At 40.7% G+C, this 62,927-nt stretch overlaps 4 protein-coding genes across 8 annotated transcripts; all 4 read left to right on the top strand.

Annotated features, from left to right (window-relative positions):
* The first annotated feature begins 5,200 nt into the window (after positions 1 to 5,200).
* LOC139655454 (smoothelin-like protein 2) lies at positions 5,201 to 23,168 on the top strand. The gene is made up of 12 exons (XM_071532871.1): positions 5,201 to 5,878; positions 12,705 to 12,783; positions 12,883 to 13,035; positions 14,496 to 14,669; positions 16,556 to 16,783; positions 17,603 to 17,773; positions 17,999 to 18,061; positions 18,568 to 18,625; positions 19,102 to 19,245; positions 19,334 to 19,454; positions 21,082 to 21,233; positions 22,478 to 23,168. Exons 1-12 carry the CDS (start codon positions 5,315 to 5,317, stop codon positions 22,602 to 22,604), a joined length of 2,034 nt encoding a protein of 677 aa, XP_071388972.1. The 5' UTR covers positions 5,201 to 5,314; the 3' UTR covers positions 22,605 to 23,168.
* Positions 23,169 to 23,713: 545 nt separating this feature from the next.
* Positions 23,714 to 30,731, top strand: LOC139655498 (polymerase delta-interacting protein 2-like). Of its 2 annotated transcripts, XM_071532945.1 has the most exons (12): positions 23,714 to 23,892; positions 24,021 to 24,026; positions 24,549 to 24,624; positions 24,767 to 24,864; positions 25,734 to 25,833; positions 25,938 to 26,013; positions 26,927 to 27,034; positions 27,176 to 27,312; positions 27,433 to 27,459; positions 27,784 to 27,909; positions 28,939 to 29,018; positions 29,434 to 30,731. In XM_071532945.1, exons 1-12 carry the CDS (start codon positions 23,714 to 23,716, stop codon positions 29,543 to 29,545), a joined length of 1,125 nt encoding a protein of 374 aa, XP_071389046.1. In that variant the 3' UTR covers positions 29,546 to 30,731. The 2 variants fall into 2 exon arrangements, with proteins under 2 accessions (XP_071389046.1, XP_071389037.1); XM_071532936.1 differs by lacking the exon at positions 24,021 to 24,026.
* A 2,381-nt stretch (positions 30,732 to 33,112) lies between these two features.
* Positions 33,113 to 46,482, top strand: LOC139655516 (adapter molecule crk-like). 3 transcript variants are annotated; one of them, XM_071532971.1, is made up of 5 exons: positions 33,113 to 33,536; positions 35,293 to 35,313; positions 36,847 to 37,295; positions 37,335 to 37,465; positions 40,331 to 46,482. In XM_071532971.1, the coding sequence occupies exons 1-5, from the start codon at positions 33,331 to 33,333 to the stop codon at positions 40,463 to 40,465; spliced, it is 942 nt and encodes a 313-aa protein (XP_071389072.1). In that variant the 5' UTR covers positions 33,113 to 33,330; the 3' UTR covers positions 40,466 to 46,482. The 3 variants fall into 3 exon arrangements, with proteins under 3 accessions (XP_071389072.1, XP_071389063.1, XP_071389055.1); XM_071532962.1 differs by lacking the exon at positions 35,293 to 35,313 and having other exon boundaries at positions 33,113 to 33,520; positions 36,861 to 37,465; XM_071532954.1 differs by lacking the exon at positions 35,293 to 35,313 and having other exon boundaries at positions 33,113 to 33,550; positions 36,861 to 37,465.
* Positions 46,483 to 47,776: 1,294 nt separating this feature from the next.
* On the top strand, positions 47,777 to 62,223 carry LOC139655537 (14-3-3 protein epsilon-like). Of its 2 annotated transcripts, none has more exons than XM_071532980.1 (6): positions 47,777 to 47,945; positions 52,669 to 52,868; positions 53,721 to 53,827; positions 54,817 to 55,023; positions 56,300 to 56,436; positions 62,115 to 62,223. In XM_071532980.1, the coding sequence occupies exons 1-6, from the start codon at positions 47,882 to 47,884 to the stop codon at positions 62,165 to 62,167; spliced, it is 768 nt and encodes a 255-aa protein (XP_071389081.1). In that variant the 5' UTR covers positions 47,777 to 47,881; the 3' UTR covers positions 62,168 to 62,223. The 2 variants fall into 2 exon arrangements, with proteins under 2 accessions (XP_071389081.1, XP_071389089.1); XM_071532988.1 differs by having other exon boundaries at positions 62,121 to 62,167.
* Positions 62,224 to 62,927: the final 704 nt, after the last annotated feature.

Raw genomic sequence — 62,927 nt, 5'->3', positions numbered from 1 at the left:
TTCCTGGTAGCTCTGGTGCTCTATGCTAACACTTAAGCATATAGGCCTACTATGTTCAGTGATAGTAGGCCCCAATGCTAATACATTAGCATGCTATGTTGAGTGATAGTAGGCTCCATGCTAACACATTAGCATGCTATGTTGAGTGATAGTAGGCTCCATGCTAACACATTAGCATGCTATGCTGAGTTATAGAAGGCTCCATGCCAACACTATAGCATACACTATGTTGAGTGATAGTAGGCTCCATGCTAACACTTTAGCATACACCATGTTGAGTGATAGTAGGCTCCATGCTAACACTTTAGGATACACCATGTTGAGTGATAGTAGGTTCCATGCTAACACATTAGCATGCTATTTTAAGTGATAGTACTCTCCATGCTAACACATTAGCATGCTATGTTGAGTGATGGAAGGCTGCAATGTTATCTCCCAAAAATTGTGTGTATTCCTTTAATATTTCTTATGTTGCAATGACTTCTAGAGGACTGCAACTCAACTTTAGCCTGTTTCATTTCACATCCAAAGTGATACAGAGTGACAAACCAAAATGTCAAACACTACGGAGCCTATAGGCATGTTTAGAGCACACAGTGTTCGGAGTCACTGTGCTCAGGATTGCTGAGATGTGAAGGGGGATGATAATGGGGGTTTGGGGTCACTTTTCCCCCCATGATCACTTTTTTCAGTATTTTTGCTGCTTTGATTTCTCACATATCCATTCAGGGCTGGTCCCTCCTGTCTGGGGACTGTAGGATTTGGGTTTGGGGGGGGGTGGGTCAGTGGGGGGGTGGGGGGTGGGGGGGTGACTTGCTGGACAGTGGATTTTGGTCAGGGCTGAATCTGGGTTTTTAAGCCAGAAGAGGGTTTAAAATTCCGTGCTAACGCTGCGTTCAAGTCATGTCGGATTTAACTCACACCTGGTGTCACAAATTGCAAAATGTGTAATAAAAATCTAAATGATCAGTCCTAATCACACTAATGCAATCAACTCTACTTACAAAAAAAAGTAAGCAATGTCTGCTGCGGTTTGTTTACGGTTGATTTTAAATTCCAAAAAAAATGATTTTGAATGTGGCCGTTCCAAAAAGTGAAACATCCCGTTCTTTCCCTTCTTCCGACATGACGTGAACGCAGCACAGGCTGGTGAAATGCAACAAAATATCTGTCATGGAAACACTTTGTTGTCCAGATTTTGGATTATCGTAGATTTGAAGCGCTGCAAAAACGGTGTTGCCCAGATTGATTTTGAACTCTGGACAGTGAACCAAATTTGGTCTCCAGTGCCTTGTGAAAAATCTATTTGTGATACCCACAAAACTCAGTACGAAAAAACACAGAGTTGGCAGGCAGTGTTTACAGGTTGTGGCTGTATTTATTTTGAGTGAAATTTCACTTTTTTTTTTGTTATTTTTCAAATTCTAGGGCATCATCATATCCTCAAGGAGGCATCGGTTTTTAGCCATTCATGTTTTGTCAGCAGTAGAATACAGCTCTCTTGTTCAAAAGCCCCTCACTGTTCTTTGTCAAAAAATAATATTTCATATTTTAATGTTATTATTTGTTTTTGTTTTTTTAACTGGCTGTGATTCAAAATGAGATAGACTATTTGAAAAATTCCTATAAATTGACCGCTGGCACGAAAATGAAACTCGTCATGTAATATTGTTGATATTTTTAGCAATATTAAGGCCTTGCTTTGCAAGAAGTAACATTTTATAGTATGTAATCATCTATATTTTCAAAATACTGAGTGATTCAGGTAATTTTTATTTTCTAAATGCAGATTTTTGTTTGGGTTGAAACCCCTCAATGCGTAGATATGCTGTAGTCCTGAATTTGTTTGCTGTGCTTCTGTTGTTTTGGATCAGTCGTCTCTGGCGGTTTGGTGGATGTTAAAGTTTTCTGTGCTGATTTGGATTTTAATCTTCACCTACTGTCCATGTCGCTTACTGTTCCCTCTTGGGTGTGTAATTGACTTAAATGCAGCACCTTCACAACCTTTAACACTCCCTGCCCCCCATTATTTTTGATAGCATTCTAATTTTTCATACATATATATTTATATATCGGATTTGATATATACATATATACATTTCTCTTTTTTTTTTGTAGCGTGACTGGGTTTTATTTTTTGTTTTGTTTTTTTCTTTTTGAGGAAATTTCCTATCTGAACGAGACTGGGCTGTTTTATGAAATAACCTATACGCATTAATTTAAGAAGAATTATGTACTGTAGTTGCAACTTGTGAATTCAGAGCACCCCTTCAAGATAAATAAATTTGATTTGATAGTCTGTTTTGAATGTGTCACCGTTTTATTTGCCTTGACTTGTCATCTGTGTCGTCTGTACATTTTCTTTTCCCCAACATCTGTCTGAAAGGACGGTTTTCTCTCACATTGTCATTTCAAATCTGGGTAAATGACATATTGACAGGGTCATGAAACTAACACACACACATACACACACACAGACACAGGAATAAAAGGGTGATGCCGTCTCCCAGAACAGTAGAGGGCAGTAACATGACACACACTGATTGTAGCTGAGTTTGCATGAACTGGGAACTGAAACGCCAATACTGAAATACATAAAAATAACAAAAGGTTTTGTATTGAGTTTGAATATCTCAACCTTTGAATGAGGCACTGGGAACAAGATGCCAAACTTAAATTCATCTTTCAGACTAAGAGTGAAAAAACATATTTTTTCATGCTGCTAGTTGTTGAAGAATCCCCAAAAGAAAGAAAAGTAATCCAAATTGAACAGAGTCAAATACCCTTGCAGCACACAGATGATAAAAAAAAACTCAATCACTGAAGAAGAATTGAGTTTGAGATAAAAAAAAAAAAAAAAAAAATATCCATCATTACTTTCAGAAGGCTCATTCCATTTCATTTAATGTAACATATAAGCATTATTGGTAAAGAACAGCCTTGACATACTGAAGCATTCTCATCCCGGGAGAAGAGAGAGAGAGAAGACCGGCCCTCTATTAAGAGAGGAAAAGGATGAAAAGAGGCTGACGAGGAGGAAGAGTAAGAAACCCACATTAGCATATTACGATTTACAGAGTTTATCTCGAATGAATGTTTAAGTCTAAAAGTCTAGCCTTTCCTTCAGCACATTTTTCAAATTTGAGACTGAATTTCACCTCTCCCACTTCTATATCAGTCTCCATCACAAGATGAGGTACAAACGAAATCCTCCTCTTCAGGTAGCAAATGAGGCTTTCTTGAAGATTTAGCACCAATGAAGGAAATGCATGGAGCACATTTAAGCAGCAACATCCTTCAGTAAAGATGATATAGCACAACCTCAAGTATGTTACTGCTTTTGTTCAGCATGTGCACATTTTTAGTACCAAACATTAAAGATACATGCTTTGGGTTTTAATTTAATAATTTGATTTTGGCTCTCCTTCAGCAAAAAGCAATTAACGTCCTTGCTTGCTTCATTGCCATAAACCGAGCGAGTGAATTAAATGTAAACAAGGCGGCGTGATACAGTTCGAGTTATATGGTACACGTTCGTAGTTTGTACTCATGGAACGCCTCTTGTCCAGTCACAATGAGTGATTGGAAAGAAATGTTACATTACATACATTCTCATTTAGCTGAGTCAACAGCAGAAAAAACGTCAATTCCTACATCACCAACATTGTAAGCAACCAAAAGTAAGGAGTGCTAGCAGTGCCTCAGTGCCTTTACAATATTCCTGTGATCATAATAGTAAAGTTATACTGTAGAGACTGGGAACGCCCTCCTGCTTAAGCACTTGGGGGAGATACTGTGTGTGTTATAAAGTGAGGGAAAAGAATAAGCCAATTCTATAGAACAGTGATTCTCATCCTTTTTCATATCAAGGACCCCAAATGTAGTTCATATTAGGGCCACAGACCCCCATTTGATGAGATTTTGTCTCTCAGACCCAAATCTGAGTATATTTGTACTGTTAGACATGATTTTGTCTAAATAAATTAATTGCATATGAATTCCATGACTATCTGTATTGTAGGTAGAGAGATAACAGTGAAACTAAGATCAAAATCATCATTCTTCTACATTCTCTAATTGTGTTAACTTGAAATAAAATGAAATAATGGTGAAGTTTAACTATTCAGCAATTTGCTGGGGACCCCCTGGAACCCCCTCAGGGACCCCTGGTGGTCCCCGGACCCCACATTGAGAACCACTGCTATAGAATATAGGTGATGTAAACTTAAGTATCCCACAATGTGGCACACTCTCTCTCACACATAGGGTGTCCACAGGTCCTTAAAGTCTTTATTGTTAAGGTTAATTACAGTATCAAAATTCAAGGCCTTCACATGTCTTTAATATGGTGTTCCCTTTGAGTCTTAAATACAGTATCAGACAGGGAGAAATCTCAGGTCACTCAGATGTGTACTCTGATACTGTCAAGTACAAATATTGCTAATCTCTCGGTTTCTCCACCTCTATTCCCACTTTTACTTAGCCAACAGCAGAGAGAGGTAGGAACACTTCATGAAGCCCGGCCCCTCCTCCCCATTCCACTTCCTCCTCCCCTTTTTACTCCCCAAAATACAGAGGGTGACCCTGCTGCTCCCAAGTTTGGGCGACACAGATAGAGCACACGACACTCCACCAAGCAAAAGGAAGGAAGGAATCTCACTGTAGATGCACTTAAAACGAGACAGCGCAAACTCCCAGGAGGACCAAAATACTTCATGTACCACTTCGACTGGAACCCTTCAAAAGGTCGGTTTGATCATTCCCTCAACTCTTGCAGGCATCAAGTTCACGGTCTGCCCATGCAGAGCTAATACGTAATCCCGTTTCCCGAGATGTCATTGTGCATGTGTTTTCCGCGGCTTATAAATAACAACAGCTCTCGCTCTGACCAGATGAGAGGAGAGAGTAAGTGTGCGGAGAGAGATCTTCCATGGAGCCTAATGGGACTTTAATGAGTTGACTTCCCAGGAATCCGTCTGCGACCCCAGCCACCCTTCAAAACCATTTACATCGTCTGCTTTACTGGAAAGCTATCATGGAACACCATAGATATTCCTTTGAAATGTTCTCACCGGTATCCTAGAGAAAGGAACTTCAAAAGGAACCCATCATAAAGAAAAAGACAGGAGAAGAGTGATTGGCCAAGAACTCAAACTCTTCGTTTCAACTTAAGGAGAACGTGAACCAGAGAACAAGCAAAGGAAGTAGAAGAAGAGGGAGATCCAAGACTTAGTTTCTGAGCTACACACTGATCACCCCACAACTGAATCTTCTTGAAACTTGGGGGTGGTGAGCGTTTGCTAAAACAAAAGCCATGGATCAAGCGACAGAGAGCTTTCCAGGTCCCTCTGCGGAGAGCGTTCGTGAGGCGATGGTAAGCGAGGCCCTGGGTCGCTTTAAGGCCACGCTGCAGGCCGCCGTGAGCGAGGTGCACGTGGACGTGAGCGCGTTCAAGCAGCGCATGGAGAAGAGGATGGACGAGGTGTGCAAATCCAGCGGGCCCCTGGCCGAGGCGGTGGCCAGGCTGCAGGAGGAGAACCGGCAGCTCAGGGGGCAGCTGGACGCCCTCGGCCTCCTGGTGGAGGGTCTGGCCTCCGGGGCGAAGGGCGAGAGGAGTCCTGCCGAGGCGGTGGGGAAGAAGGAGAAGAGTCTAGAGAATGGACATGGGCAGATACAGTCCAAAAGTGGCCTGGTTGGCTCTGGAGGTTCAGAGAAGGACCAGGCGAGTCAGTCCGCCTCCACGCACCCAGAAACATCAGGGTCAGGTGTAGCATCGAGCCCGGCTGCTGCTGCTGCTGCTGTTGCTGCTCCAAGTTCTGCTCCCATCGACTCCCCAGCCCCCCCTCCCTGGAGATCCAAGAGACATGCTGAAGTCAATGTGAGTATTTTCTACAGGTACTACAGTCTACATAATAGGGTATTGCACGATTAGTGTGTATGTGTTTGTGAGACAGATAGATAGAAAGCAAGAGAGGAAAGTATGTTGGAGTCAAATCAAAGTTCTGCCTCTGCCACGCAATCTTGTGAGTTGATTGCCTTTCTCAGTTAGAAATTAAAATGCTAATCTGTTTTAAATCTCAGGGCTTCACTAATGAATTAACACTAGGAAGGCCAAGCCACTGCCATTTGACGGCTGTTTTGGATTTTGGGATTGAAATATCTCAGCTTTCAAAATGTCACTCTGTGACTTTTCCTCGACCCACTTTCTGTACAAACCAGAGTTGTTAGATTTTCTAAATCACGGAAGAAAATAGTAGTTATAATTGTTTATCCTCTTCAAATGACGGCTTGTTGGCCTTCTCTTAGATCCTCCAAAATGCACAAATTTTTCTAGAGTTAAACAGTGTCAATATCAGTGCAGCAGGCGAGATGACAGAAAGACATGTGCATTTGGAAAATATTTTTACTATTTTTTTTTTTTTTTGACATTTTTTATTTTTATGTTGGAAAAGCATTCATTTCACATTCATCTTTGTACATAGTATCAGTATTACTGCAAGTAGATTCACATAGCGTTATGCACATTTAAAACAAAAAATGCTGCAGTATGTTTGACAACCATTTTACAGCCTAGCTCTATATTTTCACTATTAACATTGAAAGGAAAAATCCACCTTTAAACACTCATGCTTATTTAATAAAACAGCTATTGGCGATGCACCATCCATTTTGTTGTCTGCTGATGTATTTTATATTGTATGTCATAGCTACAATGGAGTTTGACAGCAGAAAAAAATTCAGCTATCTAAAACATCAACAGTAAACCTCAACCAAATCAAAGAGCAAGGGCTTCCTTCTAGAGCCACCATTTTGCACCAATGTTCAACCATACTGGGAGAAATCCATCGTAGAAGAGGCAGAGAAACCAATTTCTACAGTGACAGCAGCCTCAATAGACCAGAATGCAATGCAGCCACAAAACATGTTGTGTTGTGAGTAAAAGGCGTGGGTAATTCTGGGTAACGTAGGAAATCAGATTTTTCCTTTCAAGATATTGTATTGATATACTATTACTCTGTTACATTAGGCAAGCCAGTAGCAGCAGCACTAATAACTTGTGGTGTCCCCCAGGGTTCAGTTCTGGGCCCCATTACTTTCTGTCTATTCTTGCTCCTATTTGGCCACATTATTCAAACGTACAGTATCTTGCTCCATCTACCCATAAAATGCATTGATCAGGACAGCTCAACTAGCCTTAAAGAAAGCCCTACATTAAGTGGATTGAAATATTATGTGGATGCCCCTACATTTTCAAAGATTAACAATAATAATACATTTGAGGATGATTTGGCTCACCTAACTCTGCAAAAGTCCATCATCTCAATCTTCAAAGCATCTGTCAAGACTGATTTGATGAACGTTTCAAAAGTATTTCAGGTCATTCTTTCTACAGGTAGCAAATGTCTCTTTCCATACCTTTATTTCTTACTGCTGTCTAAAACTTGTCCAGGATACTGTAACAAGAATTTTACTTGTAAATAGGTGATGTGATCACATCACCTTGATCTCCCCGCACTGGCTTCCTCTGCATTTTAAAAGTGAGTTGTGAGTTTGAAGTGGGTCATATTTTTAGTCTCAGGGGAAAGAATAGAGTGCTTCGTGTTGTTCTCGACCAAATATTTTATAGCTTTTGCCATACCTTTTGATGGCTCCACAGCCTCAACTGAAAACAAATGGAGTTTGGCCTTTTTCAGTCAGGGCCCCTAGACTAAATAGTGTGTCCAAGGAGGTCAAGCTGACCAAATAAGAAGACCGGCTAAGTCACTTTTATATGATGTGTTGATGCAAGTTCCTTTAATCCAATTGTCTCTCATAATTAGTCTATGCTATACTACTACTGCTACTAATAATAATAATATCCACCATTATTAGCATTGATATTACAATGCCCATCATTATCATTACTGTTACCCAGAGGTGGTAGAAGTACACAAATTCCCTACTCAAGTAAAAGTGCAAATACTCTAATCTAAAAATATACTCTGGTAGAAGTTGAAGTACCGTTTCAAATCCTTTACTCAAGTCAAAGTATAAAAGTACGTGGACTTAAATTTACTTAAAGTATAAAAGTAAAAGTCGTTCTCTAACAAAGTCATTTCTAATGTTTTAAACAGATGAGAAAGAGTCTGCATCTTCGTGTTGCTTCTCTCTCTCTCCCTTTCCCTAATTTTTGGTGTCACTTTGCTGAACAAGCAGCCAATCACATCTGGCTCTTGATCAGCTGCTTCTGGGATGGAAGCCGTCTGATGCGGAAAATACATTTTTCTTAGAAAATCAGTTGATGATTTCCCGAGAGTAACGAGTCTGCTTTGAAAATGTAGTGAGTAGAAAGTAGAGATTTTTCTTTTGAAATGTAGTGAGTAAAAGTAAAAAGTCTTCAGTGAAAGAAAAACTTGAGTAAAGTACAGATACTTGAAAATCTTACTTAAGTACAGTAATGAAGTATTTTTTACTTTGTTACATCACACCTCTGCCGTTACCATTATTGGGATGATATCCCCACATTAAGCCCTCGGCCTAGCTGAACCTCAGTACCCCCCTCTCTCAGCCTCCATCTGCTCATGACCCTCTTTTATAACTGCAAGTCCTCCAAAGGGCACATGTATTTTTGGGTGGGAGGTTTGGGACTGAGCTGCTGCTCTTTGGAGCCGCTCTGACAGCATCCGCACGCCGTATCGACTTAAGCAGCATTGCAAATTCCTTCCTCACCTCGGACTCTTTTACATTTTAAACACAAATTGGAGACAGGGAGAAGAGTGTGAAGAGTGGCTGCCTAACAGTCCTTCCATGGCTTTCCAATAACCAGCCTCTGATAGGAGAAATTAATCTAATAAAGTCCTATAAATTTGGAAACCCAGCTGAAACCCATTTTAACTCAGTCTACCCACCTTTTTTTATTTGCAGAATAGAGTTCACTCACTTTTCTAGCCTGACGTAAATCTAAATGACTTAATTCCACAGTATACATTATAGTGGATAGTAGATAGGGTATTTTAAGGGGAAAGAAAGCATTAAAGGAATTGTTTGTATCAGTGGTTGTTGGCCTTGACCAACTGCAGATCATAGTCTATGCACCTTTTTAGTTATCACTACATCCACTGTGATAGAATTATCGCCACTAACAATACATACAGTCGCACCCACTGCCATTTCTTTCTGTTGAAGCAGTGTGGACAGATGGAGAGAATAGGATCCAAAGGAGAACAATGCAAGGCATGCCCCCTAACTGTACATAGTTGTTTGCATACCTATGACGTAACGTACACACACACACACACACACACACACACACACACACATACACTCACTAAGAACCATGTGCCGTGGTCAAGGCCCATAATGCCCTGCCCTCCAGAGGGCTGAGGGGCATCGCCTGCAGGGAGTCCTGCTTCCCGGGCCAATCTCAGTCTCAAATCTCCGGATGGAAAGTTGAATTGCGTCGGTCTCCCCGTCAACGACCCCCTTTGACCCCCCCCACCCCCACCCCCACCCCCCCCCCCCCACCCTCAGTGGGACGACCAGCTGTCCTGTCGATGCACACACCCTGCCAACATTCCTATCTGCTGAAATCACCTGGTCATTTCCTCTCGTCAACCCCCCCCCCCCCCCCTTTTTTTTTGACGTGTGTGTGTGTATGTGTATGCGCAGGGCCGTAGCGGACATGGAGGCCATGGAGAGATATGTACGGGGGGGGGGGGGGTATGTATGTACAGTATGTATGTATGTATGTACTGTATGTATGATGTGATATCATCTTCTTTCAGCAATTTTGAAATCTGTTGAGTTGATCTCCTTAAATGCAACTGACATTGTTAAGACATTGTGAACAAACCCTCTCTCTCAGCATTCTCTTATAATATGTATATATCATTAACTTATTCACTGGTTTGGAAAATTGTTTGACCCATGGCCTGTTCAGATTTTTTTTTTTTTGATGAAGGATAGGGAGTGATATAGCCTTGCAAAGTCTTCAATGAGAGTGAGAATTAACTTCAATAGTTAATACATGAAGTATCACACAAGCTGATTGTGAGAAAAATCAATGCGGTCACATCAGTAAAAGAGCTTTACAACTCAGAGAGTGCACACTAACATGAAAGCAAGCCTGTTTATATCCATGTTATGATGAATGTCTCGTGAATTATTTAACTCTGGTTGATTTATGTTTAAAGCTTTTCAGTGGCATCTTGCTTCCATAATTGGATGTATTTCCGGTGGAAACAGGATGTTGGGGCGGGACAGAACGCTGGGAGGGACTGTTCAAAAGTGGCCCGGTTGGACCAGAACAAACTGTGAAATGCTTTGTTCAGAATGTTGAACTTCACAAATTTCAGATTCTTCAAAGTGAATCCCGACATCAGGATGCAACCATGGTGTCTTAGGAAAAGAAAACAGGGTTTTCACACCATGTTGCCACTCTGTCCCTTTGAAAGTTGATAAATTGCAGGGGGATTGTTCAAAAATCTGTGATGGTTTTATTGGTTCGAATTTGTATGTCGCCTACTGGTACAGCATGAAATAACCACTAAAAATACATGTTTTTCCACAAAGTAAAAGTAATGTAAAATACATAACATAATATATACCTAATAAAAACATGAGATGGATAGAAATAGGTGTGCCTTATGATATGGAGAATCAGCTAACAAGATAAAAAAAAGTCATTTTTCATTTTTATTGTGACTATAAAAATCTAACGGGACAGGGCCATTCCACAACGCTGGTAAAAAATTGTCTCAGCCCCGACCAAATCTGTCCCCCTCGCTTGTGAAATGACGGCTACGCCCCTGTGTGTACGTGTGTGTGTGTGTGTGTGTGTGTGTGTGTGTATATCCCAAGCGATGGCATGTTTCTAAGAAAGAGCAAAAGCGATATCGGGCTAAACCCGGCGCGAGGATGAAACTGAGGATAAAGGGATGAACGGGGTCAGACGGAGACAGACCGTGATATACTGCCGCGGCTACTGTGGAGCCCGCAGATCATCGCGGCGCTAATCCCCTCTTGACGATGAGTTGACTGACTCGCCGTAATGGCTCTATTGCGTGGCTGCCAGGGCCATTTCGTGTCTCTGGAAAGCCAAAAGGGGGGGTAGAGGGGGTGTTTGGGAGGACAAACACGGGGTGATATACTTAGGCACTGTTTTGACCACGCCGACAAGCCCCCCCCCCCCCCCCCCCGGTTTCCAAAGCGTCCATTTGGGGCTATATTGGGATGTAAGGGGAGCGGAGCGGGGAGCATACTTGCGAAGGGCCGATTACAAATCTAAAATAGCCGCTCACCGGGACCATGGGTTTTGCCGGCCACAGCTGTCATTAAAGGAGAAGCTTTCGGCAGGAAACAGCTGAAGATCGCGCACGTGTAGAAAAAAGCGGGCACACACACACGCACACACACACACACATATGGATAGATTTACCATGGATGATGAAGGTCTAAAACTAATTTTAGCCCAAAACCATGCAGCAAATTGAAAGACAAAAGATCCCCCCCCTCAAATATTGTCTAGAAATTGGAAGAAACTAGCCTATGTTGGAGAGCGAGAGTGAAAAAGCCAGTGAGCGATTTTGCTAAGGCAAATGTACAAATAGACAGAGATAGCCTACAGATGCATTCAACTGTTTGTTGAACATATTGAAGTTTATTAGGACATCATGGAAACTGTGTGTTAAGATGTACTAATCCTAGAAGAATTTCTGATAAGAAAGGAGAGAAGATTCCTCATGCAATTTTCCATTTAGTTTCAGCGTTGCATTAACCTGCCTCATTTAAACATTATTGTACTTTTAAAGGAATACATCAAGTTTTGGGGAGACTGTCCCACTGATTGAGTTAGCTAAGTGATCATAATAGACACCAAAATCCTCCATGTCTCCCATTAGCTCCAGTGCTCCATGCTAACACTTTAGCATACACTATGTTGAGTGATAGTAGGCTCTATGCTAACACTTTAGCATACACTATCCTGAGTGATAGTAGACTCCATGCTACTTTAGCATACACTATGTTGAGTGATAGTATAGGCTCCATGCTAACACTTTAGCATGGAGCATTGTACTAAAGTGTTAGCATGGAGCCTACTATCACTCATTATAGTGTATACTAAAGTGTTAGCATGGAGCAACAGAGCCAACAATATACCAGGGACACATGGATGATTTTGTTGTCTATGTTCTCATCACTTAGCCTAATGGGTAAACTGACCAAGAGGGCAATCTGACAAAAACATGGTGTGTTCCTTTAAGGCAATGGTTCTCACCGTGGGGTTAGGGGACCACCAGGGGTCCTTGGGGGGTTTCCAGGGGGGTCCCCAGCAAATGGATGAATTGTTAAACTTCAGCATTATTTCTAACACAGTTAGAGAATGTAGGAGAATGACTGTTTTGATCATATTTTCACTGTTATCTCTCTACCTACAATACAGATAGTCATGGAATTCTGGACAAAATCATATCTAACAATAAAAATATTCTCAGATTTGGGTCAGAGAGACAAAATCTTATCAAACGGGGGTCCATGGCTCTAATGTGGACTAAAGTAGGGGTCCTTGATAGGAAAAAGGTTGAGAATCACTGCTTTAAGGTTATGAATTGCCCTACCAGTTTGTTGATATCTGTATTTTCTTCAGCAATGTGAAATCATGAAAAACTACAGTTCACCTAAATAGTAGAATTGCATGTTTTGTACTTTTTGTCCTTGCTGAATAGGGCACTGATGCTAAGGGAGAGAAAAAGTTGGCCCATACAGCCACAACGGTGCAAGAGAATGGGAGTCACAAACAGCAAGGTACGCAGAAACGCTGCAAAGCTCAATTCAGGTGACTTGACAAATTGATTCTTGATCCGAACCTCTCACCTTTGGTTATGTTTGCTTGTATCTACTCAGAAAGCTTATTAAAGCCGCAGGAGGAGGCTTTACTGTTGGACTCCAAAGCGGTTCCCCAGTCCCATCTGCCTTTAACTGCCTTTACCAAACCGAGCCCTGAGTCCTCAGCCGTAACCAATCATCAGTCTACGGTGGAAATCCCGAAGATGCCTGGTCAGTCAGTCCCTGTTGTCACCTGATTTGTTGTTTGCACCTTAAGCATCTAATTCATACATATTTCATGTTTTATCAAGTTTACATACTATGCACTATTTGTGTTTTCATAATATGAAAATAGAATAATTCTTGATGGATAGCTATTGGTTAAAAGAGTAAGATAAGATGAAATTTTAATGATCCATGTGGGGAAATTGGGTTATCGCAGCAGCAAATAGCAATATGATACAGCAAAGAAAAAATGTAATATAAATAAGATTAGAGCAAATTGGGGGTATTAAACATAACGCAGCTGACACTTCCAATATGTCAAGGACATATAAAGTAGAAATGTATGAATGAAAAGTAGGAAAAAATATGAGTTACAGCATTATGAGTGTGCAAAATAAAAGCAGTACATCAGAGGTGGACGACACTCATTTGAACCATCTCCCATTTTCAATAAAGGCTCAATATCAGCCAGTTAATCACCAAGTATGTTACATTAAAAATCCGTAACCACTAATCACTAAATAATTGCATTTAAATTTATTAAAATTTTTTATGTCTGCAATGCTTACTTTTTAATCATTAGACATTGGAGTTGTAATTAAAAGCAATGAGCATTCACTAAACTGCTCATATCAAATTTCAAGCTGATATTTAAGTGAGCTTATTAACATATTTCCTAGATCACATTGTTTTTTAATTTATGTGTTGGAAACCATTACTCTCTACTCTTTTTACAAACAGCAGTGAGGTACAGAAATCTGGACTGCCATCATACAAAAATGTGAGGCAATCAGGCAATCAATCATATGTATATATATTTTTTTTACAGAGCAGGAAGCGCCAGCACTCCTGACCAAACCCCATCTCCCCCTCACTGCAATGACAAAATCCAGCCCCGATTCTCCGACTGCTCCTCAATCTCCTGCTTCAATGCCCAAGTCACCCAGCCAATCAACAGCAGAAACTCCAGTAAAACCAGCAGAATATCCTGCTATAGGTGGTGAGTGGGGAAAAAATCTCTGTGTCTTTCATTCTATACTTCACTGTATTTTCCCCTTCATCAGATACCAATCAAACTCCAAACCTCTCTCTCCCTCGCTGCTATAACCAAGCCCAACACCAAATCTTCAGCTGCTCGTAAATCCAGCTCAATATCGCCTGCTTCATTGCCAAAGAATCTCATTTATCCAGAATCTCTCATAGTAAAACCCGAGTGATGTCCTTTGAATAGTGAGGGCATCATAGATGAAATGGATGCGGTTTTATGATTTATGACAGAAGGAGGCTCTAATTGTCTCTTTAAACCAACACGGACTCCCAAAATTTTGTGAAATCAAAACGAACATGCGGAATGATCACGAAATGCAGATTACGTGTTGTGGACGCAAATAAAGAGACGATTACTTTCCTCCACCATGAAAGGATTATGTTCATTTTTCATTTTATTAAATTTCTCCCTTTCTCAGATGTTACTGAACCCAAGCTCCATCTCCCCCTCACTGCCATGACCACCAAAGCCAATCCAGAGTGTCAGATTGCAGCCAAACCTGCTCAGTCTCCGGCGTCAGCGCCTAAAGCAACTGGTCACTCTGTAACAGAGATTCCGACAGTAAAACCAGGAGAATATCCTTTTAAAAGGGGTGAGTTATCTTCATAGAAAACATCAGCGGTTCTCAAATGTTGTCATGTCACAGACCCAAATAGACACACATTAGACCGTGGACCCCCATTTGATAGGATATTGTCTCTGGACCCATAGGAAAAGATGTTAGTTGTTGATGAAGTACTGGATTATAGAACTGTCTACACGTAGGGAGATAATAGTGGTGAGAGATTCTCTAACTGGGATTTCTAGTAGTGAATTCAATTATAGTGAAATTAAACTATCCCTCATTTTACTCTGGACCCCCCTGGAATCCCTTCAAGGACCCCTGGAACCTCTTCAAGGACCCCTGGGTGGCACTCACCCCCACTTTGAGAACCAGTGGAATAAATGACCCTTGTCAGACTGTGTGATAGGGGCAGAAAATGAGACCCACCTCTGGCAGGTTTTTTTCTAGCTCCACCTGGTGGACTGTATTGATGAATCCAAAATGTCTGACTGCTGCTGGCACTATGTGAGAAATTACTCTGCATTGAGTTTCTTGTTGGCTCCAGTGACGAGAATCTATTTTTGGTACATTATCCTGCCAGGCTGGATGACGTTTCTATCTATCTGCAATGATGACGTTTCTACCTGTGATGACAGCATTTCTACCCACGGCAATGACGGTTCTACCTGCGATGATGACATTTCTACCTGTGGTGACAGCATTTCTACCTACGCCAATGATCCTTCTACCTGTGATGATGATGTTTCTACCTGCGATGACGACATTTCTACCTGTGATGATGACGTTTCTACCTGCGATGATGACATTTCTACCTATAGTGATGACGTTTCTACCTGTGGTGACAGCGTTTCTACCTACGCCAATGATCTTTCTACCTGTGATGATGACGTTTCTACCTGTGGTGACAGCATTTCTACCTACGCCAATGATCTTTCTACCTGTGATGATGATGTTTCTACCTGCGATGACGACATTTCTACCTGTGATGATGACGTTTCTACCTGCGATGATGACATTTCTACCTATGGTGATGACGTTTCTACCTGTGGTGACAGCGTTTCTACCTACGCCAATGATGTTTCTACCTGCGATGATGACGTTTCTACCTGTGGTGACAGCATTTCTACCTACGCCAATGATCTTTCTGCCTGTGATGACAACGTTTCTACCTGCAATGATGACGTTTCTACCTGTGGTGACAGTGTTTCTCCCAAGCCAATGATCTTTCTACCTGCGATGATGACTTTTCTACCTGTGGTGACAGTGTTTCTCCCAAGCCAATGATCTTTCTACCTGCGATGATGACGTTTCTACCTGCGATGATGACCTTTCTACCTATGGTGACAGTGTTTCTACCCACGCCAGTGATGTTTCTACCTGCGATGATGACGGTTCTACCTGCGATAATGACATTTCAACCTGCGATGATGACATTTCTACCTATGGTGACAGCGTTTCTACCCACGCCAATGATGTTTCTTCCTGTGGCGGTGACATTTCTACCCACGGTGATGGGGTTTCTTCTATTGTTGTGAACGAACAAATCTTTTTGACCAAATCTTTGTAATTAACTGAGTGTAGTCAAGGCATAGGTGATCTTATCTCTGCCTTATCCTGCCATGCGTGAATAACAAAAATCCTGCCTCGGTCAAGCAACTTAAAGAACCATACTGGTGTTTTTGCACGTTTTATCCCATCTCACCACAGCCCAAGTCACCAAAATACCAAACGGGCGCAGGGGAGAAAAAAAACACTTTGCGCCGGCGCAAAGCCCTGCCGTGCCGAGTCCAAATGTGTTGGTTTTTTTTCAAATGTAAGATCCCTAGTGTACAATTCCATCAGACTCTGTCTCTTTTTATTTTATTCGTTCCTGTTTTGTTTCCATTTACTACATTATTCCATTTCCACTTTAGCAGGTCCATCTGAACCAAAGGAACTGAGCTCCCAGGTATCCCAGGAGCAGTCAGCCCCTGTATCCCAGACTTTGCCCCATCTTGGCCTCAAAGCAGTGACCAAAGCCAGCCCTGAGACTCCTGCTGCATCAAAATCTGATCAATGTCCTGCTTCAACACTCATGTCTTCAAATCCTTCAATACCACAATCCCCAACAGTAAAACGAGGCGAATATCCATTTAGATGCGGTGAGCACAGTACAATATTGGCTTAAGGCAAGGCAGCACAGGTGAAAATGGCAATTTTGGCTGGATGGGTCAATTTTGAGATATTATAAAATATTATAATATTTCATATAAATATTATATTTATAAACAGCTATTTCCCAAATACATGTTCCCATACATTTGCATATTAATGAGATAATGAGATAAAACTTTTGTGAAACTTTTCTTCACACCACTATAACTCCTTAATGCTTTAGGATACAGACTTCATAATAATACCACCCATGTGAATGTGTTCTGTGAAGACAAGTATGTTGACATAGAGAAATATTGCTAATTAATACATTAATTAGCTTTATTAGTGACCTCATTAGCATAACTGGTTATGTTTAATATATCATGGTAACTATGGTAGGGCATTAGGCAGCTTAAGTTTCTCTTGTATACAGTGGCTTTTAAACATGAATATAGCAATAATTAATTTTAAAAAATGTGTTAGAAATTCCTCAGTAAATTACCAACAGTTATTCATCAGAGTGAAACAGGAAGATACACTCTGACTCTATCAACTGAGAGAAGTGTTCTACCTTATATGCAAATTTGCACCTTTTTCTAATTGTTATGAAATGTTGAAATGTTAGTAACAACATCAATAAAAACATAATTCATCAAAAAATGTATTTGTGTCAATATTCAGCATATAAAATGCCATATTAACTTTTTTTTCCCTATTCACCTGTGGTGCCTCTTATATCTCAGATACATTGCTCAGTCAGGCTTTAGTTGGCTCCTCTTTCTGGCTCCCATTTCAAATGTTTGCTCTTTTTCTCCTTTCATCAGACATCACCGAACCCAAACCCTATCTCCCCCTCTCTGCCACGACCAAACCCAACACCGAAGCTTCATCTACTGCTTTACCAGCCCAGTCTCCTTCTTTGGTACCCAAGTCACCCAGTCATTTAATATCACAAGACTCTGCAGTAAAACCTGGGGAATATCCCTTCAAGCGGGGTGAGTTCAACTAGGGGTCAAAGATCCCCCTCTAAAATAAGTGTCATGCAGTCATTGTTAGTTACTTTTGATGGTTCAAGGAGGAGGCTGAGGACAACAGGGTGGGAACAGTCCTGGAACAACTTCACTTTCTCCATTCCTCTTCCTTTAGTACACATCCTTAAATAACCTTGTTTCCCCTCTGCACTTTTCCCCTTCTTTCTCTCTCCCACTCCATCACTTCAGCACCAGTCCTGAAGACACCCAGTCCCAGTCTAAAGAGAAGCGTAAGCTTTCCTCAATCTGCAGGTAAAATACAGTTGTCCCCTAATAGTCACAATTTTCCGCACGTACCATACTAACAGTTTGTAACATTTTCAGAATGTTTTCAGCTTTTTTTAAAAAAACTACCAGTTTCATTGCTTGCAAGTTTCAGCCAAAACTATCAAATGATTTTATCTACAGGCGTCTACAAGCGTGTGTTATTGAAATATTATCCTGTTTATTATATCATGTAGATGCACACACACTGCACAAAAACAATTCCCAACTTCAGAGAATAAATGTTGCATTGGTTGCTTTTTCAGCTACAGATTTCTGAGCATGTGGATGATTTTTTTTGCACTTTGTAAATCTGTGCAGTTCCCGGAAAGCTGCAAAAACAGTCAGCAAAAAAGTGTGTGAAAGGAATCTCTTTAAATCTGCAAGTGTATACAAAGCCCTAGCATGGTGTGCATGTGTTTGTTTTTTGTCTCTCTCTCTTCTCTCTCATGTTGTCTCTCTTATTCACTCTTACTCTTTCTCTTTCTCTGCAGAGAAATTACTTCCCTCCAAGTCGGTTATAAAATCGGGTTTCTCCCCTAGTTTGGAAAAGTAAGTCATAAATCATGTATTCTGTTTTATAACATGCAGTCAAATGGATTACTGTTGACTACGGTTAGACTGATATATTGTTTTGCCAATATACGGGGCCGATATTGGGCTTTTATTAAAAATCAGATCTGGTTCAGTCAGTGTCATCCACCTCTGATAAGAAGCAGTTTGACTGATTATGTATTTGTTGTGGAATTGATCAATACTACATTGAATTGATTCTAATGAGACAATTTGAATGGATTCCAAGTATGCATATGTATTATTATTATTTTCTTGGGTTTCAATGGAGAGTTTTAGTGTCCCATGATGGTCTAAATGCTGTTTCAGAGGCTTTTTCACCCTGATGAGGATAAAATTGAAATGAAATGAAAAAGGCAGCTTCAATCCAAAAATATTGGTATCGGCTTTCATACTGGTCGAACCCTATAGTCTTGGCATTGTGCTTCATTTTGATGTCCACTAATTATCCACAGGAAAGTGGACAAGAATGAGAGCTTGGCATTAGGCCGGGGTGTGGACTGGAAGCAGGATCTGATGAAATCGCAGACTCTTCCTCGCTCCAACGGCACGCAGGCCAGACGGGCTCTCTTTGAGAGGCTGAACTCAGACCCTGTCAAGTAAGTATATTTAAAATACTTAAACCGAAAGTTTATTCCCAGATGTGAATGACATTTTACTGCAGTGAATTGTGTTTCCTTTGAATAGGCCCAAGTCCCAGGAGTCCAGGCCCAAACTGAAGCGCTCTCAGAGTTTCGGAGTGTCCAGTGCCAGTGGGATAAAACAGATTCTCTTGGAGTGGTGCCGCTCAAAAACCATTGGCTATCAGGTGTGGCAGCAGATACTGATTATTTATCCTTTTCTGTCATATTACCTGTGACTAAAATCCTCTTTTTGTAGCAATATAAATGTTTAGTAACAACATCAATAGCCCAATTCAGTCACCAACCAGTGAAAAGGGCCATTACACATTACACACACAAATATATGATAACAATAATAATCAGTTACATATTACAATAATATTGGTGATTTTATAGTTTTGACCTCAAAAATGGATCGATGCGATTATAGCCTATAGTGTTTAGTTTATGAATTACATTTTACATAATACATTTTTCCCAGTGGACAGTTTCAAGGGGGTAAGAGTTATATTTTGCTATATCCTATGCTTATTACAATGCAATATATAATTACAATTCAACAGAACCCATTTTGTATTATAGAAACAAACTGCAATTCCAGTAAATTTCATTTGCATTACAAAAATAACACTGTACAACAAAATACCATATACCAAATATAGGCCAACAGCTCACTCCAGCCCGATTCATAAAAAGCAAAAAATGCATTTGAACATTAGCTGTTAGCTAGCATCCACATCAAAAGTAGTAATTTTGTTTATCATTCAATTCAATTGTATCAAATATATAAAATAAATATAAAATAAAATAAATAAAAACAAAACTGGTCACAAAAAAGTAGTCATTTTGTGTATCATTAACTTGTGCTAACATTCCATTGTTAGCAAACGAGTAGCTTGTGCATTAGTTAGCTAATAAGTTAGCTAGCATCTTCTATCTCTGCTATCCACCAAACACATTTAAAATTAAGTACCATATAGGCTACTTTTATGAATATGCCATCATACCAAGGAAAAATTATGGTTAAAAATTAGCTTTCCACGTCAAAAACAGTGGGAAGAAAAAAGCTTCCATAAATAGGCTATAAACATGCAGAGTAGCCTATATATATGTTCATGTGCTCATTATGCGCTGTTGTCAGCTGATTGACCTTGTACATGTAAGATGCTTCCAATCTTTCTATTTTGATTGTTGTTTTAATTAGCTTTGAAATATAATGGGTGGAACAGGGCTGTGAAAATAACAGAATGGACTGCTATTCTTAAAAAAAAAACACAATGACAATGTGCTTACCTTGGATACCTGATTCTGTAAAAAAGTATTCAGTCACTGACCCCTTGGGGGACATTAGTACATTTGTGTGTGAGAGTCACATTCATAACTGTGTCTGGAACACTAGATAAAAAAAAGTCAAACTCAGTCAAAGGCTTGATTAGATATTAGATTAGATTAGATTAGATTTTATTGGGGAAATTGTGCTGTTACAGCAGCAAAAGTAAAAAGATACAACAAAGAAAAATAGCATGCAAGAACAGAGCAAATTGGGTATTAAACATAACACAACCAACAATTCCCACAGTCAGACATATAGTAGAATGGCAGTAGTATCAGTAGCAGCAGAACCTTTTGAGACACAAAGACAATGTGAGATTTGTGTATTATGAAAAGGTGGAGAAGGCTATAAAAATTTTCAAAATGTCAATATGGTAATATGAAAGTACGAGAAAGACAATGTGAAAGATTACAGCATGTATATAGGTTGTGCAAAATATTAGACATTATAACATCATCAACATCTTATCTCACCACCAGAACATCGACATCCAGAACTTCTCGTCCAGCTGGAGTGATGGGATGGCTTTCTGTGCCCTGGTGCACTCTTTCTTTCCTCTGGACTTTGACTTCAACGCGCTGGACCCCGCCAACCGCAAACACAACTTAGAGCTGGCCTTCGCTACTGCAGAGTAAGCTGGCTAGAGTGCAGTGAGTGAGGCAGTGAGCGAGCGTATGTGTGTTGTTTCTGGTTACATTTGAGTGCAGTTTGTCAGCGTTATTAAAAGTGCTACATGTAGGATTTTAACCATCAATATATCATTGTCAAATTAGTTGAGATGCCTTGGTATAATTATCGTAACCAAAAGAGACCGTTAGTGGAGATGTTTGGTAGCCTTCCAGCAGTGCAATGTCAACCCAAACAAGAACTGAATTTTCACAATCTGATATTGAACTGTACAACTCTGAATCTGGTTTTGAACTGATATCAGGAAGATATTTAGGTCCCAATTTCACAAAATGATACAGGTAGCAGCTATAGACGACTACGGATAGGGCTTGGCGATATTGTTAAAATCAATATCACGATAATCATAAGGATTTTTTTCCGATATCGATATATATGACGATATGGCTCACATAAGCGAAATCACGTTAAATAATCAAATTAATGTTCATCATATTGAACCGAATGGTAATGTTTGGTGTGATGTCAAACTAAACTGAAATTTTCACATAATATTCCTACCATACTTCATTTTGTCTGAGTGTCTAAATAAAATGAGCTTGTTCTCATCAGTTCAGACAGCAGAATTGTGCGTTTCGATATCCCAAAATCACCATATCATCACAATATAATCCCACTGAAAGACGATAAATGATAATATTGAATTATCGTCCAGCCCTAACTACGGACTACGACTATTTCACAGGTTTCAACATTGTTGTAGGCCGTCATACTAACATTTATTCCCCGTCAAAATGTTCACTCTTATGCCAGTGCTACTGTTAGAGCTAGTGTGTCTCAAAATAAAGACCTCATTTCCCATAAACCCTCTTGTCTCCTGCCCCCCTCCCCCTCCCTGGTCTTTACTGAAGAGGATAAACATGTTGAAAGTGATTTTTTCCATCTGCCTTTCCCTCCTTCCACCATCTGCCATTTCCAGAAACTACTGAAAGCTTTAGCTCCGCACCCTCTTCCTGTTTTGTGCCATAAAGCAATCTCCCTTTGTGCTATAAAGCAATACAGCAGATTACCTACTAAATCCAGTGTCACACAATGTAAAATGCAGTGTAGAGGCCGGTAGAGGCTGCCAATCTTCTCAGTGAGGGTCTTGTATGTTTATGGTAATTATACTAATGTCGCAGTGATAATGTGTTAATGATTTACAGCACTTTTAATACACTTCCCTGTTCCTCTCCCCTCTCCCTGCAGGGAGCAGGCCGACTGTGTGCGTCTGATCGAGGTGGAGGACATGATGGAGATGGGGAACAAGCCAGACCCCATGTGTGTGTTTACGTACGTCCAGTCCCTCTACAACCACCTGAAGAAGTTTGAATGACTCTGTATCAGAGACAAAGGACAGATTCCCCCATCGGCCCCCAGCACTGCTCCTCTTAACCAGTGGTGTGTTGTGAACAGTTTGAATGGGTGGGGGCCAAAATCAGATGAAGGACTTAGGCTCTGGACAAGCAAACTAATATTAAACCACTGTTCTCCAAATCATATGAAGAATGACATTAGTATTTGACAAATAATCCTCTAAATGATATCTGCTGTATAACTTTTATATGTGTACATTTGCCATTTCGACACATTTTCTGTATCATATATAGTGGATGTTGGATTGATTCATAAAATGCAGTTACTCATGAAATGTATTAGTAAAGTGCTATTGATATTGTGCGTTGCTCTAATATTGCCTTATTTATTTGAGGGGGGTGTTGGCTTTGATGTCGTTTTCATCAGATCAATAGACACCATGTTCAATTTATAAATTCACCAATATTATTTATAATAGTCGGGGTTGATCAATCAGTGTTTGGGAGCATGAGCGACTTTCTCCCAATGCTAGAAACTATGAAATCAGGAAACCTAATATGTAATGTCATAATGACGACCAGCATGGAGCTGCTCCATTGACAATAAATGGGAGACTTGACTTTGTGTATTCATTTAATGTTTGTGTGAATATAAGCATCCAAATAGTTTTTATCATGTCCTGGCCAGTAAATGGTCCCCTAGCACAAGGAAATAAACCTGTGTAGTGTCACAGTCACAGTTTTCATATTGTCACATGTTTAACTCATTTGTATTTATGGATATAAAATGAACCATAAACAAACTGCAGCAGACATTACTCGCTTTCCATGAGTTGAGTTGACTGTATTACTGTGAATATAACTTATAATTTAGATTTGTATTATCTTGGACTGCCAACATTGATGGATCCACTATTGGAGCCATTCAAAATATCTCGCATATCCTACTTACCACTAGGAGGCAGACGTGAATGGTTTTTCCCAGTCGGTACCTCGTATTTACGGTAAACCCGGCATGACCTGAACGCGGCATAAGTGAATGGAATTCTGAAGCAGGAAAGTCGTATCGACCGTCTTTCCCCATAGCACCTGAATGCAGCATACGGGTCATATATATATATAAACAAAGATGGCGGCCTGCATCCTACGGCGTTCGCTAGTGTCGACTGTTAATAAATTCTATGCAGAAAACGTTACGAGAACATTGAGCGTTTATACAACTAGTAAAGATAGATTTAACGGACTCCATTCATTATGTTCGGTATGTGGGTTATTCAGCGTCCAACAGAAACGGTTTATGTCGTCCAGGTAAGTTGTTAACACCCAAGCTAGGCTAACTAATGACAATGCTAACGCTAACCTGACAGTTCAAGTCGTCGCTATAAATGTGTTTATACTCACTTCACACCATATCTTAAGTTGAAGCGGATGGTTAGAAATGGGTTCTGACACTGTGTGTTTCTCTCTGGGTATATACAAATGGTTATATGTAAAAAGTGAGTTAAAAAGCTCGCTTTAGCTCTCAAAATGAATTTAAATAATGCTGCTTTCAAGTGCTCCACGCAAGCTCCTACCTCTGTTCGCGTTCAAATGTCGTAAATGGGACGTCTTTTTTTTTGTTTTTTGCCATTCATGTGATTCATTTTTCTGCCCCACGATACGTATTGTAACATTTTTGTATTGTGATATATTGCATTTTTATATATCGTCCCATACCTACTGTCCAAATGAAGTCGTTTAATATGCCATGGTCAGACTAGAGTTACTAAATCACATTCTGCACATTGTACGTTTTTTTTCACATTAGTCAAAGGTTGGTTGCATGTTGTCTCAAATGATTATTCAACATTCACCTTTTACTAGTAAATAAACCACAAGGAAATGGAAACATGCTGTTGTCGTAGTCTTATGTTTGTCTTAATCTTATTATTTTTAAGATGTCTGTGTTCTCTTTCATGACCTAGGCCCGAGAAGAAAGTTCTGGAGACAGTAGGAGTATTCGAAGCACCGAAGCAGCAAGGGAGATATGAATCAGGACAAGTGAGAGATGTTTCCCATAAATTCACCTACTGAAGGGTTTTAATCCAATCCATGTTCATTGCCTAACAGTGAATACCTTGGTGTACTTCCTTACCGTGATTGTACATTTCTGGCCTTAAACAATCCTTGTGGTTTCCCGTAGTTGTTTCTGCACAGTGTGTTTGGGTACAGAGGGATTGTGCTCTTCCCCTGGCATGCCCGCCTCTACAATCGCGACATCAGTCCTCCGACCACAGAGAGGTAAAACACATCAGCAACACACCATTCACACTCTTCAAACAATATATTTTAATATAAAGAAAAGTCGTTGACAGTTTCCGTTAGGGTTAGATAGGGCTGGGTGATGTGGTTGAAATCAATATCATGATAATCAAGGATGTTTTCAATAGATATATATCGTGATATGGCTCATGTATGCAAAATCACATGCTAGGGCAGGGCGATATGGTTGAAATCAATATCACGATAATTTTTCTCGATATCAATATATATCACGATATGGTTAATGTATGCAAAATCAAGTTAAATAATCAAATTAATGTTCATCTCATTGAAGCGAATGGTAATGTTAGGTGTGATGTCAAACAAAACAGAAATATTCAAATAATATTCCTACCATACCTCATTTTATGAGAGTTTTTATATATAAAACCGTTAAAGAATATTGAATTATCGCCCAGCCCTAAATCAAATTAATTAATATTAATGCTACATGTGATGTCAAACAAAACTGAAATTTTCAAATAATATTCCTTACAATATTTCATACCTAAATAAAAATTTGCTTGTTATCAGCAATTTTGAGTCAATATTTGCCTTTTATTAAAAATCCCATATTGGCCAGTGCAATATGAATGAGGCTCCTCCCTTTTTTTCTACTCTTGCAATAAAACCTGCAATAGAACCTGCCTCACCCTGCCTGAAGGAGCTGCTAACCCACCTAAAAGAATTTAATCTGCATGGTTTTCAATGGAGAGTTTTAGTGTCCTACGATGGTCTAACATGGGAAATACTGAATACTTTGAATTGAAGGGTTAACAGTGGAATCTTGCTGTGTTGTTCCTGTATCACCTGCCCCTGTTCTCACCTCACTGTACTGTTGCCCGCAGTAAGCAAGAGGCCTCGGGCGCACACAGTTTTAAAGAGCTGAAGGCCAAAACTCACACACACTACCAAGTCCTAATAGATGCAAGGGACTGCCTGCACATTGTGAGTATCTGATCTGATCCAAATGCCAATGTGCTGTGCCATATTAAAATAAACTGCCATCACTTAACCTATATGGAAACTGTGTTTTTTTGTGTGTTTGTCAGTCTCAGAGGTCCCAGACTGAAGCGGTGACATTTCTGGCCAGCCATGATGACAACAGGGCACTCTACGCCATACCAGGTCAGTGGGACTTCAGTGGCTGAATTTGCAAAACACTCTTTGGAAAAAAGAACTCTTTGGGGCGACAGTACCCTAGAGCAGTGAGACTATTTTTATTGTTAGATATGATTTTGTCCAGAATTCCAAGACTTATCTGTATTGTTGGTAGAGAGATAACACTAAAACTATGATCAAAACAGTCATTTTTCTGCAGTATATAACTGTGTTAACTTCTTGTAAATTAAATAATGAAGAAGTTTAACAATTCATCAATTTGCTGGGGACCCCCTGGAACCCCGTCAAGGACCCCTGGTGGTCCCCGGACCCCTCGTTGAGAACCACTGCCCTAGAGTTTAGAGAAGTAGGTGTGTAGCCTGGCGATTGCTGGTTTGAATCCCAAGACCGGTTGGGAATATGTGGGTAGTAGGAATGGGACAGTATATCGAAATTCAATATATCGCAATGCAAAAAAGTGACGATACGTATCATGGGGCAGAAAAACGAATTGCGATATTAGCTCCATGTTATTCTGCTGTAGCAATCACAAATGAGACAGCTTGACCATCACAATTTCACAAGCTCTCCATCCAAATTATATTATTTGCACTTTGTAATGACATTTTTAAATTGTTGTTTACATTCTAGCAAACCAATGCCATTGAGAAAATCTTCTTAAATGCATTTTTTGTAACTATTGCCCTATGACAAACAAGTTAAGAAAAAGTGACATTCCTTGTGACTGTAGCCAACTGGCTCAGTAGGCTAATCTGTTGTGGAATTGTTTTGGAGAGCTGCTTATCAAACACTCAGGAGTCCTACAATGAGAACCAGTAGATAATCTGCTTTTTTTTTTTAATACTGTCATGTTTTGTAGCCAGTAAGTTTCAATGTTGCCTCCCTCCTTATTTCTACCTGTCTGTCTGTCTGTCTCCAGGTTTAGACTATGTGAGTCATGAAGACATCTTGCCCTACAACTCTACCGACCAGGTTCCCATCAAACATGATCTATTTAAGCGCTTCTTCCAGTTCGAAGCTTCTAATGGTAGGTCAAAGACAGATATTTATTAATGATCTATTTGTCTCCTGGCATTTTACTATTATAAATCCAAATTTGATATGGTCAAGTGGTGCAGCGATACCAGTAATGAGTACTATGATTTCTGTCCTCGTCCACGCCCTGTAGCGCCCCCCTTCGTCCCCAAGGACACACTGCGGCTGTGGCAGGAGAAAAACCACCTCTGGCTGGAGCTGTCAGACGTCCACAGAGAGACCACCGAGAAAATCCGAGTCACCGTTATCCCTTTCTATATGGGCATGAGGGTACGCTTGTCTGGCTGATAGCAAAATAAGCTTTGTTTGGCTTTTTTGTATTGTATTTCTAGACACTTCAAAAGCAAATGGGATGCTAATGTGTGTCCGTCCTCTCTTTCCCAATATCAGGAAGTCCAGGATTCTCATGTTTACTGGGTAAGAGGATAAACATTTTTTTTAGTAACTACCATTCTTGTGATTTTTATAGTGAAAACCTGTAGTTTTATGGCGGTTTTATGGTGAATAATGCTGAGAAGTACCCATAACATGGCAGCGGAATAACATTTTCATATTCAATGCGTGAAGAGTTCTGCTCCAAAATTGTCTATATATCTATTTTGTGTGAAAATGTACTTACTTGAAGTTTGTCATTCGGTCTCAATGTAGAGAATCCGCTCTGTAGAAGCATTATTTTTTTGTCAAGGATTTAATTTACTCATTTTCGAACGTCAACCCTCATGACTCCTGTTCTTTTCCCAGTGGCGCTACAGCATCCGTCTGGAGAACATGGGGGATGAAGTGGTTCAGCTCAGAGAAAGACACTGGAGGATCTTCAGCCTTTCTGGCACCTTAGAAACGGTCAGGGGCAGAGGAGTGGTGGGACAGGTCAGTCGTTTGCCATCACTTCTTTTGAATTATTCAAGAGTCTCTGTGCATGCGTGCTCTTCCATAGATCGTTCCATAGGTTCCATAGATTGTTTAAATTAGTATTGATGTTCAAAAGCCCTTATTGTTTCAACCCTAGGACGGTGTGCGACTTATAAATGTCACTGTCAAATCAAGGTATTTCATGTAAAATGGCAGGAATTTCCACGAGGACTTTTATTTTGAAAATTTAATAGACAGTTTTGCACCGCCAACGACCCTAGTATTCAGAGGTGGAAAGTAACTAAGTACATTTACTCGAATACTGTACTTAAGTACAATTTTGAGGTACTTGTACTTTACTTGAGTATTACCATTTTATGCTACTTTATACTTCTACTCCACTACATTTCAGAGGGAAATATTGTACTTTTTACTCCACTACCTTTATTTGATAACTTAAGTTACTAGTAGTTACTTTGCAGAGATTATGAATACAAAATATAATCAACTAATAAATTGTGATGTATTATTATAGATTACTGTAAGCTACCCAGCAGTATATAAAGTAGTGGAAATCAGCCCCACCTTTTCCAGCTGCAACATTAAAGTGCAGCTTACACATTAATGCATCAATGATTATAATTCAATAATATAATATATACTGTATTATCCTGAAATGGGCCATTCTGCATAATGAGTACTTTTACTTTTGTCGCTTTAAGTACATTTTGATGCTAATACCTTTGTACTTTTACTTAAGTAACATTTTGAATGCAGGACTTTTACTTGTAACAGAGTATTTTTATACTGTGGTATTTCTACGTTTACTGAAGTAAAAGATCTGAGTACTTCTTCCACCACTGCTAGTATTACATGAACACTTAGTGGAAGCTGACATGAGGATCGACCCAGTATTCACGCAGCTGTTGTAAAGCATTTGTGCAGGTGTAATGTAATGAGGTGAATGTGTTACAAACCAGAGTTCATGTAAGGTTTTACCCAGAGATCTGTGTGTGTGTGTGTGTGTGTGTGTGTGTGTGTTTACAGGAGCCGGTGCTGTCCAAGGAGCAGCCGGCATTCCAGTATAGCAGCCACGTTTCCCTGCAGGCTCCCAGTGGACACATGTGGTGAGCCCCGCCAGTCATCACAGACACACTCTAGGGCTGCAACTTAATGATTATTTTGATAAACAATTATTCTGCTGATTAATCGATTATTCTGCCACTTATTACGCTTATTCTATCTATCTCTTTCACTGTTTAATAGTCATGCTGTCAACAAAATGAGAGGAAAAAAATGAAGCAGTATTATCTTGATAGGATTCTCAATTTCTTCAAGTTACCACCTGTTGTACTCTATAGAGGGAGACATCACCTGGCACCAAAGATCAGCCAATAGCAGATGGCCAGTGCAGTACCCCGCTTTTCACCATTAGATGTCAGGCTTCACACAGATTTTAGCTTTGAGTTTAGTTAGTCGTTGAAGTTTCATCTTATCTGAGAGAGTAGGGTGTGATTTGTTTGTGTTTTTTTTCACCATCAGGGGGACCTTTACCTTCCAGCGGGCCGGTGGTGCCATGTTTGAGGTGGCCATCCCCTCCTTCTCGTTGGACAGCCACGGCCACAGAGACAGCCCATACTCCTTCCTGTTCTGAGAGAGACACTGCCCGGGAAAGCCAGTACTGGACGTAAGGGAAAGGACGCCCTCTCAGCTCCTTAATGTGTTTTATACCTGAGGAAAAATTCTCCTCTCCTTGTGGACTTACTCTTGGGCGTCTAAGGCAAACATACAGTAGTATACACAGTCAGTGGGTATTATAAATATATACTGCTTTGTGTATTTGTACATATATAAATATATGTATAAATACTGGTGCTTGGCATCTGACTTTTAAACTTAAAAGGACATACTATATGGTAGATTGTCCAAAAAACTTTGCACACAATTTAAGATAGTTGCAAATATTGTTCAAGTTTACATTTTTAGCCATATTGCCGTTTGGAAGTTTACAACATGGTGACTATAGTGTTGGACAAGGTGCAAAGACTGATAACACTCTGTTTCGTCAAAAGAAGACATTCTGTAACTACCTCAAACTATGACTTGATACAACAGGAATAATACAATACAATGTTACCTCTCACTTTACCACAAAAAAATCTATTTATGGAAATTACTACCATTTGCCGAAGTCTCCATAACTCACGATGGAAATGTAGACACGCCCCCTGAAATTTATAGGGGGAACCCAAGAGGAACGAGCCCTTTTACCCCTATGTATAATCACCACATTTTAGATGCATGACAGGCCCTTTTTAAATTGCTGGCAGTTCTTCAAAACCCTTTGAATACATTGTCTGTGCTCTTGTCCAACTGCTCATGATGTTCATTCTTTCAAAAATTGTTCGCAAAATTTAAGAAGCCAAACTGTGAAGCTAACTCAACTCAAGCTTGTCGACGTACATCATGCTAGCACTGCCAACACACTCCAACTGCACAGCTGGTTGGCAGGCAGCACTGGCACTAGCATTCATTAGCACAAACTGTACTGCCAGTATAATATGGAAGCATATTCACTTTTCACATTTGGATAACTGTTTGCACTTTGCTACCTTTATAGCGTAGTATGTTTTTGACAATGAAATTTGATGACTTTTTTCAATTATCATTTTGACACCATTATTGCATAATCACATGAAATGAAAAGCTAATCATAAAATGTGCAAATCTCTGTTAAAATTAAATGTCAATACTAGTATACGAAATGGCAAATGCAAAAGACATTATTGAATTTTCATTATTCAACTTTCAATTTTCATTTTGAACTTTGAAGCATTACATTGCCATTTTACATATTACATTTCAATTGTGCCTGCAATATGCTTCCATAGCATAAGAACTGGGATCTCAAAATGAAAATAAATGTTTCAACATACCATTAATAAAACTGGACTCAATCCATGTTCATTGTGTCTTTCATTCTTAGTGGTCCACAGTAATCCATGTAGTCCCCTTTTGGGCCAGAAATTTAAATTTGTCAATTGAAATTTCCATAATGTTGAAGGAAAAAGTCTGAAAGTTCCTGAAAAACGTAATTGGAGGACATGATGTATGATGGTAGCTCAAAGTAAGTTGGAGAGGCTTGTTCAAAGTGGCCAAATAATGGCTAATGTGCACCCTGTAGGGCCAATCATATGCTAAATCTTATGCTGCATTCAAGTCCTATGGGAATAACCACTGCCACAACTTGACAGCAACAACTTGGAAGTGTCAGAGGTTCAAACTTGTTTGAAGCTGTAAAACTCCATGATTGTATTTTTCTGTAGATTTTGGTGGCTCCTAATCAGCTTTTTCACACTTGATACACATGCGCTTAGTGATGACACAATTGAGTTCATGTTTTTCAGATACATTGCAAAGACTGCACTGTCAACCGCAAAGCAAAACTCAAGCATGTAGTTGTGGCTTATCATGGCATTTACCATGTTGGTAAAGTGGGAAGCTCATATTTATCTTTGCCATATGACTTGAATGCAGCATGATTACAAATGAGTGAATTTAGTTAAATTCAATCAAATAGCTGGTAGGAATTAGATCAAATTTAAATATATTTTAATTATATTGACAATTAAATGCAGTGGTGGAAAGTAACTAAGTACATTTACTCAAGTACTGTACTTGAGTACAATTTTGAGATACTTGTACTTTACTTGAGTATTTCCATTTGATGCTACTTTATACTTCCACTCCACTACATTTCAGAGGGAAATATTGTACTTTCTGCTCCACTACATTTATTTGACAGCTTTAGTTACTTTTCAGATGGAGATTTGACACAATGGATAATATAACAAGCTTTTAAAATACAACACATTGTTAAAGATGAAACCAGTGGTTTCCAACCTTTTTGGCTTTTGACGTCTTACAAAAAGCAGTGTGTAGTCGGGTCACATTTCAGATGTCTATGAGTTGTTAACAGCTCCACCAAATAGTGATTTTTCCCTCTAAACCTCACATGGTTTCATTTCAATAAATGTTCAAATGATCCAATATTTCAGCAAAAATCTGAGATTAGAGAAAAAGTCCAAAAACTGAAAACAGATTTGTGAACAGAACTTTGTTTTTTCTTCTTTCCTCTCCCATTAATCATCTCACGACCCCTCAGATTTATCTGGTGACCCTTTGGAGGGGCCCGACCCCTAGGTTGGGAACCACTGGACTAAACTAGCTAACTGTATATAAAGTAGTTCAAACTAGCTCCACCTCCAGCAGCTACAACAGTAACATGCTGCTCACACACTGATGCTTCAGTATTAATAATCTAATGATGTCATATATAATAAAATATCAGTCAGAGGGACCAAACCACTACTTTTACTTTAATACTTTAACTACATTTTGCTGCTAATACTTACGTACTTTTACTTAAGTAGGATTTTTCATTCGTAAAGGATCAGAGTACTTCTTCCACCACTGGTTAAATGTATGCCATCTGGGTGACTCACTTTCTGATTACCAACTGATTCACTTGCTAGATCTTGTCAGTGTGGTCTAACTAATGATTGTTCCAAAGAGCTTTAAAGAAAAGAGTTGTGACTAGCTATCATTAGCTGTAAGTAAAAAACCGCATTGTGTATGTAGTCGCTCAAAGAATGATGGATGAGTAACAGGGAAGGAGTCTGGTCACAGTTTTTTTTTTTTTTTTTTTTTAAATGGATGCATTCCAAATGGCCATTTGGTTAAGAGTCAAATCTTCATTTTTAACTATCTCTGAGGTTCCCCTTAGTGAAATTCAATGCTGCATTCATGGCCCACATGAAAGACAGACAGAGTTACCTACTGAAAAATAACATTGACGTCAACTTTCAGGTGTCAAATACAATACTCTTCACCTCAGCTGTCAAATCCCGATCAAGTTTGAACCTACAGTATGATCACTTCCAAATTGTTCTGACTTATTCCCATAGGACTTAAATGTGGCTTCCAAGCAGTATAACGGTGGATGGCAGCAATGCGCTTGCAAGCGTCTACTCTGCCGTAAATTCAAAAGAAGAAGAACAAATGGAAAGTTCATATTTACAATTATTTTTTGGGACTTGAATGCAGCATGCTTCCCATTGACCAGGCATCACTTCCGGTAGATGAGGTCAACTTTTCCCCCCCAGATCCGCCATTTCAGCCCCTGAGTTTCTTGTTGCAAAGTACTTTTGAATTTTTTTGTAAATTTTCCACGTTTTAGCATTTGAGTGTTATGTTTTGTGGCGCAACATATATTTAGTCAGCTAAAGGTCCGTATCTTAATTCGTGGAAGTTGGCCGAAGTCGTAGTATTATAACGTTTTTGCAGGGGCAGCGTTAGTGAACCAAAGTTTTTGTATGAGTTGCGGATAGGGAGAGGCGAAGGGGAAAGGCCTCAAGCCTCGGACTGGATATTGCAGCTATGGCCGGTAATTTCGATGCCGAAGACCGTGCTAGCTGGTACTGGGGAAGGTTAAGCCGCCAGGAAGCAGTTTCCCTCTTGCAGGGACAGAGACATGGCGTGTTCCTGGTTCGGGACTCAATAACCAGCCCCGGCGACTACGTGCTGTCCGTTTCAGAAAACTCCAAAGTGTCACATTATATAATCAACAGCATCAGTAACAACCGGCAATCTGGATCAGGTAACGTTGAATTATTTGCCAACTAGCTACATAGCCGAGCTTGCTACACATGTACACACAATACTAACGTCATATAAGTATTTTCATTGCAGTTTGGGCTTGCTAGATACGTTACTAATCCCGTTCCGTTCGGTCTCTCTTGCATGGATACAACGTCAAACGTGTGTCCATGGTTATCGGCAAACGTACAGACCCCACAAGATATGACTCAAGACAGTAACTGAATCGTTAGGAGCCACTTTTAAATTCGGCGTACATACAATCCCAACAAGCAGCACTTATTCCTATAAAATTCCAACTTTTAGAATTGGTTGCCGCTGCTCGCTACCGCCCACCACTGTGTATTTTGGTTGAAGTGGATTGTGGGAGTAACAGGCAAGCCAGTGAAAAAGTTGACATTTTATTGAAATAAAATGCAGCTTACAGTACCTGGTGTATGCCGAATGTATCAATGGAGCCTAACGATTCAGAAAAGGTATTAAGTCATGTCCTAGGAGGTGTGTATGTTTACCGATAAGCAAGGCAAGCATTAAGTAGAGTGATTTTGAATGGAGTTTGTAACTCGCTAGCTAAGGAGATCACTCATTTGTTTGACCGCAGTACTAGGTCAGTTATCTGTGTTTTCAGACTCGTCGGATGGAGGTTTGGCGGTGTTCTCTCCTTCTTTAGGCAGGGCCTGGTAGCTCAGACAGCAGCAGGGAGGTGGGTTGGGCTGCTGCTGGGAATGAATGGGAACTGGGCAGGCTGGGCTGTCACAACTGGAGGATGACTGGTCAGATTGGTGTTTGTGGAATGTGTGTGTGTGTGTGATCCTGCCCTGTTGCACATACATAGGCCCGCTTACAGGTCTGCTGCTGTGCTTGTACCTCATTATGGCTATTGCACAACTCGTGTCCTTTCTTAGGCTGCCTTACTGTTGGTGTTTTCCATCCGTATTTCCCCAGTAGAAGTGGTGGGTCATCACAGCAACTAAATGATCACCGCTGCTAGAGAAAATCTGAAAAATTAATACAATATTAAAGCGGGCATATATTCTCTCAAAACACAATTAGATGACGGATGTTTAGGATCAATGCCTTTTATGATTAAAAACAAAATAAGATCAGTTGAAGTGCTACATTTTGAACAGGAATCAAATCTAGAACCAAAATGGTGATTGCTGTCCAACCAGCAATCTCAGTAGAAATAGAATATTTGGTCATGCAATATACTGTTTGAAAGTGCAAAAACTCATGATTCTACCCCTATACATAATTTTATCATCCCAATGTCACAGCAGCAACGATCCCTTCTTTTGTAACAGTAGTGCACACAAAACAGACACACTCAAAATGGCGACTCCTTACGTTCTATGTCTTCTAGAAATCCACAGACAACACAAATCATGGTAACGTCAGTATGCTAATCACGGCAAGGGTCCATTGAACAAAATCGGTTATAGTTTTTAATCCCAAAAATGTGTTAACTCTGAAAAACATCAATAGAATATCCATTGTTTACTTTGCGATTCTTCTGAACAGATTTCATTGATGTCTGTTTCTCCATTGGATATGCACTGTGAATAGTGTGTACAGAAAGCTTACTGTCTTCATGTTGTATAGACTCTCTGGAACAGGATGAGTCTACCTCCACGATTCTCCATTCAGTACTGGCCAGTAGGTCACTGGACAGCGTAAAGGTTGTTAGCCTTCCATGAATGGCCATGTTATGGCCTATGTTCAGATTATCTTTTGAGGTCTGAGACCATACAACCCAGCGCCATGATGTAATGACTATCTGTGTTACACAGGTTTAACCTGCCCTGCACATATAACAAGTTAGTGTAGTACCCTCTTTTGTGGTTAAACATCTGTATTATCGGTTTTGGCAGATATTTTGATAGATACGGACCGGTTTTGAAATTGAGCCTAGTCTTCATGCAACCAAAATCAGAATTACCCCATCTACCACTGCTATAAAAAATATAGAAAGAGTAACACTGTCTACTTTGAGAGAGTAAAAATAGTTCTTATGGAGATTTTTTTTTATCAATGACATTGAAGTTTGACAGTTAATGTCCTATTTTAGGGAATTTGAATACAATAACAGTGCATTTAATATGCTGGTCCTGTGCATGTTATGGAAATGGCAAGGTGCTAGTTTGATTGACACTGGACTAATACTAATCATCTAGGCCAGTGGTTCTCAACGTGGGGTCCGGGGACCACCAGGGGTCCTTGAGGAGGTTGCAGGGGGTCCCCAGCAAATTGATGAATTGTGAAACTTAATCATTATTTCATTTATAAGAAGTTAACACAGTTGGAGAATGTAGAAGAGTGACTGTTTTGATCATAGTTTCTCTGTTATCTCTCTACCTCCAATACAGATAGTCATGATATTCTGTACAAAATCATATCTAACAATAAAAATATTCTCAGATTTAGGTTCCAGAGAAATCAAATGGGGGTCAGTGGCTCAAATGTGCACTAAATTAGGGGTCCTTGATATGAAAGTCACTGATCTAGGCTACCTCTTTGCTCTGAACAGAAACAGTCAGCTTGCTAGTTACGCCTAGCTACTAAGTTCTGAATAGGCAAATCATGTATTTTTCACTGCTTTGGTATTGCCTTTCAATACTTCACTGAGGAGTCTTGTAGTAAGGCATCAGTCAGACTTCTCTCCACTCAGTGCAGGAGAAAGGAGCGTTGCTCCCACAGTCTCCCATTGTTAAAACAAAAGTGAAACCTAAAACTTTACAATTTGTTCCAAACTTACATGTGTTTGTAAACAGTAACTTGGCACCTTGTAGTAATTGCATAAGTGTGAAACAGGCCAACACAGAAAGTTAACATGAGTGTGAAGACTTGCATATTTCCCTTATTCACCATTTGATTCCACTGGACACACTGCTCTCATTGTAGGTAAGGACAAGTAATTAATTCATAATCCACAACAGGCTGTGATATATTGAAAGGGTTAGGGTTAGATCACAGTTAAAGGAATAGTTCACCCAAAAATGAAAATTTTGTCATTATGTACCCTGTCAGCTGAAACACTGGTGAAGTTTGTATAGATTGTAAAGATGTAAAGATTTGATTGTGTCACATTCAGAGAGAGTGTACAGTGGCCAATAGAGACAGAGTTTAAGAAAAGTCAAACACTATATAGGCTAACCAAGGCACTCCAATGTTATTGTATAAAAACCACCATCCACCAAAGACAAATTTGACTAGCTTTTGGCGCTTGGTCGGTGATAATTCCGGACTCTGCTTTTGGCTGTTTTCTTTTTTTTTTCTTTAACAAACTTACCTACTGACCTTTCCCTCACCAGGTCTGGCTCCCCCTCGGTTTCGCATCGGGGATCAGGAGTTTGAGGCGCTGCCGGCCCTGTTGGAGTTTTATAAGATACACTACTTGGACACCACCACGCTCATAGAGCCCATTAGCAAGGCCAAGCACACAGGCTTCATCAGCGCCTCCGCCGCCGGCGTCCCCCAGCAGTCCGATGAGGCCGAGTTCGTCCGAGCGCTGTTCGACTTCCTCGGCAACGACGAGGAGGACCTCCCCTTCCGCAAGGGCGACATCCTGCGGGTGCTGGAGAAGCCCGAGGAGCAGTGGTGGAACGCGGCGAACCAGGAGGGCCGAGCCGGCATGATCCCCGTACCCTACGTAGAGAAGTACCGGCCCGCCTCGCCCACCTCGGCCGGCCCGGGCCCCCCCGCCGCGGGGGCCGGGCAGGGGGGACACATTGGCGGGGTGGCGGGTGGTACGGACGGCACAGGCGCCCCGCCGGCTAACCCGCTAGGCGACCCGGGCCAGTACGCTCAGCCCGTGGTCAACACCCAGCTTCCCAACCTCCAGAACGGGCCGGTCTACGCCCGGGCCATTCAGAAGAGGGTGCCCAACGCCTACGACAAGACGGCGCTCGCTCTGGAGGTAGCTATTCCACCGGACATTCATTTTCTCCAAGGCCCTGCTGCCCTTTCATTTGATTTTACCTCTTTTGCCCCTCTGTTCTTTTTAGTCCGGCTGCCCTATATCTTCTCTCAGCTGAGGGGGGAGTAGATTGTCCTGGTTTTTAATGGCTTACTCATGCATGTGAGCATACACACAAATATCTTTACAAATGCAAGCTGACAGCGTACATGCAGACACACTCATGGTAGAGATGGCTGCATAGAGAAAGGCTGGCACACAGCTTTCACAATGGCCTCTGTTTTTGTACACAGTGGGCCTTGGATTAATGTGAATGTTACATTCTACATTCATTACCACTAGCGCCGAGTGAACAGAGTGTTCGCTATCCCACTTATCAAAGAGGGATTAGATACTAATGAAACAAGCGCTCCCCCTTGTTGCCCTCATCTCTCTCACATAGCTGTGCCCCCCACCCCCCACCCCCCACCCCCCTCAACCCCATGTGCAAGGAAGTAGAGCAATTACCCAGCAGCTGAACAGAGCCAGTAAACCAGGCACTTAGTAAGATTAGGAAGAGTTGGGCTTTGGGTGCCACACAGTGAAACGGCAGAGACAGAGCAAAGGTTACATCACTCATAGCTCATAGCTTTGGAGTACAATATATCACTGTCTACCACACCCCTAGGTGTGTGTGGGCTGCTTTGTAGGGCTCTGTACCTAGTGTAGAGAGAGTATGAAGCAACACAGGGTTGAGTACCAGAGTGTACCAAGTAGGGTTTTACCAGTGTGAGATTTTGAAGGCTGATACAGTACCAGTATATTTTTGACTGAAGCTGCCAAGAAGTTACACATATTATTCTTATGGTGGAAAAAGCCTCTGAAATGGTATTTAGACTAGGGCTGAACAACTAATCGAAATTTTATCGAAATCACAATATGGCCTGCTGCAATTTTCAAATCGCAGGAGGCGCAATATTTGTTAAAGGTGAAATGTGTATCAGAATACCATTTTAAATGAAATATTGTGGTGCTGCAGAGATGTCCTGGCCTACGCATCATATTCTACAGACTTAAGAAAACATCTTTGTTTGGTACAGATCCCCGCAAAAATCACACCATAATCATTTTAACACGTTTTTCAATGAAAACGAGAATAATGATGTAAAAATGATCATTCCCTCTAATATTGCAAATCATATCGCAATTGCAATATCAGTCAAAATAATCGCAATTAGATCTTTTTTCAAAATCGTTCAGCCCTAATTTAGACCATGAGACGCTAAAAGTCCTCATATTCTGTTTACAGTCAATCCAGGTTAAGGGATGCTATTAGACAACCAGTGTAATATTGATCATTTTTGCAATAAATTTGTAATTAAACAAATTGCATCATAGCCATCATATCAGGGGTAGACAACACTTAATTGGGCCATATCTTATTTTTTTTAATAAAGGCCAATATCGGACCCAGATATCAATCTAATCCTAGTACCAAGCACACACTGGGCTGGCTGTGTATGGTTTTGTTGTTCTGCTGTTTTATAAATGAAGATGGGTCAGTCAATTCCATGTCAGTTCCACCCATGGGGGTTGAGGGGGGGGTCAGAAAAAACGTTTTTCCACCACATGTATTTTCACCGTCGCGGACGCCACACAGCCTCGGTTACACGCAGGATAGAAGTGGATGAAAACAACGCCGCTGGGTGTGACTGAAATCCCATAGGATTTGGGAGACATTTGGAGACAATGGAGACATTTGGCACGAATTGATGTGTTCAACTTGGGAAGGAATTCCTGTGCATGAACTGATTGTGGCTGTATTATAATATTATATATAGAGACAGTGCACTCTATTAGTTTTGAATGGGGAACATCCACAACACTAAATCCAACAATGTAAAATGTATCGTCAGTGAAAGTGGCCAACACTGTCCTTTGAAACAATTTTATCATTCCATGTTGTTAACAATTCAGCGGTTTTCATAAATGGGTCATTCCGTGTCACATTTGCCCCATTTTTGTTTTAATGAAGGAGGAAGATACATTTCCAAATTTTATATTATTTTTACTTCAGAACCTCTTCTTTATGTACACAAAAGACTTCCTACCATGTGTCACACAGTTGGTTTTTGACCTGTCCAATTTGACTACTTAATTCTGGAGCTATATTCACAGGTCATTATAAGAGCAACTAAGAGAATACACCACCCAGGTCCTTGCAAATGCATAGACACCAAGATATTTTTTATTTTAAACCAGGAAGTAAAAGGATATTGAGGTGTCTTTGATAGATTTGTAGTGATTAACATCTAAACTCTTAAAAAAACACTTGATGTTTTTTTTGTGTTTTTGTTTTTTCCATGTTTCAGCTACTGCCATAGGCACACATCACACAATCAAGTGCTGAAACTGCCAGAATCTTGTAGTCTACCTCCAAGTCTCTCTGTAAAAGAAAAATAGTGGAGCTGCTACCTTTCTCAGTGTCACTTTTAGACCCCTAAACCTGCTCCAAATCATGGGCGAAAATGATCGTTTTGACCCTCACTCTACAAAATCGGGGGAAACTCAGTAAATAATGATCAGTGAGCTTTAATATTTGGGCTTTCTTCATCATTTATGTATATCTTCCACCAGGAGAAAAATGAGCAAAATCAGCCGGCGAAGTTTCTGAAATTTGGTTGATTTGACACGGAATGACCCAAATATGTAATGCAAACGATTGTACGTACTGTATGTCAGAAGTTCAAAGAGATAGGAGTCTTGTCTTTAGGGCTTTTTTTGGGGGGAGCTCCGGTAGAAACCACCGGTATCCCCCACCGTTAAGGGATTTCTGGAGTGAATGCGTGTTCTTTCATACACACATTTCTGCCATTTTCCCCACAGGTGGGAGACATGGTGAAAGTGACCAAGATCAACGTGAACGGCCAGTGGGAGGGCGAGTGCAAGGGCAAGCGGGGCCACTTCCCCTTCACCCACGTCCGACTGTTGGAGCAACACCATCCCGACGACGAGAGCTGAGAAACACACACACACGCTCTCACTCCTCCCGTCGGTCTCCACAAAGCCCGGCACATCCCCTTCTTCCTCTCTGGTCATTCGTCACACAAGCACACAGTACGGACCTACGAGTCGGATCGACCGGTCGCCCCCCCCCCCGACCCCCGCCGATGCCAGATGGGTTGGGGCGGTCTATATCTCTAACGCCATTTTGATGGAAGTCCTCACAGACGGCTACACATGTTCTCATACCCAGTCATACTCATAAGAGTTTACACTAGGGTTAGGCTGATATATCGAATTGCCCGTATTGGCCTTTTTTTTTTAATAAACTTGGGCCAGTCAGTATCGTCCACTGCCGATATGAGCTTCCTCGCTGACCACAGCTACGCAAAGTTTGTAAAACCTGCAACGAGATTTTGATTTCGTTGCATATTTTATTTATTAATTTAATCTGTTTTTTTAGTAAACTAATTCTTCATTTAAAGGCAGTAATGTATCCCAGAGTTTCACCCACCATTGAACACAGCCCTACAAAGTGAAACAGCAATAACTGCATGTGCAGTGAAGCACACAGCCAACAGTTTTGTTGGTACAGAAGTGGATAATATATCATTTAGTAGCATTTATTGGTCGAATTTTTGTTGACGTTGAATCTTAAGCAGTAGTCACTACTCTTTGACCTTAAACACACAAACAGTAGGTATTGCTTTTTGCTTTTGTAGGGCAGAATGGGTGGGGTGGCTCACCCTGCCTTAAAGAGCTGCTAACCTTGAAAGAATTGAATTAGTCTGGGTTTTAATGTTTCAGTGTCTCATGATGGTCTAAATCAGTGGTTCTCAACGTGGGGTCCGGGGACCACCAGGGGTCCTTGAGGGGGTTCCAGGGGGTCCACCGCAAACTGATGAATTGTTTAACGTCAACATTATTTCATTTACAAGAAGTTAACACAATTAGAGAATGTAGAAGAATGACTGTTTTGATCATAGTTTCACTGTTATCTCTCTACCTGCAATACAGATAGTCATGGAATTCTGGACAAAGTCATATCTAACAATAAAAATATTCTCAGATTTGGGTTTGAGAGACAAAATGTCATCAAATGGGGGTTTGTGGCCCTAATGTGGACTAAATTAGGGGTCCTTGATATGAAAAGGGTTGAGAATCACTGGTCTAAATGCTGTTTCAGAGGCTTTTCCACCCTGACAAGAACAAAAACTGTGGGTGAAACACTGAATACTTTTAATTCCTCGGCATGAAAACGGTCAAATTTGAAGATTTTCAATATCGGCAGAAGATATCAGCTTCAGTCCAAAAACAAAACCTCACACAAAAAAAAAACAAAAAACATATCGGTCAAACCCTAGTTCACACCTCCAGCCCAGTATTGAAGTCCATGTCACACATACACAGCAGAGTCCACCTACCCTGCCTCTTCCTGTGGTATCCATGAACCCTCCCCACCCACCCAACCCTCCCCGTTTCAATCAAACGCACACAGGAGATGAAACACTTGGCTTCTCTCACAGAATCATGAGTCACTGTTTTTTTTTTTGTAGTGCTAGACTGTGAATCTTGGAGTGAGATGAGAAAAGACTTTTCCTGATGACTCCCTCTTGTGGAGAAGGACGGTCCTCCCCGCAAAGAAGACTTCACCAATCCCAACCCACTACATCCCACACACTACAAACCAAGTCCTCTTTTTTTTTTTTTTTTTTGTACTAAAAATGGAAAATATTATGATAGAATTGACTATATATATGCACCATTACATGCTAAATACTGTAAATGTTTTTTCTTTCCTTTTTATATTTGATTTTCTTTCACCGTTCGTGTGTTGCCAGAGACTGTACACTTATTATTTTGTGTTCCTCTTTTAAAACACTATTCACCGCCAACACGGATCAGTGAAACTCGCTATGCAGTAGTGTCAAAGAAGACGACGAAGACCCTTTCAAGAAGGAAGAAAGAATTCCTCGAGGCTGCTTTAGAAGGAGACAGGATCGTCTCCTGTCTTTTGGAGAGACTTTAAAGGAAAGAAATCCACCCTAAAACACTAATGCTGTTAATAATCACCGATGTACCTTGCGTTCCCGGATCCATTTTGTTATTCGGTGGTGTATTTTTCTGTTGTTTTTGGATAAGCGGCCAAACCTAGATGACACGGCGTCACGATGACATCGGCAGAAAATGTTTCAGCGATCTAAAACATCAACGGTAAACGTCGGGTTTTTGGCGTCGGTCCCTCCGAATCAAAGAGCGAGAGTTTCTTTCTAGAACCGCCATTTTGCACGTTGACGTTTAACAATCGTACAGAAGAAGAATCGTAGACGAGGCAGAGACACCGATTCCTCCACCGGTAATAGCCTCAGTAGACCACAATGCCAACACTCCATCACAAACTAGAAGGGCACTCAGAGAGCGCAGACCTCCGCCAAGGTTCGTGCTATTATTGCGTGTTCGTGAGTCGGATCTGCTCCAAAATTTAATGGGTTCTTCCTCGGCCCATGCTGCACCCTTCCACGGAGTTTCATGAAAATCGAGCCGGTAGTTTTTCCGTAATCCTGCTGACAAACAGACAAACAAACGGCACCGAAAACATAACCTCCTTGGCGGAGGTTATTAGCTCCTGAAATCTGCCGAACAACTAGATGATATCTAACACTTAAGAGTATCCGAAGGCGGGTTCTCCTCTTAACATTAAGCAGACAATGAGTTTGCGGGGGGGGGGGCGAAAGCAGCCTCCGTCATCTTTCCCGTCCCGTTCACAGCTATCCCTCTCATCCATCTGTTCCGTCGTCTGGTCCGTTTCCTCCCGGTTCGCCCGCGCCAAAGACGCCAGGCACATTCCAGATGGATGGCATTTAGCGGCTAGTTATCATCCCACGATAACACAACAAAGGTTTTCTACATGAAAGCCAACCCGGTGAGATGGGTTTTTTTTTTTTTCAACATTACATCCGACCGCTCTCGTCAGTGAACGGTTCGGCCTTGGCTCGCCACCTAAATTGCACTGTAGTTGAGGAGTTCCAGCCAATTTTTAGTTCGGTAGAAGCCCCCGCTGTTGCTCCGAAGGCAAGGGTTCCCACTGAGAAGCGCGTTCTAGACGGGGGAACGTCCGGGAATTTGATCAATTCTCTGCGGAAGTCAGGGAATGTTACAAATGGTTCGCTAATAAATTGGATTTTACAACTAGTTTCAAACTTCTGTGGCGTCAGATGGGGGTTTTCAGCCAAGATACAGTGGAAACCAGACTGTTCACCCTGTTCGGAGACAGAAGTGGTTCAAAGTCACATAAAAGTCATGGGATTTTTCATCAGGGCTACGGTGGGAACCCTGCCAGGGAACAACGCTGCATCTGAAAAGCAGAATTGGCACCCCCAAAAACGGCTTTATCCTGTGGTTCTGTGGCTCACTAGTTTTCACGCCATACAGTAATTCCTCGGTTTTGTTTACAATCCGGTTAATTATAAGGTCCACATTATCTCTGGTTACTTCCCTCGTGTTAGTACAAACTGTTTTCACCTCACTTTTTGCCCCCTAAGCTTATGCTGCATTCATGTTGTATAGGAAAAGCCGTCAGAACCACTCGTCAACCGAACGCAGTGACTTGGAAGTGTTCGGCTCTCAAACTCGTTCGACTTTGACAACTGATGACAGGTATTTCCTAGTTGGTAACATTAGAGAAGTCGGGGTCCATCTACAACCCGAAAGCTGAGGGGAACGGTATTTTTCAAGTCAGAAACTCCTATCCCACGAGACAAGAATGCAGCATTATATTACCCACACAGATACTGACAGCCCTAACCCAGGATGTTTCTGTGTGCTGACAATGTTGCCATCTAGAAACACAGTGACAGTGAGTGACAAGATCGCACATAGAAAATAGAAATGTTTTTATATGTCAATCAACAGAGAGGATCTGCTGATTTTCGTCCTCTCTACCTCATGTCTGATATTGTAAGAGATGACGACTTTTGAATAGGAAATTCACTGGCCTGAAGCTCCAGGCTCGGTCCATCAGTATTTTATAAAGAATGTTTTGTTTTTATTTCTTTGAAAGAACAATTTACACATACACAATATATCCTGTTGTGGTATTTTATGCTTACTTTTTGCCTTTGGAATCACAATTTCAACAAAGTCCTGATGTCCTGAAATCTAGTCTTTGGGTTTACAATGCTTTGTAACTGTATGAACTCGTCGATTTCCCCTTAATTCCTTTCATCGTTGAGATTCAAATGTAAGCAAAATAACTTTTTGTATCCTACGTTAATGCCATTTCTTTATCTACTGATTTTTTAACAAATAATTTAAGCTACACCATGAAGTGATACTGAAACCTGAGGTGCCATTTTGTTACAGCAGTACCTTTATACCAGTAAAAGAAAATGGAATAGCTTAGATCCCTTGTATTCCACATTTCTCTGTTGGTTAAGGTTGAAAATTTAGAATTTTTAGGTGAAATAGGGCTGGACGATAATTCAATATTATCGTTTATCGTCTTTCAGTGGGATTATATTGTGATGATATGATGATTTTGGGATATTGAGACACACAATTCTGCTGTCTGAACTGATGAGAACAAGCAAATTTTATTTAGAAACTCAGACAAAATGAAGTATGGTAGGAATATTATGTGAAAATTTCAGTTTAGTTTGACATCACACCAAACATTACCATTCGGTTCAATATGATGAACATTAATTTGATTATTTAACGTGATTTCACTTATGTGAGCCATATCGTCATATATATCGATATAGAAAAAAATCCTTATGATTATTGTGATATTGATTTCAACCATATCGTCCAGCCCTAGTTGAAAATGTAGCACTTCATGTGCTGATAAAACCCACCTATATGTAACTGCATTATACACTACTGGCGCGGGTGCTTGTAAAGAGCTAACATGGGTATATAGTTTAAGCGGTTAACACTAAATGACTGTTAATGGTCCAAGGCGTTTGTCGTGTTAGTTACTTGAAGTCAAGGCTCAGCAATTTACAACACTTGTATTTACTGCTGCAAACTTACTAATGCTCAGTAAATAGTATGCATTGAAAAATCTGAGATCTGGTGTGAATTGTACCCCAAAACAGGCAGGGTCATGTGACCTTACCGATGTCTTTGTTTTTGTGACTAATACTGTTTTCATGAAATTTGAAATCATACAATCTGTAATTTGAAATGACAGAAAAGCTTGCCCAAATAAGTCAAAAATCCAAACTGAACATGCGACATGGGAAACTGCCAGTTTGCACAAGTTGAAATCAGTTGGATATGAAAAGGACATTACCATCCATGGTGGTTAGTGGTGGTGTGCAGTTGTCACATTTCCCTTTTACTTTCCTTTGATTGTCTTGTCTTTGAATGGAAAGAAGTGGCTGTTGTGCTTCCCAGACTCGTTTGTGTCCACTGTTCAAAGCATTTATGTAGTGTTACCGGTTTGTTTTCTGTATTTTTTTTTTTTTAATCCATGTCTTTTGCTAGAATGCCTTCATGCAATATCACAACATCAGAGCGCTACTCTGATGTATTGCATTCAGATACCTGGAACCGAAACTCCCTCTCATGGTTGCCTTTTGAGAGGAAGGCTCATCCCGATTTCACAGTCATGACACTATTTTAACTTAACTGTGCCATCGCAGTTAGTTTATGAAGACCAATGATTGCTTGTGACTTATATATTTTAAAAAAAGAAGTGTCTTTTTAAGAGAATACCACTGATGATCCTACAATATATGCACCTTATCTCCTCTACGGATCAAGAAAAACGCATCACCATGCCAAATCATGTTTCATTGCTCTGTTTTGTTTTTCACAGTGATCATATTTTTTTGTTTTCGCGCCATTTCATCCCAATTTTGAAGAGGACCGGAACCAGCGAAAATAGGAAACTTTTTTTTTTTGAGATTGTACAATGTGTCATTGTGTTATAAAAGTATATTATTTGAAGTTAAAATTTACCTTTTTTATTTTCTGTAGCATGTAATGTGTTAATATACCTAGTCAATAAAAAAACTAGCAAATTGTCAGTTTGGCCTTTTCATTCCTATATCAATATGGTGATATTCCATGTAATTTCATTCAGGGATTTTGATGCTGAATTAGAGTTTACTTAATACCTAATCCAACTTTTCACATCCCACCCAGTTGATGAGATTTTGTCCAGTGGACCTTAATTCTAGATTTTAATAGACAATGTTCACTGCATAACACACTCAAAAAGACAGAAAGAAAAGGAATTTGGTTAATTTAAATTTTAAATGAGAAATTTGGTTGTAGCATTTTGGGATTTTTTTTTTATTTTATTTAAACAACATATTCAAATCCAGCATGGCACATAACAGTTTCAGTGCATCAACAATAGACTTCACATAAATCCATCCACAAATGAGCTCATTCTAACACAACAAATTATGAAAAAAAATTCATATTAAAATAAGGGAAATTAAAAAGTGGTTCATAGGAGATCATTTTGAATTAATAGTGCATTAAGATTTAGGTAATTCTACAAATTTCAAAGCTTTCCCACATGAATGTCTCATTTCTAAAATGTCAACAGGTAAAGTTTTGATAAATTTACAATTGTGGTGTTTCTCAAGTAAACATAAAATGATCTGTGTTCTATTTTTTCCCCCCAGTAAAAATGTGTATACTGTCTGGTAAAACAAAGTAAAAGAAAAAACAAAAAAGTGAAGAGGGACTGTATGTAGGTCCGTAGCCCCGAAACATAAAAGGTTATCTTACATGGAGAGAAAACCTGTAGCCAAACTCCATTCAAAAATCTGGGAATTTGATGTTGCCTAGTTTATTGGCAAAAGTGCTCATCCCATAAAAATATGACTCAGACTTTTAATGAATCCGCAGTTTAATCATTAGGAGCCATATTTCAATTCGGCACCAATGTAATCCACAAAACAGCGACGTAAACTTCTAGAATTGGTTCCCCAGTTACTCCAATAATCTTCTTCCGCCACATATTGACCATGGTGGGCAGTAGCGAGCAGTGTGAACCAATTGTAAACGTTTAAATCTTATTGAAATAAATGTTTCTTGGTGGACAATATGTATGCCGAATTTGAGAGTGGTTTCTATGGATTACGAATAGGTCTTGAATCGTATTTGTGAGGCGTGTTTTTTTTCCAAAAAGCAAGACCACATTAAATTTACCGATATTTGAATGGAGTTTGGCGAAAGTGCTCGACATAGAAGAGAACGGCACGTATCGGGGATAGGGTGTAGGGGAAAGACTGCAACTGTTTCCCGGATGGAGTCCCGACGCCATCTTTATTCCAGTGCTACCGGTGGCTCTTCGGTTACAGCGGAGGGACGCTGCTCCACCACCAGGAATCGCCGACTGGGACCGACTAGCCCACGCTAAATCCTCTCTTTCCGCCAGGACACTACCAACAGCCCCGATAACCGAGCACCATGGCAGATAGAGAGCACTTAGTATACCAAGCAAAACTCGCCGAACAAGCGGAGAGATATGACGGTAAGGCTCTGGATAGATAACGGTCATTGCAGAATGCCTGTCCCCTGTTCCCCTCTTTACTGTCCCTACGCAGGGGGCTTGGAGGAGCAGGTAAGGCAGTTCAGATGTATTTGTTTCGTGAGAGGAGACAAAATGGCGGAGGTTTCTCCAGCCGACTGAATTATCAAACGTTTAAATGGCTAAATGATGGTTTCTGACTTAAAGGGGAGGAGCTGTTTGCTTGTTGAAAAGCGTGCAGTTCTCGGTGCTCTGGTTACTGGCTAGGCGGTGAGCTAGTCGCCAGCCAACGTTAGCTCGCTAGCTAGCTAAATGTAAATGGCTGACTACTAACGTTAGCTAGGTAGGTAGTCCATCGTTAGCCCCGATATGTGCCGTTCTCTTGTATGAAGAGAACGTCACCCCAAACCCCATTCAAAATCCCGGTAATTTAACGTTGTCTTGCTAACTGGCAAACGCACACGTCATAAAACGTGACTTACGCCTCTTCGGGACCCAAAGTATCCACTAGTAAACCAGTGATACATCCGATCCAACAAGCAGCATTTTATTTCACAAAATTGCAACTACTAGAACTGATTCACTCCGCTCGCTACCGCCCCACTGTGTATTTTGGTGGAAGATGGTTGCAGGAATGGGAAGCGAACCAATTCTACGAGTTGACATTTTACTGAAATAAGTGCTGCATGTTGTGTTGGGTGTGTGCCGAATTCAAGAGTGTCTCCTAATCATTCGTAAAAGGCCATTAATTAATGTATCCCAAGTGTGTACGTTTGCCGAGCAGCAAAGCTACATTAAACCGCCAGCTATTTTTGAAAGGAGTTTGGCGTGCTGAGGAGAGAACACAGAACGCACCGGTGCATCGCCATGCTACTGACCTGAGCTTGCTGATTGATAGGTGTAGCACCAACGACCATGCAGCTATAGGCGGGGCATAGAGTAATGCTATTATGTGATAGGCTGCTGAAGGGCAAAGTCGCCCAAAAGTTCAGCTGCAGCCAACTTTTCTATGCAACAATAGAGATTGGAGGTCCTTTTCTTACCTAAGTGAAGTCTGAGCTGGGGTGTCCAGTAGTAGTGAATAGATGCAGTTGGTTTGCCTGTGCAACAAATACAGATTCTGTACAATCCCGTGGTGCATTCATATAGACTTCTCATCAGCTGCCTAGGTATTGTTAGTCTCCTCTTGCTTGTGATTGGCAGTCTCTCACAAAACTCCTTCATGTCATGTTGTCTCAACCTCATGCGCTCCGCTATGCCTTAAAAATAAGTCAGACACAGTGTGTTTTCCATAGTGGCTGCATTCAATATGCCTTGCAGCCCCTCTCCACATTCACTTTAATGTAAAAAAAAAAGGCACTGGCAGTTTGAAAAAAGTAGTAGGGCTGGGCGATATGGACAAAATCAAATATCACAATATTTTTGACCAAATACCTCGATATCGATATTGCGACAATATTGTAGGGATTAGGGCTGGACGATATGGTTGAAATCAATATCATGATAATCATAAGGATTTTTCTCAATATCAATATATATCACGATATGGTTCATTATATGCAAAATCACGTTAAATAATCAAATTAATGTTCATCTCATTGAACCGAATGGTAATGTTAGGTGTGATGTCAAACAAAACTGAAATTTTCAAATAATATTCCTACCATACCTCATTTTATGAGAGTTTTTAAGTAAAATTTGCTTGTCATCATCAATTTAGACAGCAGAAATGTGTGTCACGATATGAAAATATCTTCATATCATCACGATATGATTCCACTGAAAGACGATAAACGATAATATTGAATTATCTCCCAGCCCTAGTAGGGACGACTATTGGTGCTTTCACAAAATATTTACACAATGAGATTTTTGATAAATAATCATCAGTAATGTGGATATAATGACTAAGTGGGTAAAGGCAAATAATAGAACAGCTAGAACAGTCTGGTAAGTTCTGAAAAGGACATCACTTTACTGTAATGCAGCCTTTAAAACCAGGAATAGTCAACACTTATGCCATATCACGATATTACGATATCCAAAATCTAAGATGATATCTAGTCTCATATCACGATATCGATATATAGCCTAATATACTGAATCATCCGTTCAGATCTTTGTGTCGGAGATGGCTTTTCTGAACTTGCAAACTAGTAAAGTAGGTTTTTGTCGGTTATCAAAGTGCGGAACATCATCATTTAAAGCAGCAAAATGTAAGGAAGCGTAAGATTGACAATTGATAATTACAGAAAACACTTGATATTTAACAGGACCTTTCCCTGCATAGCAAAAGGTGGACAACTTTCTGATTTTTCTCCACCGCCTTAGACAAATTGCGCAAGTGAAAGTGAATGGAAACCTTTCATTCTGTGCCTTCGTTTCGCTAAGAAGTTCCATTTTCTGTAGCGTTTTTTTTTTAATCTCATGTTAAAGGGTTAAGTTGAGGGACAGGACGACATCAGAAGCTCCAAACACATTTCTCTGGAGGCATTTAGTGGTGTTTGAGAGCGTCTTGAAATCCAGTTGTCCCAAAAACAGAATACGGTCCTTTTCCGGTTGACTCCAGCTCCTTGTTCCTTGTGCCACCGACAGCAGCAACGTCCCAACAACCCAGTGCCCCAAAGGGGTTTCTCTTCAAAGCCCGATCTGTTCCACCCTCCGGTCAGATTGCGGTCGACTCTGCATCACGATCGACTTACTAGATCGTCTCGCTTGTAAAGCTACGAAAACGTTAAAACGGTGTAAAGGGGTCACCGAGTTCAGTCCAGTGCAGGCCGGCCTGGAGGGGGCAAGTGATCGAAGCAGCATAGTGCTCTTCCTGGCTTCTGACCGTCGCGTATCGGGTTTCGCCGGCATGCTATATGAAGCCCTGCTGTCGGCTCCTACAGTCTCTGAAGCTAAAAGCTATACGGATGGCACTCAGCACGGGGAGATAGGACTCTTCTGCTGCTCGAGCCACGTTTTTTTTGTTTTAACCAGTAAAGTATAAAGTGCTTTTAAAGACGATAGTGGTCATTTTTCCGCTGTAACATGAGCATTAGCCACACCCGGTGCCACTCATTAGTGATTCGGAAAGCATTTTCTGCTCGGCCCACAGAGTGTGTTGTGGCATTTTCACATTGTAGCACATAGTAGTACGGTCCAATAGAAAGAAATTGCGACACAAAATGTCTTACTGACAATTGCAGAGCCAGTCTAATATATTTAGGTGTTTTAATGTTATTTTCTTGTAAAGCCTCCCCGGATGGCTTCTTATTATTTGATTTAAAGAGGCCCCATATTGTGTCTTGTTTTGTATAAATCCCAGAGGGAACAGTTCGCTCTAATGATTGCTCTCTCCTTTGCAGAAGAGTGTCAAATTGTTTTCATCGCTGTTTCATCCTTGAATTCTCCAGCCTCATTTCTCATGCCGCAGCACATCGGCTCGCTTTGAAGACGCGGAATTTAAAAAATCGCTAGGAAGACCCACCTCACTTGATCCAGCTCAGTCTATTGGTTCATTATGCTGGCTCGCTTCCCAGCATCCTACATCCATAGGTGGTGAAGGTCTGCATTAAGTGAGTTTGTGCTTGGGCAGCGCCCCAGGCACTCCATTAACAAAGTACTGAGGACAACCTTTCAAGGTTTCGCACCATCGTTTTAAACTCTCCATGTAGAAATGGGAGGAGGATGTGCTCATTTTGAATTAAGACAATCAGTGTATGAAGGGCAGCAGCTTTGGATCGAATCGGTCAGATGGATTGTGTCATGTAGATGTTTAAAGGGGAAGTGGTAGCCTAAAAGTTAATGAACCGTGCTTGTGACCTAAAGGATGCCAGTGTGAATCCCAATAGCAGCTGTGAAAATTTGGGCAGGGAAAGTGTACTGAAACGGCTCTCCACTCCCTCGAGGTTAACGCCCAACTCCTCCAGTGTGCAACTGTGGATGCACTGGACAGCTGCCAGTGTGTGTGAATACATGTAGCCCTATAACTGTGTATCAGGGCATTGCTGGAAAAGTCATGTATGCTCAGTAATCCTTGGATACATAAAGGTCATTTGAGAAGATCACCGCTCTCACGACTATTGAATGTGCTAAGGTGCCAGAAGACCGAAGAACAGTATTAAGGAAGAAGGTTTCTTTATTAAAGCTTGGCACTTGATTTTAGATTAATCAATTAGTTGTCAACTATTAAATTAATCGCCAACTATTTTGATTAATCGGTTTGAGTAATTTCTAAAGAAAAATAAGTCAAAATTCTCTGATTCCAGTTTCTTAAATGTGAATATTTTCTGGTTTCTTTCCTCCTCTATGACAGTAAACTGAATATCTTTGGGTTGTGGACAAAACAAGACATTTGAGGACGTCATCTTGGGCTTTGGGAAACACTGATCCACATTTTTCACCATTTTCTGACATTTTATAGACCAAACAACTAATCGATTAATCGAGAAAATAATCGACAGATTAATCGACAATGAAAATAATCGTTAGTTGCAGCCCTACTTGATTTATTAAAGAAACTTGCATGGATCTAAGTGTGCAGAACCTTCTTCCTTAATACATAAAGGTCATAAAACAGCCCTGAAAGTTGCGACTGAACAGTAATCAAATTCAGGGAAAACGTAACTGTCTTAAACTTAACTGTCAATTCGAATAACAGGAAATTTCAGCTTTCAGACGCAGCAGCCTGTTGTCGCTACACGCGTCTTAACGTCTTTTTTTCCTCCCTTCTCTCTGTCAGAAATGGTGGAGTCCATGAAGAGAGTGGCCGGCATGGACGTGGAGCTGACGGTGGAGGAGAGGAACCTGCTGTCGGTAGCGTACAAGAACGTGATCGGCGCCAGGAGAGCCTCCTGGAGGATAATCAGCAGCCTCGAACAGAAGGAGGAGAACAAGGGCGGCGAGGACAAACTAAAGATGATCCGGGAATACAGGCAAACGGTCAGCCAAGTTGACTTAACTGGTTGTAAACACACCACTTATCAATTTATTTCAATTTCAATGCATTTCAATGTGTTCTCCCTGCTTTCAAAATAAAAGCTGTAGAGAGCTGGGAAGCTTTGAACGGCTGACATCGGCTTCTCGTTCAAGAATGAGTCCACTTGCCAGGCAGGATGGTCTGAAACTAACTTGCATGAAGCGCGGCAATCTGATTGGTCGTTGACAAATGTTGCTTGAGCCGACAAGCTTGCAGAGTATCCACTCATCGACGTGTTTCCCTAGTCGTTCAGCTCTATAGCAAACGAATGGACTTTCAGTGATTTGTCGATCAGTGATTTGTTGCCCGCAGAGCCGAAGCAGCGGTTATCCTCGTCAAGAGCGCCTTGAAGTTTCATGAGAAATTAGGGGTTTCACTCTGAGGAATCCAAGTGTTTACTCTGTATTCATTTAGCAGTGGAGCAAGAAAATGACTGCTGCTACCAGAGAAAATGTGAAATGAAAATAACATGTTTTATTCAGCCAAATGTCCCCCTAAAACATAAGCGCAGTCTCGAGGCTTAGAATCACTGTTTTTTTTTCACATATTTTTTTCAAAGTATCCAAAGAATGTTTTTAGTGCTACAACAGAATTGCAGTCTTCTCTAGTGTAATTTGTTGACTGGCATGATATTAGTGTTTCTTTTAAGTTTGGTGTGCCTTATTTTTTTTTTTTTTTTTTAATGAGACTTTAAAATTCAACGGAGACTTCAAACGCCCAGCTGTTGTAATGTTTTATGTCACCCAGCAGTTCATTTACAACATCATTTGTGTGTGTGTGTGTGTGTGTGTGTGTGTGTGTGTGTTGATCTGCAGGTTGAGACGGAGCTGAAATCAATCTGCAACGACATTCTGGATGTACTGGACAAGCACCTCATTACATCTGCCACCACGGGAGAGTCAAAGGTTTTCTACTACAAAATGTACGTATGCTGTGACACAGCAGATTTTTCTCTTATATGGAATATGGCGGCTCTGACAAATTGCATACAGTGAGGCACACACATCTATACAGTTTGATTTGACCAGATCCTCTATCAGAAAGAGAGGACAGTAACAGAATTCCTTTTCCTACTTTATTCCACGCCAGCCAGCATTTACATTCCCAAGAAAGATGTATTTATTTATTGCATCGTATTGTGGTTGTATCGTATCGTGAGATAAGCATGTCCTCCCATACCTAATGAATATTGAAACAAACTGTTATAATAATAATAATGATAATAATAATAATAATATTAATTAACTTTATTTATATAGCACCTTTCATATCATAAAATGCAGCTCAAAGTGCTTCACAAGAGAAACAATAAAAATCAATAACAATCCTAAGATATAAAAAGCATAAAACAAGTATAAGAAATATAAAACCGGTATAATAATAAAATAAATTAAAAAAGAGTAAATATAGAGATATAGAGATAGATATAAAAAGCATAAAACAAGTACAAGTATAAAATAAATTGAAAATAATAAAGAACAATCCTAGATATAAAAAGCATAAAACAAGTATAAGAAATTAATATAAAACAAGTATAAGAAAAATAAAAGAAGTAGGAATTAATAACAATGGTGTTAAAATAAAAAGGTGGAATTAATTAAAAGCAAGATCATAACAATGGGTTTTGAGCTGTTTCTTCAAACTATCAACAGAAGTTGCTTGTCTTATTTGTAATGGGAGTTTGTTCCAAACCTTTGGCGCATAAGAACAGAAAGCTGCTTCACCAGACTTTTTGGAATTCATTTTTGGGACGTTTAGCGAGCCAGCACTAGACGACCTGAGGGAACGGTTGGGAACATACTCAGATGCGTGCTTAAAAGTGATTCAGCCAATGAGAACCGAGCACCACTATATAGGCGAAAGCAGATTTCTCCCTCTGATTCCCGGTGTTCCCCCTCTTCCCGTGTTCAGGAAGGGAGATTACCACAGGTACCTGGCGGAGTTCGCCACGGGCAACGACCGCAAGGAGGCGGCGGAGAACAGTTTGGTCGCCTACAAAGCCGCCAGCGACATCGCCATGATCGAACTCCCTCCAACGCACCCCATCCGCCTGGGACTGGCCCTCAACTTCTCCGTTTTCTATTACGAAATCCTCAACTCGCCAGACCGCGCATGCAGGTGGGCATCGTATCTTTCGGGGGTGTGGTTTTTCTTGCAGGGTCCCTATGCAGGTCTGGAATCTGGAAAAGTATTAAAAATTAATTTGATCAATTCCAGGTCTTGAATAGTTTGGGAATTTGAAAAAAATGTCTGGAAAAGTATGGAAAATGTTGCGGTTCAGGTCCAATACACACATAATTCTAGCTTTTATGTTGTTGTAGAGCCACTTTGAGTCCACAGTTTTTGTTGATGTGTAGAATAATGTTCTGATAGAGGGACGCTCTTATTACCCAGCCGCTGTCAGCATGCATTATATCAAATACAGACCAAAATCAAATCCAGTCAAGAACATAGGGTCTGGGAAAAATCTGGAATTTTAAAATGGAAACCGTGTAGGAACCCTGCTAATCATCTCACATATTCTGATATTTGTCGCTGTGAAGAACAATCTTCATCTATACAGTGATATGACCTAGTTAGCAGGGGCAAGATGTCTATCTGCGTAAATCATATTGAACACCAGACAAAATCTTCAAAACAAATCAAGGTCTGGAGAAAGTATGGAATTTTTTAATTGAAAATGTGTAGGAACCCTGTTCTTGTTTTCATGATTTTTTTTTTTGCCCGTGCACCTGCGACGGCATGGGCTTGATCCGACCTGGCACACTCAAATCTCTCTCTTGTCTCTCTCTTTACTGAAGGAAAGCAAAATGCCAAAAAAAAATTAAAAAAAGAGCAATAGCAAATAGCTGAAGGGAAATGATACCTTGCCAAGGCGGTCTGATTTAGGGCCAAATAATAAAACGGCATAGAAGTAAATACAGTAAAGCTGACATTTGATCATGAAACAAGGCCAGATACCCAGAAAGGGATTTTTGTTGCTGGCATTTAAGATAATTAATTTCAAGTCACACCAGTGTTCCCTAATGTAAAGGGAAAATCCCCCCTTGGATACTCCTACACTGTTAGACAACATCCATCTGTGATGCTCAATGTATTCCAGGTCATTTACTCTTTTGGTGTACCCACTTCCCCTCCACTTGGCCTCGTCTGCGTTTACTTCAATCCTACATTTCCCAGAATGCCTTTCAACAACTCCCAGAGAAGTAGAGAGAACGTGTCGCTTTCGGCTTTTTCTGCTTTCTGCTCTAGAAAGTTTTAAAGTGTTTAGGGGGATTTTTCCTTTAGTTTACAGTTAAAATTTAGGTTGCAGATGAGACCAAATAGTTTCACTTTAGCGCTCTGTAATGGAAATATATGTGACCGTATCGCCCCGTGTCTTTTCCGCCGGCAGGTTGGCGAAGGCGGCGTTCGACGACGCCATCGCAGAACTGGACACGCTGAGCGAGGAAAGCTACAAGGACTCAACACTTATAATGCAGTTGCTACGCGACAACTTGACACTATGGACCTCAGACATGCAGGGAGACGGTGAGAGACCCATACGCACCTCTTGAGGAGTGTGGCTGTTTTCATGCCCTCTCAGGTCATCTTGAATAGCCTTTTGAAGAGTGTCGACCTGTTCACTGCTGGGGCCTTGGGTATAATCGGGGAAGATGCGTACATGTCTTTTTGGGGTCTGTATAAAGCAAGCGCGATGGGATCATTTGTGAACCGTTTGGCCTTTTCTAAGCTATGATTGTATATATTTTTAAGGGGATTTGGGCGTGGAAGATGGGCTAATGCAAAATCTTGTTTTTTCAGTCCGGCATAGGCCTGCTCATAATCGATCTAATTTAGAGTGGCCGTTATAAAATATGCATATAGTTTTATTATTATTATTATGTTTTCGGGTTATCCGTCCGTCCGTCCGTCCCATTCTTGTCAACGCGATATCTGAGGAACGCCTTGAGGGAATTTCTTCAAATTTGGCACAAACGTCCACTTGGACTCAAGGATGAACTGATTAGAATTTGGTGGTCAAAGGTCAAGGTCACTGTAACCTCACAAAAGACTTTTTTGGCCATAACTCAAGAATTTATACGCAAATTATGACAAAATTTCACACAAATGTCTAATAGGATAAAATGATGAAGTGATGACATTTTATATCCAAAAGTTCAAAGGTCACCTTCACTGTGACATCATAATGTTTTGCTTACCACTGCAGCTGAGAAAACGATCTTGGGTCATTCTACAAAAGCGGTGGAAGTGCTGTCACTTACTTTTGCAGACGCCAAAATCCTTTAAGTTGACCTAATTCCCCCTAACATTAATTATATATATTAATTGACCTAACATTAATTATATATGTTCAATAAATAAAGACTGTCCTTGCAATGATAAAACAAAGTTTATTAGAGGAGGCATACAACTGCGAGGCAGTTATTTCTAGTTACAATAGTAACAGGTGGAATTCTGTGTAATGTTGACCTGCGTACGTCTTATGTTTTTGTTAAATTCAAAAAAACAGTTTTATTATGCCTTCCATGCAGCTTTCAAACTCTGCCACAAAAGCAACATGAAATGATGAAACGAAATGATTTTAAAAAAAGTTGTTGACGCTCCCCTAGAGCCCCTAGACATTTCATTCCACGAACACTCAAAGCCTCTGAAAATATAATAACTAGGACTCCGCTTCTTGAACACAAACAATTAAGGCCTAATATCCGCGGCCGTACTGAAATCTCTCATAATTCTGCTTGTGTTCATGTATAATGATGCAATCCTACTGTTTAAGCACTGTTGGAAGACAGGGCAGAACTCTGGTGAGACGACTTTTATTACCATCGGCGTCAGATTTTCTTTTATTTGCGATGCCAATTCGTACCTCCAAATACCTCCCCCCCCTCTCTCTCTTTTTCTTTTTTGAACTCTTAGTCATCCCCGTCCGCATTGATAAACCTCACAGATGGCGAGAGGCTGCGGCGGGTTCAGATTTACCGCTCCGTGCCTTTTTTTTTTTTTTTTTTTTTATCGCCGAGACCGAATTAGAGACGAGGCGGCGAACAGGTCGAACGCGGGACAACCGAGCAAACGTTTACGGCCGATCCCCGGGAGTTAATAAAGCTCGTTCATGTGAGCGCAGATCCACCGCTGTTTGTGATTTACAAGAGTGACACGTGCACGGTCACCTTCTTTTTACACAGACAGTAAGTAGGCTGAGACCGATATATCAGCCTGTCGATACGATAGATAGATAGATAGATAGATAGATTTATTTGACAAAAATTGAAAAACATACATGATAGACTAATCATGATAACAGTCCCCATATAAGATTTTTTAAATTGTCGAGGATTAAAATACACAAAAAAGCCAGAGGGCTTATTTCCATTGTGGTCCTCTTTCACAGTACAAGATTGCAGATTGAATAAGAAAGTGTCAAGCAAGAATGACATTTTGCTCAAATAAAACAACCAGTGAAACAAATAAAACAATCAGAAAAACAAATAAAACAAAACAATAAAACAATAAATCATGCAAACATTTATGAATCTACCCATTATTTATGCCGTTTCATTCCTTCATTTCGTAGTTTCATTTTGTCTTTGCGTGAACGAATTCTTTATTTAAAGGCAGTGATGTATCCCGGACACAGTTTTATCCATGAGGGTCCAGTGAACCGCCGCTCTTCTCTTCTAATGGCGTTGACCGCCCCCCCCCCCGGATCCCATCTAACCCCCTCTCTCTCTCTAACCTTTCCCTTCCTCGTCCTCTTTTTTTCCCCCCCTCTTCTCTCTCTCTCCATCCGTCCGGCTCGGTACTCACTTGCTCTAACCTCTCATCTCTCCCATGTTCCTCCGTAGATTCTTAAGGACAGCCCCCCCCCCCCCTTCCTCCACTCCTCCTCCATTATAGAACTGTATTTTGTAAGTCATTCCTCCTGTCTTGGGCTTTTTTTTCCTTCTTCTTTTTTTCAGTTTTCTCACTATTTTTCACCGACTTGCCACCCCTCACTAACCCGCCCGCAGTGCAGCTTCTCGTTCGAAATCGTCGGAGGCGAGGGGAGATGATGGCCTCTTCCGCCCCGTTTACCCAGAACTCTAAAGGGTTATGGAGCGGCATTTAAGGAAAAAAATGTGTACTTTTCCTTAAGCACCCATCCCCCGCCTCATTTTGCATGAGTGGAACTGAGTGCTGTGAGTGTTTTAGTGTCTCCAGGGTGTCTGCAGGTCCTTAAAGAAAATCTTAAATCGTACGATGTGAACTCGAGTCCTTCAAGTCACTTTTAGAGGTCTTCGAAATGTCGCGCTTTCCAGTCGACTCAGGCGTGCAGCTCTACATTCTGAAGCTTTCATTTTCAGGTTTATTTCAACTGTGAAATTGATCTTATATTTCATTCTGGCATTAAAAAAAAGTCTTAAAACATGCAAGGGTGTTCAAACTCTGGAGCTTTTACTCCTTAGTTGGGTTCATGTGGTTAGGGGAGAACAGGTGCAATGACCCCAAAAACGCAAGGCTTTATGGGTATAAGGAGATAGATGTTGACATCTGATTGCCAACAGTTCCTCATGCTTGGAAAGCCTGGCGTGACAAAACTGGACTGATGCTCATTCTCAGCTATTTCTTCATGTGTTCTTAACTGGTTTGAACACCAGAGAAGGGAAATTACAGCAAAGAGTACAGACAAGTCCATCATGCTTGGATAAAGTTCCAGGGACTGGAATCAGATTTGTTTTGAGTCCCCGGATCACAGAAATCTCTAACCTGGTGGGCTGACAGGGGATAATTAGGCAATGTGAACCTAAACAAACCAAATACAAAAATGCAACAGAGTAAACCTGTCCACTGTGGTTTGGACCACAGAAACTGAACTGTAGACGTGATCGCACCCTTAAATCTCACTTGATAAAACTTGCAGACGCCCTGCTCTCTCACTGTGCACGTCAGTATTAGCACCTTGTTCTGAGTATTGGCACCTGGCACTTATTCAGTAGTAGTGATTTGGTGTTGGTGTTTACAGACTGCACATGATGTCACTGAACACGGCGCACTCAGTCTTCACGGCGGCTCGGCTCGGCTCTGCTCGGCTCTGGGCCTGGAGGTAGAGAGCTCGGACGTGGTTTCGCGGGGAAACCTGCGGGGGAAATTAACAGCATGCGAGGCCGCTGCTCTCCGTCTCCTGTGGCTTTCTCACATCCCAGTTAGCTGCGGCGCTAATGAGCACCGTTATTATGGTTTCTATTTTGATCATGATGGATTCTCAACCCTTTGTTATTTGTGCCTTTTAATTCTTCGCTACACAGATGGCTGTGCCATCTCTATGGAAACCTTTCTAAGCAACCGGTTGCACAGGTTCAAAAGGCATTTTCCCCCCTTAGTAAATCAGACCGAGGCTTTTTTGAAGTCACTGTGAACTAACTCTGGCTCACTGGGTTATATACTGACAGAATCAACTCCGCACCTTGCAATATGTGTGGTGGGTTTATTTGTAGTGTGGCTGACTGGTCTGTCCACCAGTATGTTTTTGGGCTGATCCCACTCAGTTTCTAAAAGGAAAAAGATAGTTGCACACTCTTCTCTCAGTCATATGATGTTTGTTGACCACCAATGTTTCAGGCTTTGTAGAGAGCATATTCTATACTAGAGCTGCAACGATTAATTGATTAATCGATTAGTTGTCAACTATTAAATTAATCGCCAACTATTTTGATAATGGATTAATCTTTTTGAGTAAAGTCAAAATTTTCTGATTCCAGCTTCTTAAATGTGAATATTTTCTGGTTTCTTTCCTCCTCTATGACAGTAAACTGAATATCTTTGGGTTGTGGACAAAACAAGACATTTGAGGACGTCATCTTGGGCTTTGGGAAACACTGATCCACATTTTTCACCATTTTCTGACATTTTATAGACCGAACAACTAATCGATTAATCGAGAAAATAATCAACAGATTAATCAACAATAAAAATAATCGTTCGTTGCAGCCCTATTCTATACACTTTCTTATATAAAGGGATGCATCCTGTGGAGATGTAGCACGTCCATTCCAGTCGTCATCAATATGAAAAACCTGTTGTTGAAATCTTTCCCAGAATAGATGGCTCCAGCTGAGGAAGTGCACAGCCTGGGCTCTGTACATACTGATGAAAGCCTCGTGCTGAAACCTTAGTGCTCAATAAACATCACAGGGTTGAGAGAAGAGAGCATGCAACTATCCTTTTCCTATTTCAAATGGATGTCCTCCGGTACTACTCCGTTTTTTTGGTAACACTTTATAATAACCATCATTAATAAATGGTAAATTGATAGTTAATTAAACTTTAGTTAATAGTTATTTTACTGTTAACAAACAATGAAATGATCATTAATAATGTTTACTAATTATTAGTAATGCTATAATTTATGTTATTTTATCATTCTTTTGTGTAATATAAAATAATTTGTTTATAAATTATATATTTTTTACCCTTTTTACCATCTCTTATCAGCTACGATGCAATATATAATTTATAAACAAATGATTTTATATCACACAAACGAATGATAAAATAACATAAATTATAGCATTACTAATGATTAGTAAACATTATTAATGATCATTTCATTGTTTGCTAACAGTAAAATAACTAACTAAAGTTTAATTAACTATCAATTTACCATTTATTAATGATGGTTATTATAAAGTGTTACCGTTTTTTTTATGATGTTACCGATCCACCTCACCTATCACCAGCCTCTTGCCTACACGGTCTCACAAAACTTTGTGAAATGAGCACAAACCACGAAATGCAGATTATGTGTTGTGGACACGGACAATATGAAGATCACCTTCCTCCACCACAAAAGGATTTGTGTGACAGTGGCACAAATTGTCACGTGGAAAGGTTCACTAACCGGCTAAAATTTTAAGTCAAACAACAACTGCCTGTTTCATGTCTTTTGTGGTGGGGAAGCGTCTTAAAATGCAACCGGCGTGCTCGAAAAACGCTCATTTCGCGAACTTTCGTTAGAAGCTTCACCCCCCCCCCCCCCACTCGACCTTGTGGGACCTTAAAACCTGGCAAGGCAGAGGTCCTCCTGCTCGGGCCGGCCCCGTTATAACAGCCCCACCCATTTAGTTGCCTTCCCGTTTGGTGTTTTTTTTTATTTTTTATCAAGAACGCAAAGGCAATCGTGACGTCCACGAATCCACGTTTGTCCCTCTCTCTCTCTCTTTCCACAGGTGAAGAACAGAACAAAGAAGCACTGCAAGACGTCGAGGACGAGACCCAGTGAGAACTTCTCGGCCAATACAAGACAAACCCTCTTCCCCCCCCCCCCCCCCCCCCCCCCACGTCCTCCTCGTCCTCGTCCTCGTCCTCCCTCATCTCTCTCTCTCTCTGTCTCTCTCTCTCTCCTCTCTCTCTCTCTCTCCTCTCTCTCTCTCTCTCTCTCTCTCTCTCTCTCTCTCTCTCTCCACAACGCTAGCTCCATGTCCCCAGCGGGAGTTCTCGAGCCCCGCTCTCTCTCTCTGTACCCACCTCTCCACTCTTTCCTCCACTTCTACCTGTCTCTCACTCTTTCTCCTCGTCTGTCCGTTAGCTCCAAGCCCCCCCTCAGGGCTCCCTAGGGTTATCGTTTCTGTTTGTTTTTTTTTGCTGTTTTTTTTTCTTTCTTTCTTTTCTGCTAAACCACCCCATTAAATTAAGAGGAAAAAAAGTAAAAGTTTGGAGCTGCCCCAGGGTTTTTACCCACAAGGATCATGTCATCTATTTTTATTTTTATTTTTATTTTATTTTTTTGCTTTACTTTGCTGTATCATCCGTTGCCAAGTATGCTTGCCTGTATTTGTAACACACATATGGAAGAGTTGATTTAAAGACTCTGCTGTCAAACTTGTGTCTCTGTGTGCGTGTGTGTGTGTGCGTGCATGTGCGTGTGTGTGTGTGTGTGTGTGTGTGTTAAGGGACTATAGATTCTCCATGCTTCTGTTAGTCTGTTCCGAACATTTCTGGTTAGCAACATGAGGTTCAAAAGGGACATGCTAAAGCTTCGT

This window comes from Centroberyx affinis, unplaced genomic scaffold, assembly GCF_046629955.1.
Source record: "Centroberyx affinis isolate AG114_WGS23_722 - 3 ecotype Tasmania unplaced genomic scaffold, CSIRO-AGI_Caff_v1 ptg000156l_1, whole genome shotgun sequence".
In the NCBI taxonomy this organism is placed as follows: Eukaryota; Metazoa; Chordata; class Actinopteri; order Beryciformes; family Berycidae; genus Centroberyx; species Centroberyx affinis.
This window is presented reverse-complemented; position numbering and strand designations above follow the sequence as displayed.

Coding starts and splice junctions, on each gene's coding strand:
- LOC139655454 (XM_071532871.1), top strand. CDS start 5,315: ATGGATCAAGCGACAGAGAGCTTTCCAGGTCCCTCTGCGGAGAGCGTT. Junction 18,062..18,567: donor AAGCTTTCCTCAATCTGCAG/GTAAAATACAGT, acceptor CTTTCTCTGCAG/AGAAATTACTTCCCTCCAAG. Junction 21,234..22,477: donor CTGGCCTTCGCTACTGCAGA/GTAAGCTGGCTA, acceptor CTCTCCCTGCAG/GGAGCAGGCCGACTGTGTGC.
- LOC139655498 (XM_071532945.1), top strand. CDS start 23,714: ATGGCGGCCTGCATCCTACGGCGTTCGCTAGTGTCGACTGTTAATAAA. Junction 25,834..25,937: donor CAAGGGACTGCCTGCACATT/GTGAGTATCTGA, acceptor TGTGTTTGTCAG/TCTCAGAGGTCCCAGACTGA. Junction 27,313..27,432: donor CTTTCTATATGGGCATGAGG/GTACGCTTGTCT, acceptor TCCCAATATCAG/GAAGTCCAGGATTCTCATGT.
- LOC139655516 (XM_071532954.1), top strand. CDS start 33,331: ATGGCCGGTAATTTCGATGCCGAAGACCGTGCTAGCTGGTACTGGGGA. Junction 33,551..36,860: donor CAACCGGCAATCTGGATCAG/GTAACGTTGAAT, acceptor TTCCCTCACCAG/GTCTGGCTCCCCCTCGGTTT. Junction 37,466..40,330: donor AGACGGCGCTCGCTCTGGAG/GTAGCTATTCCA, acceptor TTTTCCCCACAG/GTGGGAGACATGGTGAAAGT.
- LOC139655537 (XM_071532980.1), top strand. CDS start 47,882: ATGGCAGATAGAGAGCACTTAGTATACCAAGCAAAACTCGCCGAACAA. Junction 53,828..54,816: donor AAGGTTTTCTACTACAAAAT/GTACGTATGCTG, acceptor TCCCGTGTTCAG/GAAGGGAGATTACCACAGGT. Junction 55,024..56,299: donor TCGCCAGACCGCGCATGCAG/GTGGGCATCGTA, acceptor TTCCGCCGGCAG/GTTGGCGAAGGCGGCGTTCG.